General features: G+C 29.6%; 5 protein-coding genes and 2 long non-coding RNA genes across 16 annotated transcripts in view; 2 read left to right on the top strand and 5 right to left on the bottom strand.

The window, feature by feature from the left end:
• LOC111242246 overlaps positions 1–479 on the bottom strand; it is a 549-nt gene extending 70 nt beyond the window's left edge. Inside the window, exons 1-3 of the long non-coding RNA XR_002669026.1 lie at positions 458–479; positions 283–372; positions 1–184 (exon numbers count right to left, since the gene is read on the bottom strand). The exon at positions 1–184 is cut by the window's left edge and continues 70 nt beyond it. This is a non-coding gene — a long non-coding RNA (uncharacterized LOC111242246). The remainder of the gene's footprint in view (positions 185–282; positions 373–457) is intronic.
• Positions 480–5310: 4831 nt separating this feature from the next.
• Positions 5311–7123, bottom strand: LOC106771029 (transcription factor MYBC1-like). The gene has a single exon (XM_014656908.2). The coding sequence runs from the start codon at positions 6990–6992 to the stop codon at positions 6306–6308; it is 687 nt and encodes a 228-aa protein (XP_014512394.1). The 5' UTR covers positions 6993–7123; the 3' UTR covers positions 5311–6305.
• Positions 7124–19777: 12654 nt separating this feature from the next.
• On the bottom strand, positions 19778–29402 carry LOC106772175 (uncharacterized protein SYNPCC7002_A1590). Of its 2 annotated transcripts, none has more exons than XM_014658391.2 (6): positions 29138–29402; positions 28055–28245; positions 27914–27959; positions 26410–26492; positions 26203–26319; positions 19778–20069 (listed from the first exon to the last, which is right to left on the bottom strand). In XM_014658391.2, exons 1-6 carry the CDS (start codon positions 29316–29318, stop codon positions 19998–20000), a joined length of 690 nt encoding a protein of 229 aa, XP_014513877.1. In that variant the 5' UTR covers positions 29319–29402; the 3' UTR covers positions 19778–19997. The 2 variants fall into 2 exon arrangements, with proteins under 2 accessions (XP_014513877.1, XP_014513878.1); XM_014658392.2 differs by having other exon boundaries at positions 29133–29263.
• Positions 29403–35518: 6116 nt separating this feature from the next.
• On the bottom strand, positions 35519–38209 carry LOC106770128 (pentatricopeptide repeat-containing protein At2g44880). The gene has a single exon (XM_022785038.1). The coding sequence runs from the start codon at positions 38143–38145 to the stop codon at positions 36337–36339; it is 1809 nt and encodes a 602-aa protein (XP_022640759.1). The 5' UTR covers positions 38146–38209; the 3' UTR covers positions 35519–36336.
• Positions 38210–41658: 3449 nt separating this feature from the next.
• Positions 41659–44000, bottom strand: LOC106771368 (protein NUCLEAR FUSION DEFECTIVE 4-like). Its single transcript, XM_014657338.2, has one exon. It carries the CDS (start codon positions 43748–43750, stop codon positions 41990–41992), a length of 1761 nt encoding a protein of 586 aa, XP_014512824.1. The 5' UTR covers positions 43751–44000; the 3' UTR covers positions 41659–41989.
• Positions 44001–52492: 8492 nt separating this feature from the next.
• On the top strand, positions 52493–53114 carry LOC111242343. Its single transcript, XR_002669184.1, has 2 exons — positions 52493–52566; positions 52668–53114. It is a non-coding gene; the product is annotated as an uncharacterized LOC111242343 (long non-coding RNA).
• Positions 53115–69995: 16881 nt separating this feature from the next.
• LOC106772000 (transcriptional corepressor LEUNIG_HOMOLOG) overlaps positions 69996–72089 on the top strand; it is a 24385-nt gene continuing 22291 nt past the window's right edge. For 2 of the 9 annotated variants that reach the window (XM_014658097.2, XM_014658096.2), the window contains exons 1-7: positions 69996–70379; positions 70545–70605; positions 70741–70838; positions 71055–71164; positions 71290–71570; positions 71655–71730; positions 71819–71930. In XM_014658097.2, the coding sequence (XP_014513583.1) occupies positions 70364–70379; positions 70545–70605; positions 70741–70838; positions 71055–71164; positions 71290–71570; positions 71655–71730; positions 71819–71930 (754 nt within the window). In that variant the 5' untranslated portion in view covers positions 69996–70363. Of the gene's footprint in view, positions 70422–70544; positions 70606–70740; positions 70839–71054; positions 71165–71289; positions 71571–71654; positions 71731–71815; positions 71931–72089 lie in introns of all 9 variants that reach the window. The other 7 variants (XM_022784705.1, XM_022784703.1, XM_022784704.1 and 4 more) reach the window with 6 other exon arrangements.

Below are 72089 nucleotides of genomic sequence, written 5' to 3'. Positions count from 1 at the left end.
TCAAAATAAGAGTTTCATATTAAATTAAGTACTACCTAATTAAAAAGTTCAGTAATCTTACCCAATCAGCATTCAATAAATCTTCCACTCTCACTAGATCATTTCGGAAATAAGCCTGGTAATCACTAAGTTGCCACACATGTCTTTTGGCAATTCTTTTTTTATTGTCGTTCAAAAAATGGGTCTTAAAAAAAACGACATACTTAATCAATATACAACCGTGTGCATGAAAGAATAGCCAATATAAAGACAAAATAAACAAACTGCAATTAAAGCTTTTACCGCAAACATTGGACTGAATATAATCCGCTTTATGGATCCAGTCGACCTTTTCTCAAAGTACATGAACATGGTTGCTGCAAAAATTATAACCTACGAAAAAAAACATTATTGTAACATGAACTTATTCAACTTCTACAATAAAAAAAACATTAATACAGGTCAACTCTATAATTACCATGTTGTCTACACATTCTCTATGCCCTAAAGAGTTACAATCCTTGGTGGTCAGCAATTGACCCATTATTTCACAAACATAGCTGAAAAATTTACAAAATCATATCAGGTACCAAATATAATAGTGAACAAATACAAATAAAGTCATCGCATGTTACCTCTGTACAATGCCTTTGCGCGTCGCAAGGAAGTACAAAATAAACACATCAACCGTTTCTCTTGGATCACCTACAAAGGTATACAACGGCTCTACAACCATCGGTTCAACAACAACATTTACTTCATCCTCCTCGTCATCACCAATGTTGATGAAAGTTCTTGGCTGCTCTACGGATTCTTCATCACCAACTTCTTCATCTGCAGCTCTATCATAAAAAGGTGTTGCATGTCCACTTCCTTCAGGTAAAGCTTCTTCATGTGCACCTTGTTCAGCTGCAGCTTCTACATATGTTGCTGCTTCATGTGCGGCACCTGCTGCTGCTTCTTCATTCCCCTCACCAGCAACATGAACGGAAGGATATTGTGCAAATTTTCTCTTCTTTCTTTGATGACTAAGTTCCTTCCTTAAAGCAGCTATTTCATCCTTTAGGTTTCTCATTCTTTGGTTGTTTCTTTTTATTTTCTCCACTCTTGAAGCAAGTGCAGATTCATAACTACCATCACCTTTTTAAGGTGCTTCGTCACTGGTTCCCACAGCACCCATATTCAATGCAACACGGATGATAGGATTTTGAGGATCACTGGATGAAAGGTACCAATCAAATTGTACCTAACAAAAGCGAAATTCATCTTCTCATTCAACTAACAACTCTAGAATTCACAAAATAACATAAATATTATGTGTTGACAAAGTTACTTACCTTTCCTTTCTAGAACAAAACTTCTATTTCTGCCGTGCCATAATCTAATGAACGAAATCGCAGAATCTGTGGAAATACCTTAAGAGAAGTATTACCATGCAAACACAGTCGTTCATACACTCAAAGCTACAATGAAAGCAAAAAAAAAAGTCATCACCAAACTTCTTACATTCAATTAATTAACTTAATAATAAGAATTGATACCAAAAAAAAAAATAAACAAAGAACCATACCTGCAAAACAGCAGCAGCCCCACTAATGCTTAGAGAATCTTCAATCTCTCCAGTCAAAATTTTCTTATTACATCTATTTAAACTCTTTACAAGATATGTGTGTATGGCCGTACTCCATCATAATTACATAAAGCATCCAAATCATCTAAAACTAGAAAAGGCATGTTACAAACACGTCTTGCCTTTCTAGGAAATAAAAACACCACAAAGCAAACTAATATATACAAACGACATACGACATCTACATCGATATCTTCATTAACAACAATGTTATTAAAAATGGTTATCATGTCTTTCAATGTGATTGTGTTGGAATTAAACAACTCTCCAACTTTACCTACAACTGTTTCATCAAAAGGAACCTCCAACCCACCTACTCCTAACCCTAAAGTCATCACCACGTCCAAAACATTAAAAGGAACCATTTCTTGCCTAACTCTAAATGATTGATGGGGCGGAACCCATCGACAAACCAATTGTTTCATCATTTTCATGTTCAGCTCTATCGGATCTACAATCTCTAAAAACCATTTAAAAGGAGTTTGTTGTATGCACCTCTCGTGCCTGGATTGTAGCAAAGAATTCATGTGCACAACATACGATGATTTCACCCAACCTCGACATTGCCACTGTAAAACAGTATTAATTAACAAAGTCCATTTCACTGCTCCGAAAAGTCAAAACAAAAGACACATTACAGAACTGTACTTACATTGCTTTTAGACGATTCCATATGTGAAAAATTCAAACACCTACAACGACAAATTATAATACAGTTAAAAATAATAATAAACACAACAGATTTCATATATCACCTAAAAATAATGCGCTATTTATTCAAATACAAAGAACCAAACTCTAACCAAGTCACTTTGTAGTTATTTCAAAACAAAGACTACTCAGAAATTAAATGATAAATCCACATGAGTCAGAATTTTCGTACTTCAAAGAATTTTGACATACTATTTATCCATTAATCATACAAAATGGCATCAAGGTGACATTTTAACCTAAAATACATGCCCTGTACATTGATTCTCAATCACTAAGATTAAGGACTGTAACAAGATAACAATCACCCAACCATTCTACTACTGACAACATGCGAAAAAATAAGTTCTTATTATCATTTTTATTCTTGCTCTTAAGAACAATTGTGAATAAAGTTATTTTGGATCAACTTTCGACTAAGTGATGCCACAAATTAAAGAAAATGTTTTCAACCAAAGAAAAACCAAATAAATCCTTCAAACTGTTCTAACCCTCAGGGAAACAATTATTGATTTCAGGATTTAAGGTTTCAAATTAAAAAGTGTAACCCAAAGCAGCAGCAAAGACAATACGTGGACACGACAAACAATCCATAAGACCGAGGGTTAGAGAGTTCACAATCATTCACATAGATACAAAATACATTACGTGCATGTAACAACGGCATGTTGGAATAAAGTCACAAAATACATTAAAACCGAACGAAACCCACCAAGTAAGAACGCCGACAGCAAAAAAACCTCCCCTTTGGAGAATAGATGACAATGTTCGCCCTGAACAATACTTCCAACCAACACTTCAATGGCGGACGGAGATGAAATCAATCACGTCTTCGATGAAGATACACGTCTTCGATGAAGATACAAATATTGGCGGACAGAGATGAAGATACACGTCTTCGATGGCGTCGGCAGAGTTCGAAATCGTGGAGCGAGAGTTTGGGTTTGGTGTCGACAGAGAGATGATTTCGTGGAGAGAGAAACTTTCTTAGGCACGAACTGTTTGTATTCCAGAAACCCTTTTCCACAAATGCCCTTCCCCTCTCTTGTTTTGATTTAAAAAAAATTAATAATTCCAGCCAATGAGAGCACAACAGCTGTCGTTGGCAAATCGTTGTCAAAATTCTATTGTCAAAGAAACATTTCCCTAAAATCAATATTAACTCTTAAGACTACGACTCAACACACTTTAGACTGATGAGAAAAAAAAATGAATAACAAATTATACGAAAGGAAGGTAAAATATATGAGCAATATGGAAAAAAATGATAATATCTTTGTTAATATTTTATATACAATTAAGTGATTAAATTTTAAAAAATAATATTTTATAATATTACAATTATTGAAAAATAAAAAATAATAATTTAAGCTATCACATGTCATGTGTACAACTTGACTTGTTAACAAATATAGATGAAGACAATAATTTTAACAAATATCTTCTAACAAAAGAACAAAATTGAATAATTTTCTTGTCGTGTTAGGAAATTAAATTGATTGTGTCATATACTTTTTAAGAACTAATTTAATCAAGGAGAAAAAGTTATAAGAAAAAAAATGTCTACAATAATAAAATAGTATTGTCAAAATAGATTAAAATTTATGGATTAACTTGATCCACTACGAGTTTGAATCGGATTAAGTTTAAAAAATAATACAAATTTCAGCAGAGTCAAAATTGAATTCAAAATTGAATTCAGTCCACTAAAAACTCGATTCACCCTAATTAAACCTATGGTGAATTGAGTTAGCTCACCAATTCATATATAAATTTTAAATTATATTAAAAAAGATGAAAATCCTAAACCCAAACCCTCTTACGTTGTAGATTTGTTAATTCAAAAATTTGATGTTATATAATAATTTATTTTGTATTTTTGAATTGTATTTTTGAATTTAATATTATTTTAGATTGTATCGTATTTTTTTATATTGGATTGTATCTTGAGTTTAACTTTATTTAAATTTCAATTAAAAAAAATGTAATTAAGTAAGTCAATAAATCAACCCGTTTAGCTCATCAACGGTGAACCAAACCAAATTCAAATTTTTTAAACAGATTAATATGTAAATTAAGTTAAATTAACTCGTTAAATGACCAACTTATAATGAATCAAATCGGATTAGGTGATCAATTTTGACAACCTATAATAAAAGGTGGTGATATATGATGTGTAATGAAAGAAGAGAAAAGAAAAAAAATGAGTTAATGATTATAACTTTCGCAAGACATTCTAACTGGGGTCAACAACCACAGAATACATATTCAAACATGTTATGTAATAAAGCAGACAATAAATTATTTATAAACCATTCATTTCACATGACCATTTAATGTTGAAGCCATAAGTCATTTTCTAAATAGATATTAAAACAGAACATGACATGATGACAAACACCACATTCTGAAACTCTGAAAAATTAGACAGAGAAATCAAGAAGAAGAAAAGAATGGCGTTGCACATGCAGCTAACATGTTACTGAGCAACTAGACATTCATGTTGACACTACCCAATGGTGTTAAAATACATAAAATAAATTATAAGAGCCAAAACTTTAGTCTTTGTAAGTTCTTTGACAATCCTATTGTTCCATTTGATTTAGTGAGTCAATCACAATTTCATATGCCAACTAAGTGATGCCAAAACTCCAACTATATTTTAAGAACATTATGTTTTCTGATACCAGCACTGTGTTTTACTGCATCTCAGTATGTGTCAACAAATGCATCTTACTGTCATTCAGAACACAAAAAAGAAAGTTAATACAAACAAATGGTTAGAACATCAGAAAATTGACCATCAAATTAAATAATTTAAATCACTAAGAAAGGAATCACTACAGGAACCTAAGTAGATGAGCAAATCTGGTTGTCTAAAAAACAAGAAATTTATGACTAGGTAAAGATCAACTGATTGTTTTTTCAAGCATGGTAAAGCTAGAAATTTATGAAAACTGGTGCTCTTGTGTTCAAATAACTAGGAAAAATTAAACCAACAAGGAAATATAACCTGGATTTTAATTAGCTTTCCATTACACATTTAATTCTTCTACAAAGACAAAAAATAACCAGAAACAGGGAACAAAGCACATTTGGTATCTAAAAATGGGCCAATTTGATTAGCTTCCTTCGATATCTAACCAGCACAAAGCACAATTCACTTATTACTATCTTCAGCCTCCTAAATAGAAAACTTGTTCCTGCCAATGCTGATATAAAACTTCACAATTGGTAACACCGTAGAATCTAGATTGCTTTGAGTGCAGCCGATCTGATGGACAGAGCAACATATACAAAACTACTAATAAAGCAATATATACAACAACTACTGGAAAAGCAACATATACAAAACTACTGATCTACACAAAAAATGAATAACAAAACATTATTTCTCCCAACAAAGTAACTAATTACAAATAGCCTAGCCATTGTCTATAGGAAGGTCGTCACAGCTGAATGTACAATGAATTCAAAATTCCCATGATTACAGCACACTCGTTTATCAACCTAAGCCTGACCAATTGATACATCTCTTAAAGAACAGAGTTACCTACTTAGACACTAGCCAAGGTTTCAAAATGCCTTCTGGTCAAGATCGCAATCATTGCAGACAGAAGCAGCCTCAATTGCGGTTGTAAAGAGTTCGAAAGCTTTCGGATTGAGCCTGAAATTGTGGTCACAGACAGTTCTTAAAATCCTTGACCCTAACCAAACCTAAAATGCACCATCAAACATTACTTTAACGGGGCGGAACACAGTTCAAGCAAAGATAATACCTATGAACAACAATGAAAAAACCATCGTTATCATCAAAAACAGTAAGCAACAGCAATCTCAGTAACAACTTCAACTATATTGAAGTTAACCACTATTTTAACTGCATCAACCACATTAGTCTGGAACTTTTTACAACATAAAAGAACGCTAATAAATCACAATCCCACCCATAATTTAAAACCTTGCCATCACCCATCGATCACAATCAATCATCTCCAGCTGGAAACAAAGTAAGAACCTTCCTCCCACCCGACTCTACATCCTCCACGTAACCCGGCACCGAAGCACCCATCCTCGACAGAACGGGGAGTTCAAAGTGCGCATTCCGCGGCGAGCCAAAATGAGCAGGCACCGCCATGTGCTGCTGGTGGTGGTGGTGATTGCGGTGCTGCTGCAACCCCGGCACAAAGGGCAGGTAATGGTCAGAGGCCGGGCGGGCAGCGGGGTGCAGGAAGTGCGGCGGCACAGGCGAGCTGGCGAAGAGGTGGTCCGTGGCGGAGTCGGCGGCGGCGGCACCTCCGGCCAAACCCTGCATGCGCTTCAAGTAAAGGCGGTATTTCTGGAGGTGGCTGGCGACGTTTTCCCGGGTCAAACCGTCGACGCTCATGAGCTGCATTATGGTCTTGGGAACGGCGTTCTTGATCCCCAAGTGGGCGACGGCATCGACGAAGCGCTTGTGGAGCTGTGGGGTCCACACGAGTCTTGGCCGCTTAAGTGTCCGCGCCGGTTCGTCCTCGGCGGCGGAAGGTGGCTGAAGTGGAAATTGGTGGTGGGAAGAGTTGGTTATGTCAAAAGCTACGGCAAGATGAGGGCTTATTAGGGTTTGGGATAACGGCATGAGTTCCTCCGGTGAAGGTAACTCTTCGAACCAGTTTGATTCTTCTTCTCTCATTCTTTCTTTCTTCTTCTTCTTCTTCTTCCTAATCAATTTTGAATTTTTGTGATGAAATTGGAGAGAGGTTCGAGGTGGATCTTGTTTTCTTCTTTTCAGCTTTTCATTCTGTCTTGTTATTTTCTTTCTTCCTATTGTTAGGCCTTTTAAGGAAGAATAACATCATACTATCATACTTTTTAATCAAACTAATTTTTATATCATTATTTCTTTTTTCCTCTTTTACATTTAATTATTTTTATTTCTAAAACTATAAAAACTTTTTATTTTTAATTAAATTTATGTTATTTAGTTTTTTTGGTTTCGTATAGTAAATGTTTATATATCCTTTTCAATATAATAAAACAATTATTTAATACAACAACTCCAGTTTTTATTTATTTTGTCTGAATTATATGTTAATGATTAATATAATTAAATGGGTTTTTACTAATTGGTACTTTAATAATTAGTAAAGGTTTTCAAATAAAATTAATTTAGTTAAATTTTTTTTTTTACTAAAAAGTTATTTATATTTTATTTTGTTTTGCAATTTTTTATATTAATCACTAGAAATTTTCACATTTATTAAATAAGGTACCTAACAACAATTCAAAAAATGAGAAAAATACAAGCATAAAAAGATGTAAAATTTTTAAATATTCAATATATAAAAAATTTAACAAAAATTAAATTAAAAATATTTAAATTTTTAATCAATTTGAAACTTAATTAAGTTTTTATATTATATATGAATAATATGTTATAAAAACATGTATTTTTTAAAAGAAATTTAACTTTTTTGGATTTGTGAGTATTGGTATTTTGCTAACATTTTTTTAGTGATAACAAAGTTATTATTGGATATTCATTTCATATTAACGATGATAATGAGTAAGATAAGAAAGATGATGACGAGTCACGTGGATAATGTTTATTCACCATCTTGAAAAAAAAAACTGATTTATTATTTTTTTTGTTATTTGTGAAATATTTATTTAAAAAATATTTACAAGTATAAAATACATTATTATTTATAAATATTTAAAAGAGATATTTAAAATAAAATTATTATAATATAAAATATAATTTAAATTAAAATTTAATTTTAATTAAATTTAACTGAATAAAATATAATTAAATTTAATAAAATATAAATTAAATTTTAATTTTTGTTAGTTATAAATATTTGCATATAAAAATAATATGACTTATTTTTATAAAGAAATATTAAAATATAATTCATATTATCTGTTGCAAATTTTACTCACGTTGTATACTTTTTGCAGCCCTACGTTCTTACCATAATACCCTTTTATTTCACTATCATTTCCTCTTTGTTTTTTTTTTTTTTCATAGATTTGACATGAAGCAAAGATAATATACTTTTTAAAGGTAAAGTAAAATAATAATGATTGATTACAATTGTAGTTAATTTTAAATCTTGTTATTATCAGAATTTAATGTTGACTTTGAATTAGTATGAGGTGTTCAAAACCAGATCAATTAAAAATATATATATATTGAAAACTTATTAAAAAATGGAATCGATATAATTGATTTTTTTTAACTATTTTTTAAACAGAATTAGGATTTATGGATTGAAAATCAAATTCGAACGCATGAATAAATCTATCTTTCAAAATATTGTTTCACGGTTTAATTGTATTTTATTTATAATACATTTATATTTATTACAATATATAATAAATTTATATTTTAATTTTTAAATATAAAATTATGCAATTTGTTTATAAAAAATACAGGAGAAATTTTAATTTCTTAACATAATAATAATCTTATAAAAATAATTTACAAAAATTTTCTCTAGTTAACAATTTTTTATTATAAAATGTTTTGCAATTTTTATCATAAAATATTTAATAATTTATTTTATAAAAAAATATTTTTTAATTATATACTAATTCTAAAAGTCTATAACAATACATTAATTTAGTTTGATTCAGATTTTACAGTAAAATTAAAGCAAATCAGTTTGTTTTTTTGAATAATGATATTTTAACAATTTTTTAACAGATTATGTGTCACTATTTTATTGGTTTAGATATTTGAAATGGATTAATCACAAACTGCCATATAAACAATCATTAAAAAGTTGTTAAAGATAATTTTTTTTTATGTTTACTTAGTGAAAATTTAAAATAAATTAAATTGAATCAGAAATACTGAATATAATGGTTATTCTACTTTACATATAAAGTACATTCTCTCACCATATAGAAGTTAAATCCTGTTTTCTTATGAATAAAAGTATTTCTTTTTATTTTTAATCAAACTATAAAATGTGATTTTAATAAATTAAAATCCCATTTGAATCTGTCAATTTCAAAGTTTTGAATTATAAGATATTTTAATCTCCTAATTTATATTTTTAATATATTAAAATGTTTTTTCGTAACAAATCTAACAACTATTAAACACTTTTTAAAGCACTTTTTAATTTAGTAAAAATTAAACTAAAACACACACATATATTTTACATTTATATTTATTTATTTGTTTTCAATCTCACTCTTTTTGTTGTTGTGATTGCTTTATTCATAATAATTGATCCTTGAACTATCAGATATTGAGTTTCTTTATCAGTATTAATTTTTCAATAATCATATCAAGAACAGTGTCTTAAGAATAGTAATGGAAACCACCAATGTATGAAATCATATTCGTAAAAATAATTTATTATTGAACGATGATCCATTTCAAATCATGATCAGAAGACTAATTCTTCAATCAATTTTAAGATCATTGATTAAGTTATCATTCAAAGTATAACGTGCATTAAATCATAAATCAATCAATAACATGGATGAATTAAGAATTTCCTATTATTGTTTTCCAATTTTCACTCAACCATTTTTTGCTTTCACCTATGTGATATATTTTTCTTATTTTTTTCAAAATCTATTTATATGTTGTAATCTCAAGACACGAGAATTAATTTTTAAATATATCGAAATCCGTTCAACAGATTTTTAAATTCTAAATTATTCTTTCATTAAAATTCCTTGATCGAGTTTACTCTTCAGTATATATTTTTTTTTTCAAATTTACTAAAATAAATATATTTTCTCAGGAGTTTTGCTTTAACCAATTTTCAATTTTCTTTTTCTCAATTTGATTAAGAAATGAACTTTAAGTATGATTTAATCTTATAAAATTAATTTGTAAAATAAGTTAAATTTAAAGTCTATTTCTTAAGATTTTAATCATGAGTTAGAATTTATCTCAATAAAATTTTTATTTAGTAAATCTATTGTTTCATCTGTTATTATGTCAAAATCGAACCAATTATTAATGTCTAATCTTACATTTGAAATATACATGTCTCGAGTGAGGGAAAGTGTGTTACGAATCTCATCTTAATTAGAAATAAAATTAATTCATAATATATTCTATTGTCCAAATGACATAAACTCAAAGATTTTTTCAATGTCCAACAAAAATATTAATAAAATTCTTTAATAGTTAGTGCTAAGATGTTGAATATAGATTAGTTGTGATTAAGTTTAGATGTGTCATAAGCTAAATTAGAATGTCTTTAAAATCACTTTAGTCTCAACATAATAATATTGATTAAAGATAGTTATGATTCCAAATAAATAATTTTTAAATGTATAACTCTTATAGTTTAATTATGGGAAAGAAAGATTGTTTTTATGATCATATTAATCTATAAGTACATAATACAATCAACTAATTTACTAACATATATAATTGATCAAGTTGGCAACCTCAATGGGTTTGAAACTTGAACTATTAATAAATAATGTTACTAATATAATCTTTTAAAATAACAATAACAAGCTTTTGGCTTTTGGAATTCAAGTATTAACAATTCTAAACTATTAAACAACTTAAGTAATTGATTAAAATACTAAAAGAAAACGTTTTTCTTTGAAATCCATCTTTCTTTCTCATTTCAAGAGGGAATTTTTCAAATTATATAGTGTTTGTAACGTTTCTCTCAGACAATAATACATTCTCATTTATTTGTTTTGCTTCCTTCTCTCTTTCTTAGTTCTATCTATATTTTTCATAGAACCGTTTTCTTGTTACTTTTGTCCCTTACACATTGAATACTCCTATCAATATAATCTTATTCGGCAGCAACAAGTGTTTGTCATTTAATGTTTTTGTTCTTTTGTTTGTGTTAAAGTTATTGTCTTCATTGTCTCTTTACTTCACAACTAATGTTGTACACATAACATGTCATATTTTATCTTAATTAAGATTCAATTACTCGAACTCAACAATTATGCATAACTTAACTGCTCTTATATCAATCATAATTATATGGATAATGATATTTAGACAACATTTTTTTGACAACATTTGAACATTGATTACGTGTCAATTTGTGATTGGTAAAAAATTACTTCACAATCATGTTTATGATTATTATTATTATTGATTGGAGAGTAATTTTTGACCAACCACAGATTGACACGTAATCAATGTTCAAATGTTGTCAAAAAAATGTTGTCTAAATATTATTATCCTAATTATATTTTGGAAATCATTCTAGGAAGAGATAATTATAATTTTTATCTAATAATACTTAGGCTCATTTAAGTTATTTTTAACACAAAGATGAGTTTTTTTAATCATTTTCTTTTTTTTAATCTAAAAATAAGACATATTTGACACATGAAAGTGATAGTGTTTCAATATGTTAATAATTTTTAATTTAGTTTTCGATTAACGAATAGTAAATATAATTAATTATCTCAATTCAATAAAATTAATATTTACTTCTTTAATTTATTTTAATATTTATAGGTTTCTTCGTGAACTTTTAATTAGAATCGATCCAACTCTGATTCAATTATAATACTTAGACTCGCTTTTAACTGCTTAATCTATCCATTAACGGCATGAACTGAACTATCTTAAAATAATATTGGACCGTTCAATTAACACGATGAATTCTTTCTCTAATTTATTTTATCCGATCGAATTCATATAGTACAAATAGAAAGATAAAAACATAGAAAATTGTATTATTTGAAATTTAAAAACATTTAAGAGTTAGAAAGAATCAAAATCAATCTATTACTGAAATAAATATCTTATAAATAATTGTTTTTTCCTGTAATGACAGCCACTCTCACCTAAATTACTAACTTTTAAAGTTGTATTTCTACATCTTTAAAGAAAATAAAATGTATGGTCCAATATAACATCCATAGACAGAATTTGATGGTAAATTTAGTATTATGATTGTTTAAATGAAATTAAGTGCATTTAGTATATACGCCAAGTTGGTAAAACTAAAATTATAACAATTTATATATTAAGCAATTTCTTTTTACATAATAAGTTGTAATCAAAAAACATCATATTTATAGATTTAATTATAAGTATTTTTCAAAATGTATAAAATGAGAGAAATGATTATATTTGTGCATTATATTGTAAAAATATATACAGAATTAAATTAAATTTTTTATAGAATAATATTTTTAATATAATAATTTAAGTCACAATTTCTAAATTAAATGGTAATTTTATCTATTATAAAAGTAATTTCTTATATATTTTATTTCTTATGACTTTGGTGTAAGTTATATTCATTAATTGAAATATAATCAAATAAGAGAATATTTTTCTTTATTCATTTCGTCTGGTATTTAATCTACTAATAAGTTTGTTATCCCTTAGTGAAGTTTAATTTTTCCATTGGTGAAAGCAGTTTTTATGGTTCTGGTTCTAATTTCTTTTCCATTTTTAATGCTGAAATAATAAAAAAAAAGGTTTTAGACCATTGTTTAAGTTTAGTGAGGAATATATTAAAATTTTAAAATTACTAATGTGGCTTTATATTTGCATTTTTAATATTTTAAAAATAATATAAGATTAAAATACATATTTAAAAAAATTAAATTAAGAAATAAATTATTTGAATATTTAAATAAAATTATTTGAGGTATAAATTATAAATAATTATTATAATATGTATATATAAGTTATAACTAAACTTCCTTATCTCATTTTAAATCGAGAAAACATTAATTCATTAAAAAAAATTAATTAGTACTGTGATGATAAGTTTTTAGTTGAAGATATATGAATTTAATAGTTATTTAAATAACTAAGTAAAAAATGTTCTTAATACGTTGTCGGCAGTACAAAGAAGTTTATTAAAATATATTTTAAATTAGTACCACACTAATGATTAGTTATCCTTAAAATAATTATGCTTTACAGATTTAGTGCTTAATAATGATGGGAATCTAAGCTAAATTCAACACTAATTATGATTATAATAGATTCCTAATTAGCTTTCAACTGATTAACAATAAACAAATCACAACACCACTAACTTAACAACATCTATAGTTTATGTGAATTGCTCAAGAACAATCTCAACCATACAAAACTCCCAAATTAAATTAATATTCTGATTACAAGAAGAATCTCATTTTTTCAAAAATATTAAAATATAGTCTTAAGCTGTAATTTTAACCTATATTTATATGATTAACATTTTTTTATCTTTTTACAATTTTAGTCTTTTAATTTTAATTATTTACAACATTGTTCTTTGATTTTTATATATAAATGGTATAAACCAACCAACATAATTCAACATGACATAAAGATATTAAACTGAAATTAAAGAAAAATACATTTAGTAACATTCTAATCTAATATAACGTTAAGAATGTTTTTTTTAAAAAACTAATAAGTAAATTTATGTCTAATTTAATCTCACAATATTATATCACTAACATAATAATCTTACAAAATTTAATTAAAATAAACTCTAATGATATCTTAACGAATTAATTAATATTTAACTTAACATGTCGAAATCAAATTATAATTTGAAGATTGCATATTATATATATTATATATATAATATTGTTAATATACATAGAGTATTTTGGAAAAAAGTTATATAAGGATTAAATATTCTTTTTAATTTATTATGAAAAAATTTATACTTTGTCCCTACTAATTTATAAAATATTTAACTCATTATTTTCACTAAACAGCATGTACATGAATAAACAAATTTTTTTAGTAAATAATAATATAACTTCTACATCTTGTTTATAAAAAAATAATAATTTACTTGACTTTTATAAAACACAAAAATAGAATACTGTATAATTTAAAGTAATAATTTAGAACAAGAAAACATATTTAATTTTTTTATAAAATTATAAAAGAATAAATAATTTAAAGATTTATAAATAAGTGAAGTGAAGTGAAGCAGTATATTTTGTTTGGGGAGGAAGAAGAGAAGCAGTGGGAGTACATGTTGGCTCCAAAATCACCTTATAGGAGAATCACAAATACCTTTTTAATAGATTTAAGGGTATGTTTAATTCATGATACAAGGAAAGTAAATAAATGAATTTGAGTATATATGATATTAAAGTCAATGTTTTTTTTTTTCCTAAGAATTTAAAGGTGATTATAAAGTTTGTGAGAGATTTGATTGATGTAACATATTTAAAAATATTTTAATAGATAGAAAATGAAGAATATTAAATTGTTACTAATATTATAAATAATATAAAATAATATTTATGAGTTATATATGTTTTGAAAAAAATATTTGAAATACTAAATTAAAAAAATAATTATTATATATTTTTACATAAGTTTGATACGTAAAGTTAAGTTCATAAATTAAATAATTAAGTTAATTATCTTATTTAACTTATTTTAAAGTTTTTTTTTCCATGTCTAGTTCTTTATAATGTATTTGATTTCAATCTCATTTATTGATTAAAATCAAAATAATGAATATTAAAGTCTCAACAAACTAGGAATAATTATATATTCTTATAATATCTACGAAATGAGTTTACATAATCACAATCGAGTTTAATGACGTCTGATCGAGCTTATCAACGTCTTTGTTGAACTTAATAAATGGTAGTCGAGCTTGAACAACTTCATTTTTTCATAATGTATCTATAACAAGATTCCACAATCATTAATACCATAATATCAAGTTTCAATAACCACGTATAATTGAGATTCACAACATCTTTACTGAGCTCAACGACGTTTGGCCAAGCTTATCAACATCCTTGTTGAGCTTAATAAACACTACCTGAACTCAACAAAATAGTCCAGAAACATAGTGATTGCCTTCATTGTTTCTTTTTTCTTCTTTTCCCTTGTATCGATACTTGAACTTTAATATAGTGTTGTTACAATTTGCAACACATAAAAACAGTATCGGAATCAATAACACATGTAGCTCATCCAATTCCAAGTATGTTGAAATCAATTCCAACTCTTTCTTCATATCCATGTATGGATGGAATCAATTCCAATTCCTTTATATTCACCATGGATTCGATTTTAGTTCATACAAAATCTATTCCTTTTTTAAAATGTTACTCCTTATTTGATTTCTAACCAAAACTGAAATCATGATTTCGTAACGAGGTTCGAAAATGTATTTTCATACACATGAACAAACAAAATTAAAAGTAAAAATGTTGAATCAATATAATTAAGGAGAGATTTTATGATCAGTCTATTTCACAAATCTTCATATTCTCTCATTTTGAAATACGTGAATACAAACAAAATTAGTATTTGTCTTTATCAATATTTATAAACATATATACTCATCCAAACAAACACAACATAAAATTTTATTTTGATATTATTAATAAATATAAATAATATAATAATAATCTTTTATTTTTATGAATTATAACTTTTCTTAATTATTAAATTTGTCACATATTTATTGGCTTTCCATAAACATTCATCGTAAATTTCTTAATTCAAACAATTCATTGGTACATATTTTTCTTCTTAAATTCATTCATTTTTGTTTGGTATAGAAAAATGTGTGGCTATTATTAAGTGAAAGAGAGTGAAGAATTATTGTGACAGTGAAAAGAGGTTTTGAAAGATGACAGAAAGGGTAACCCCATGTGAGTCCAATGTTTCAATTCCAAGAACATTATTATGGTCGCAGGTTATGTCTTGTAGCTATTATCACTTTTCTCATACCAATGTGCATGTAAGACAATTTCTCAAATTGTTTATTTTTTTTTTTATGATTCATTTAATCTGATTTCAAAGATCACTTAAAATTTTTTTAAGAGATTGCTAGGTTCCATTTGATTCCTTTTCTAAATAATTCACACATTTTAAAATACTAAATATATAGCTTTAAAGATTTTAGTCATATTATGTGTAATAGTTTAATACATAAATAAATAAATAAATAAATATATATATATATATATATATATATATATATAATTAAGAAATAGATTTTAAACCTAATTAATTAGAATTATGATATTATGTTAAGAAAGAATATTAGGTCTAATTCAATTTTATAAAATTAATTTATACAATAATGTTTGTATTACTTACATATAATTAATTAGAATTATGATATTATGTTAAGAAATGAATTTTAGGTCTAATTCAATGTTATAAAATTAATTTATAAAATAATGTTTGTACTACTTACATATATTGTGAATTGACTTTATCTTTAATCGACGTAAGACTTCTAATTAATATATATATTTATATATATATATATATATATATATATATATATATATATATATATTTATATATATATATATTATTTGATTATAAATAGAAGAGTATGTTTGATTTTATTTTTAAAATATTGAATCTATATTTACAAGGATACTTTAAAATATATATTTACTTTCAAATGTGTTTTTAAATTAAATAATATATAATATATCTTAGATTATATAATTAAAAATATATTTTAAAATTTTGTAATATAGAAATCTGAAAGATCAACATTTTAAACTTTTGTGAAAAACGAGGGGGGACTATAAGACATAGTTGTTTAAAATTCATTGGCCAAGCTGTCAAATCAAAAGGGCAATCGAAAACAAATAACAGAAGCTGGTAGCTTTTCAGTGTATGTCACTTGGAACAAGCTTTTAGAACCCTTTTAAAAGGTTGCTATTAAGGACATTTAGGATGGTTTTAATTTTTGTGTAAAAAAAATATAATGATATTCAGAATGAATAATATAAATTGTTTAAAATTAATTTTCAGTTATACATCTTAGATGATGCCCAAAAATTTTAAAGTTATATTGTTTATTATGTAGTTTGAAAGTTTAAATTGTTGTTTTATCCATAATTTGATTATATTTTACATAAATGAGTTTTAAAATTTAGAATAAAATATTGAATGAATTTGATATAATGTTTTAGAGTGATTCTTCCTACACCTCACTCGTATCTTCCTGCACCTCCTTTGTCAGATAATCATTAAGTTTTACTTTTTTTAGTCATTAAATAATTAGAAGAGATCATCCATTCCTCTCTCCTTATTGATATTTTCAAACCCTGCACCCCCCCTTTTTCTTCTCTCTTCTCTGAGTGCTTCTCCTCCTCTCCTTCATTTGCTTCTCACAGTCTCTTTTTCTCTTCCGTTGATTCTGAGTTTCGTACAGTTTGTATGTGATAGCCTTAACTTGGAACTGTGGTTAAGAACATAGTGTTTGAATTGTAGTTAGATAACTTGTGACACTTGAAAACGCAGTTAAAAGTTCACCGCAGTTGAAAATGCGCTTTAGCAATTGGAAATGCAGTAACCGTAGCTTGAATTGCGGTTCATTTCCACCGCAGCTTGAATTGCGGTTCACTCCCACCGTAGCTTGAATTGCGGTTCATTCCCACCGCAGCTTGAAGTGCGGTTCATATTCCCACCGCCACTTGAACTGCGGTTCATTCCCACCGTAACTTGAATTGCGGTTCATTTCCTACATGTATTTCCTTTCTATTTTGAAAATTTTTTCACTGTTAGAGTATCATTTTCTTCACTATTTCTTTGTTTAAGAGAGTTTCGAAAATATTAATGGAGTAAAAATATCACATTAATTTTATATCATAATTTAATATAATAAACAATTAACATTTATAATAAATATACCAAATTATTATTTAATTCTCAAAAAGTTATATAATATTCTTAAATATTTAACGTTAATTTTACGCAGTTCCATAAAAAATAATTATATTTCCCTCCCAACCCCACCAAACAAATGAGACCAAGAAAAAGAATGAGAAGAAAAAGAATAAGTATTTTTAAATTTATTATTCTAAAAGAAATAAAAAGAGGACCTAAATTTTTTTCTGAAGCTGGTGCACAAGTAAAACATATGGACCAATTAAAGAAAGTCCTTTATATACATTTAAAAAAGTGGATAGAATATAGGTAAAACCACAACTCGAACAGCGGTGGAAATGAACCGCAATTCAAGCGGCGGTGGAAATGAATCGCAACTCAAGCTGCGGTTCCTGCATTTCCAATTGCAACCAATTATAAAGCGCATTTTCAATTTGCAGTGAGCTTTTAACTATGTTTTCAAGTGAGGCTAGTTATCTAATTATACTTCCAACACTATGTTCTTAATCACACTTCCAAGTTAAGGCTGCAAGTAGCACATACAAGCAGTATATACAAATATCACATACAAACTTACGGAACACAGAATCAATGGAAGAGAAGAAAAGAATGTGAGAAGCAAATGAAGGAGAGGAGGAGAAACACTCAGAGAAGAGAGAAGATAAAAGGGGGTGTAGGGTTTGAAAATATTAATAAGGAGAAAGGAATGGATGATCTCTTTTAATTATTTAATAACTAAAAAAAAGTAACACTTAATGATTACCTGACAAAGGAGGTGCAGGAAGAGATGAATGAGGTGCAGGAAGAATTACTCAATGTTTTATATGATGAAATTTGAGAAAACAAAATATTTATTAGTTAAAGGGGCTTTGAAGTGAGTAAAATAATATTAATATGTGTAAAACTTGTGATAAGTTTTGTGTTAGAAATCTCTAACTCCATTAAATATAAAACGATTTTAAAGTATATATAAAAAAAAATACAAACTCATCTTTCAAACTTAAATTATAAAACTGAATTATACTTAAAATTCATTTTTTAATATTAAAGTCATTCAAAATTTATTCTAATAAAATTTATTATTTGTTGTATTTATTAAATACATATTTTTTTTAGTTCTTAACATATTCTTATATTTTACTATTTAAAGTTAAATAAAACACTTATTAATTATTTTTATTCAAATTGAAAGTGACAAAAGCATATTTTGTTTTCTTGTATGTATTTAGCCCTGAACAACAATTCAAGAGGTCATAATAACTGAGCATACCGCGTGTTTGATTTCATGTCTGTCAATAGATACTTCATGCATAAGAATGTGTGTTTGCTTTCACATTTTTGTTACATTTCTTCAATTTTACCTATCTTACGAAGAAAAGAACTCATAAGAGACCAATTATATATATATATATATATATAACAACAATCACAACATTCTTCAACTAAGTCCCTTTCTCCTCTCTTGATTCTTGAGTCGCACATACAAATATTTAAAACAGACTAATCACAAACTATCGTATATGTATTATCAAAATATTGTAAAAAAGAAATTGTTAAAAGAATTTTTTCCAAATAAAAAATGAAGGTTGTAGGTTTATAGAATATATTTCATGTTTTCCTGAAAGCTTATTATGGAAATCATGTTATGAAAATTTCAAAAACCTTAATTTTTAAGATTTTGAGAGCAGATAATTCCCAAATCAATTTTACAAAATGGTCATTTTAAGAGGTGCAGGAAGAAAATGACAATAAGATTTGTTTAGGTACAGTATAAAGGGATTTTAAGGACTTCCTTTACTAAAAATATATAACTTACGAAAAAAAAAACACTTAGTAGCTTTCACAAGTAAAGTAGCCACATAAAATTCATAAAACACCGAGAAGCAACATGAACTAGCAAAAATAATTGAAGTACCCACATCTAAAATTCACGAATCTTTCAAATTCCATTTAATCATATAGATTACATTACAACCAATACCATCTCCAAACAAACAAACAAAAAAATGTTCACCCAAGAATGCAATAATGCACATGCTACAAGCGATATTTCTAGAACCTATTATTGACTATACAGCAATTTAAGGGCGCCAGTCGCAACGCATTGTTTCAGATTTCACCTGTTCCGAGAGGTTGCCTTGAAGTATCACCAGTGGCCCAAGCTTGATAATCTTTCACAAGCTGCTTAGAAAAATATATAACAAACTAATCAAATTCATAAATTGTTCAGTATATAAAATATGAATAAGATTATATGTACCATGCAGTTCATTATTGAACCATAAACCATAGCTACTACTACTACTTCAGTCAACAAACCAATCTCATTCTATTTGAACCTTAAAAAGAACCAACAAATTAGGTTTCTTTAAATGTTAAAAACACAATTTGGTTATATAATACTAACGCCGTATATAATTAGGATATGCTAATGTATACCAGCTTGCTTTTTAGAAGTATTTTATAAGCTATAACTTCATTTTTCTTGAAATATACCCCAGACGTAACTAGCTAAAATATTCTTTTTAAAAAATAAAGACGCTGTATATTCGCAGATCCATTTAGAATTTGCCAACATACACCCAGTCCTTTTAGGAAGATTTTATCAAGTTATAAAACTATATGTTGGAGCCGCCTTAATTTCAGTCACTCCTAGCTCACCTTAGTTGTGGCCTCTTTGAAAGTTGTCTTAATTGTAGCCTCCAAAATGGTAGTTTATCCACCAGTTGAATAATAACATGTCTAAATAGAATATTTATTAAGTTGTAGATCTTGCTCAACAAGTTAATTATTGAGAAAGTTCCAACCATAAATTCTAAGACTGTTATTTTTAAAATACATTTAAGATATATTGTTAAAATGTTCTTTCTAAAAATCAAATGGGTGTATGATAGTAATCCTTAATTACTTGCCATGATTTTATATAATTCTATTGATATTGAAAACAATTAGTAATTAGAAGGGAAAGTCAAATACAATCAAGAACAAAAGAAAGATGTATCAAATAACACAGGGAAACTAAAAATTGCAGTAATAGCAAAGTAAAATCTGAAAAATATGAAAATCTGGTCAAAATCTTTCAACTTCAAATGCGTGTAGAAACAAATAGCAAGAAGAAAGACAGAAAAAAAATTTGAAAACGAGGTATGAAATGCCATGCTTTTTGTCATCAACATTAGGTCTTGTTTCAGTACAGCAGGAGTGCACTTGGGAAAGAAAAATAAGAATGTACGATATGATAGTTTGCTAATACTACCACTTAGAAGACAATATGTAAAATATGAATTTAGTTTTGTGAGAGTGATATCGATGATAGACAATATATTTCTTCTTCATTTTTAAAATAAACAACCAGATTTTTTATGTTGTTATAACTAGGTGCACAACAGAGAACTGAGAAATAAATGGACAGAATTAAGCACGGTTCCGCCATCAATCCGTGACTTAGGTGATGTGCAGACTATTTGGCAGGATACAGACAGGCCCAAGGTGTGGAAGGTTTATGATAGCTACCCAGATTTATTTTAAGCTATAAAGACTTCCAAGACAGGTTCTTGGATGTTCACCCAGAAAAACTAGACAGCTTTATTAACAATGAAACAAGCACAGTAATCTAAATTGTTACACTAACCCTGGTCTTTTGAGAGGACCAGACTCTCTCTAGCCTTTCCTTACAAAACTTCCTAAAAATCTGCTAAAAACAATTGCTTACATAGACTTTATAAAAGTCTGAGACAACAAAACCTATCATTAATATCTAGTTTCACGTTCAAGATATACATGTCTCAACATAAGGAGTGTTGAAAATCTCACGTCGACTAGAAATAAGACCAATTTATATTACATAAATGGATGCAAACCTCACCTGCTAATTTCATAGGGTTGAGTTAGACATAAAATACACTTAAATTGGTATCCGAGCCTGATTCCAATGCAAAGACTCGTGGGTTATGCTCTTCAAAACTGTGGAACTTGGGACCGTCTGGGAATCCGTTGTTGGTTGTAGTGGGTCTTTGCTATCAAAATTGTTCATGGTAGTACTATTGATCCTCTCAAAGGTCGCCTTATGGCGAAAGATTTCACATAATTTTTTTATTGATTTGGATTATGATGGTACTTTTTCTCTAGTGGCAAAGATGGTTTCTATTCACTTGTTCGCTTATTTATGGTTATTATGACTACTCTTCAACACCAACTGAATGTCAAAAATGTTTTTCTTAGAGATTTCCAAAAAGAAATTTATATAGAACAACCTCTAGGTTTTGTTGCTTAGGATGAGTCTTCTAAATTAGCATGTCATCTTCACAAATCTTTATATGGCCTAAAACAATCTTCTAAGATTCTAGTTTGGTCAGATCACAAACATTTTGGGTTGGTCACATGTTGGGTCATCCCAAACTTACAATAGAAGTCTTAAAAAGTATTTAATCCTAACTCAATCTCACAAAATTGATTTATAAAGTGAGGTTTGCACTTAATTATATGTTATAACTTGACCATATCACCTAATAAACCTAACTAGGATTTTAGAACATATTTTTTCTTAATTACTATGGAAATATTGAGATTATTTTATCCTAATAATTTTCTATTTACAAAGAAGTCAATTTTAAATGTGCTTCATACTAACAATTCAATGCCTTATAAGTTGTATCAATGCTTGTTATAAATCCGTAAGTACATTGCAATTTCCTACAAAATTCTGCCAAGTGCAAACTGATAATCTCATCCATGAAAAACACATACAAGAAAGACAAAGCAATCTATGTTTTATGAAACATTAGAAACCATGAAAACAACGAAACAATCAAGAGTGAGCAAAAGGACCTTTTCTCCATGCACATTGGGTTGAGATCACATCGCACCAATCTATCCAACTGCCTAAACATCAATGCAAATCACCCTTTTGTGCACACCCTTAAGCCCGACTTGTGACTCACTCTCCTTAGGTTATCTTATTTTCTTTTTCAAGGAAAAAACGTCTTTCCTAGAATAGATTCTCATATCTTTTCAAATCACGCTGTTCGTATCGAGAAGATGGAATGGGTATAACGATTCCACTTGGCTTCTAAAATCAAGTTATGCTTAAGTGGGTTGGGCTACGAATCCCATCTCACTACAAAAGTTGAATTTGTTCCAATAAAACAATATGACCAATGGATAAGATTGATGCTCAACTATGTAGTGTTATTATATCTACTATTCATACCTCACTCACCTATTTTCGTCCCCATGAAACATGTGCATTAGTTTGGACCGAGAGTCGTGGCCTTTATACCAACTGCACACGACATTTGTATGTTTTTCCAAGATCTCTGAACCCTTTTTGCTCCATGATAATTTGAGAGCCACATGGTTCCTTATGTTGGACAACTTCATGTTGCCTTATATATGATTTAGTGAACTCCTTCCACCATTGCAATTGTGAAGAAGGAACTCGAGAACCGCAATATGTTTCAAACTATCATCCTGAAGTTAGGAGTGATACAAGTGAGGTTGATCATTCTCTATTTTATCGTCAATCATCCCAAGGATGTATATTGTATATGTGGAAAACGTTACTATATGTGGAAAACGTCTCTATTGACAAGGAGAATACCGTACAACTAAAACAATCTTGCTCAAAAGTTCCAAATAAAATATCTTGGACCCTTGAGGTACTTCCTTGGTACAAAAGTTGCACAATCCAAGGATGGTTTAGTCATATCAAAGAGAAAATATGCCCTTGATGTTAGCAAAATAATGAAGATGGAGTTTTGGTGATGCCAAATTCAAGTCAAGAGATTCAAGAAGATCATTTGAAGACTCATTTTATAGTTCAAAGCTTTTGTAATAATTATAATTGAGGGTTTAGAACTTAGATTTTTGTTGGGTTTTGATTCTTATACTTTCAAAAGGTGTAATTGTTGTTCAGAATCGAAAACTCTCGATTTTAATCGATTAAACCCAGTTATAATCGATTAAAATCGCTGCAAAGACTAAAAGCCCAATCAGCTCTGAATTAATCGATTAAAATTGATTAAACCTGAAAATAATCGATTAACACTAGCCGTTGAGGTTTTCTAGCCGTTAAAAACTAGTCGTTGTACTCTTTTTAATCGATTAACACTAATAGTAATCGATTAAAAGTGTTAAATGGCCAGTTACGAAGAATGGAAGAGTTTTTGGTTGAGTCTATAAATAGGCTATCTTTCTCCATCATCAGCAACTCTTCCCTTGTGTTAAATTTGAGAATTGTGTGCTCTTGCTTAGCTAAGGAAACTCTTGTCTGTGGTGCTGGTACATTGCTACTACGGTGACAGAGGAATAGTTGGTTCATCCTTGGTGCGTCTGAGGAGGTGTGTGGAAAAGGATCATCCTTCGTGAAGTATTCGGAAGAGGTGTTTCATCCTTCGTGAAGTATTCGGAGGAGGTGTTTCATCCTTCGTGATGTATTCGGAGGAGGTGTCTCATCCTTTGTGAAGATTCAAAGGAGGTGCAGGTTCATCTCTTGTGGTATCAAGAGAGGTGGTTTCTAAACTCTTACAAATTGTTTCTTTGTGATTGTAATTTGTAATTGTTTTGTGATTAGTGAACTGTTTATCTTGGTTTGAGATAAGCGACTGGACGTAGGATTGGTAAGATCTGAACCAGTATAAAAACATCTGTGCAAATTTCTCTCAACCTTACTCTTGTTATTTATCTTTATTATTTGCATAGTAAGTTTAATTGAGTAGAAATTAAAAGGTAAGCGTTTATATTAAAACCCCTCTTGGTTTGTTATTCCACGTTAACCATTCCGTTGCAGCCGCTCTGCCACTTGAAATTTTAGTAGAAACAAAGATGTTAAATGCTAAGCTTGTAGACACATTAATAGTTCCAAGCATGAAACTTGTACCCGACCAAAGAAAACATCTAATCATGAGATGCACAAGGTTAGTTGGTAAGTTTAATTACCTCAGTATGACTCATCCATACATCACCTTTGTTGTGATAGTAAGTCAATGTTTAAACTCTCCTTGTCAAAACCATTGAGATGCAATCTTGTGGATCTTGTTAAGAAGTGAACTTTAAGTCTAACTCAACCCCAATAAACCAGTTTGTAAAGTGAGGTTTGCACCCACTTATATACTCTAAATTGGCCTTATCTCTAGTCGATGTGAAACTTCTAACACACCCCCTTTATGACAAGGTATATACATCTCGAGTATGAGACTAGACATTAATGGGTGGTCCGATAACGGCCCAATAGCGGGTAGAACAATATGCCCAACAAACAACAAATATCACTAGGATAGACTCTAACCATAACTCTGATACCATGTTAAGAAATGGACTTTAAGCCTAACTCAACCCCACAAAACCGGCTTGTAAGGTAAGATTTGCACCCACTTATATATTCTAAATTGGCTTATCTCTAGTCGATGAGAGACTTCCAACAGATCTTAAAGTATATTAAGAAAACTCTAGGAAAAGGCCTCATTTTGTGAAAATAAGGGAAATAATCAAAATATTGTAAGGCATTCTAACACTGACTAGGCATGGTCACCAAGTGATAGATGCTTCACTTTAGAGAGTTATGTTGTTCTTAGAGGTAATTTAATATCATGGAAAAGTAAAAAGAAAATATTATGACAAGATGAAGTGAAAAATCATAACACAGGGCAATGACAGTCAATGTGAGCTTATATGGCTAGAACAACTCCTCAAAAAGCTTAAATTTGAAGAAAGTTTTCAATTGCACCATATATGTGACAATTAGGCAGCATTACACATTGCTTCCAATACTACCTTTCATGAGGACCAAAAATATTGAGGTGAATTATCATTTCATAAGAGAAAAAGTGGAGTCTAGAAAAATCACCATTAGATTTGTCAAGCCTGCACAAGACTTTTACCCAGGTCTATACATTGTGTTGCTTCCTAATAATCAGCTTCACATTTGTTCTTTAAACAGCTTGGCTGCTTTTTCTATGCGGAAATTCTCTTCCGAAAATCTGGTGACCCTTAGGTCTCTAGACCAGTTCATGATCATTAGCTTTCATGGCTTTGTTTAAAAGCAAATTTTTGTGCCAGTGTGCAAGTACAACCTGCTACACCATGGTGCATTTGGTTGGATCTTAACTATGATATGTTTAAGGAGGCCTCGGTTACACAAATTGATTTGGGACAAAGATTAGGCATTTCAAGTTAGGGGTCTATTGGTCAAGGATTGGGAAGCTCTGTTCAATTGGGATCTATTGTGTTATTTTTCTTCAAATGAATTTCTTCTTTTATCCATAAAGGAAAAACATAGCTTAAAAAAATTTGCAGATAATAATAAGCTTTAACAAACCTGTGACATAAATCGGGGAAGCATAAGCCTGAGTATTTGTTCAAGGACTTGAGTCCCAGCTGACTCAATTGCTTGCTTTGGTATTGCTAGGAAAGGAAAAGGAATTTCAATGCTTACCTGCATTCCACATAGCAACCCAAAAGAACACTTTAACTGGAATCCAACAAATATAAAATCGCAAGAAATGAAATAAACATAGAGTTCTACCTCAATTATAGTGTCTGATGTGAGTTGCTGCGTCAAAGACTCTGCCTTACTACTATCACACGATATCCGGTTAACCATTAGAGCTGCATTACCATATTAAAGTATTGAAAAGGTATTCCTGAAAGTAGCATAAACCAAACAGCATGACACCCTATATTGCTTTCTTCGACTACAAAAAAATTGCCTCAGCTGCTGCTATAAATAAGGAAGTAACATATAGTTTTGTAATTATCGCAGTTACTGCTTCCAATGAATAGCCAGTAAGCTACAATCAAAAGCAGTACTGAGCAGAATAAGCATTGGTCCACTTTCATACCAATTTAGCCACTCACATTGTAGTTGTTTTTTCAAACAATTTGACAAGGCCAACACTTTCCAAGAATTCACATACATCTCAGCTCATATAAACAAGTTATATCTGATATTTCTTAGGCTATGTTTGAATAAACTTCCCCATAAACACTCACAGGATTAAATGATAAGAAAGAAAAATAAAATAATTGCTTAATAAGCTAAAGTTAGTTTGTAGAAATAAAATCAGCTAATGGAGAAGTAAACAAGAAAAACCTTTCACAAATTAACTTATGCGTAAACTAATATTAACTTGTAAAAAAACTTATATCATTTTCCTCCTTATTTTTTCATCCTGTAGGTGTTTAAAGAGAACTTCATCTAAACAGCTTTAACAATTATGCTTCATCTTCATATCATGCCCTCTGAATACTTTATAAAAAGGCATTAAGTTGAAAAACAAATTCATGTCATCCATTTAACACTTTCTTCATTTAGTAAGTATGAAGATGTTGTATATGCAAGGTTGTTGAACTCGAAGTAGACTTGACTCGCATATTTGATCCATAAACTTTGATAATAGTGTACTAGTCTAAATAAGATAAAACTAATATATATATATATATATATATATATATATATATATATATATATATATATATATATATATATATATAGTTAAAAAAGTATGTTCTTAAAGTAAAAACATTTCAGAAAGTAGCTAATTTCTTCAACTAGTTTGAACCCTAATAAAATATAGTCATTGTAGGGTTAATAAAGGGCAAAAATTACTAATAATTTCAAACTTCTTGACTCGAGAATTTCTGCAAGTTTACAGGAGTTTAAAAGTTCATCCATGTTCATTCAGAAAATAGTTTGATTGTGTGTTAAATCATTTTCTAAAGCTAGGATCGTAACTTAAGAGTTTCAGAACCTTATGAGAGTATGAATTCATAATCATTTATTCTTAATGCACTAACGAACGGAAATAACAATGAATAAATTCTAACAGACATCCTTTATCATATCGATTTAAATTGGACTCCATGATCAAAAGGGAGGCTGCAACATTGCAATTTGTAAGGTCTACACAACCCTTTGCAGCTGCAGTCTGTGCTGTGTTTTCCCAATTTTTCTTAATCAAAACAAAATCTTAACAACCACACCACAACCTAAAACTATACACATTTGACATGCATTTAGCAAAACTCACCATCAAACTTGTCGTTCTGTGCAGCAATCATTGGTGATCCCTCGAGCTGTCACCAATCGTCAAAGCAAATAATCAAAATAACGAAACAAATGAACACAGTAGAAAACTAAATTCAGCAACACATTCAAATAAGTTTGACACCTTGCAAGACAAGAGCTTGATGCAGCATCCATCAGGCTGCTCTTCCACCTTAACCAACAACACTGGACAAATCTCAAAGTTGAAGAACCTGAACCTATATACGTAACACCGAAACGTGTCATCATTTACCCGTTCAATCCTCTCCGCGTCCAACACCGAGTACTGACTCGCCGGTAACCGCATGTATTCAACTGCACAGATCATAAAATTCAAACAAATTACCGCTTTTTCAAAATCAAACAAAAATATAGAAAAACTCATCTGGTCTAGTTCTTCTACACACACAATCTTTATCTTTGAAGTCCTTTCACTTTAAAACTAATATTTTCAATCTTTATGCATACATATAAGATCCATTTGCACAAACATTTTCCAAACAACTTTAGGAGCAATTTGTAGGAGAAGAGAAAACAACTATAGGAGAAGAAAAATTAAAATTAGTTTTTCCATAAGTTAATAAAATTAATTTTTTTTCGTAATTAACTTATAGAGGCATTATCATATAACTTCTCTAAATTCACATTTCTAATTTAATCTGTGCATAATTTCTAAATTCAAATTTTTAATTTAATCTGCGAATAATTTCTAAATTCTTATTTTGAATTTAATTTCTGCATAATTTCTAAATTCTTTTTTTAATTTAATCCGTGCATAACCTTAACCTATGGAGAAACTCATTTAATTTTGTTTTCCTTCTTATGTTAAATATTTACTAAAAACTTGCTTGAACACACCTGTATTTGTTTCACACAATTCAAGGTATATATATATATATACAGATGAGCTTCCCAAAACTCTTCCTGAGAGGAAAAAAACGAAGAAAAAGTGGAATGGATTTCTTTACAAACTAAAATTATGGTAACATCTGCAAATAAAAGCAATAATTTAAATAAACTACTTATACAAAAAAATTGCAAATTAGCTTAATCTAATTTTAAGTTATGCAGAAGAAATTTTCCAGACAAAACTCCATCAATTATGTACCTAATCTATTTTGGATTATTGTTTTGAAAACTGCAGATACTATAACAGATTTATAGATTAATTAGAAGTATTGATTAATTAATATTGCTCTAACATTACTTAGGGGACGCTGCAGTTGGCGAACGGAAACAGACTCTTTACGGCGAGCGACGAACCGAGCCTTTTGCGTTGGAGTGGCGGAAGCACGAAGCCAAGGGCGCTGGGATTTACGAGCGCATTGTTTGGTGGATGGAAATGAAATTGGAATGGAACGAAACAAGGAAGAAGAAGAAGAAGCCATCCACCAAACTGTTGAGTAGAGATGGATAGAGATAGCACTGGGAAGCTGCAGCAATTGAGAATAACGAATACTGGCCACAAAATGGGAGGCCAAGATGCGTTGTTGTCACGTGAGCGACCATTCCTTACTTGGTGTGATTTTGGAGGAAAAACAATTTAAAATTTTTTACATTCTTTTTTTTATTTTTTTCTTTTTTTTTCGAAAAAATATAAAAATTTATACATTATCCTTTTTTTTCTTATATTTTGAATTAAATAAATGTCAAAAATATCTCATAATATCATTATTTTTTATTGAGAAATATGTTATGATGTAGAAAAAAATATACTAGAAAACTTACTTTATTACGCATGTTAAAAAAATAATATATAGTATCTCTATTAATAATATAAACATATGATGTAAAAGAGCAAATATTATCTTTGAATTATTTTTCTGTAGGATGCTTATCGAAGGTGTATCAAGGAGATGGTTTTACCATTTTATTCTTTTATTAATTTAAAAAGTATTTTATTTTTGTTATTTATTTTATTAATATATGTATATGTGTTTAAAAAATAATTATATATAAACAATCATTTTTATATTTTTTATTACTATATTATTAATAAAACTTTTTTTCTTTTTAGTATATGTTTTTTAATTTTACTTTTCAAATAATATTTGTAAAACTATAATAATATATTTTTTATTTTTACGTGACTTTTTTTATTTAAATTTAACTGTGTTTTCAAATTAAAATAATTATTTTATAATTTTATTTTTTGAGTAATCGTTTAGTTAAGTTTAATTATATTTGTTGTTATAAAAAAGTGTGAGTATGTGGAATTGTGAGAACCTCTAAATTTTTTCTATTATATAATATATATTTCAAATTTCTGAAATTAGGTTCAAAAGCTCAAACCCCACCTTCTTGCTAGAAAACTCAATTCATCATTTTCTCCTCCTTCTCTCTACTTCTTCTCATCACTGATCCAGTGGATTTCCAATTAGGTGGTGCCCTAGCGATCACGACACAGAGGGCTCCCTTTTCGATCAACCAGTTTTCCCAATTTTACCGGTAAGTAGTTCTCCGTTCTTCCCTTTCATCCTAAGGCTATAAGCATGCATCGCAATCTGATTGCATGTGAATAGCGCTTCTTCTCTTTGGTTTCCAGTCTCGCTAAGGTTCCTAATTCTGTCTCATACCACAAATTTGTGGTCTATGGGTGATTCTAGGTTTCTCTCACGGTGCCAAGTGCATTGACCATCCTGTGAGCTCGGTTGTGCAGTTTAAAGGTAAGGGAAGCTAGGATCTCTTCTTTGTTCAGTTTAATAATTAGAATTTGGTGAAAATTTCGGGATTAATATATATATGGAAAACTGATTTTTGTGTGTTTATTTCTGTGGACTAAAATGGAATTGATTTTGTGTATGAAATTGAATGTATATTGAGTTCCATGTTGTGATGTTGTGAACTTGTTAATCATAAATTTGTATGAGGATGATGAAACACTGAGTTTAAGTGATTTGATGATTGGAATGATGTTATACCATCTGCTAGAATAAAAGTTAAGGGAATTGAGGCAAATTAGGCCAAATTGAGGGAAGTGAGATAGTGAAATTGGGAATTATGAGTTAGAAGTTAATTTAGGTAGTTGAGTCAGTTTAGGTAAGCTAATCCTAACTTGTTTGAAGTGTTAATTTGGTTAAAAAGAGTAGTTAAGTAATAAATTTGTAATTTAGTTAGGAGGTTAAGTGGATTATAGTAATTAGGCTCAACTTAAGGGAAGTGGAGTGATGATTTTGAGAGTTAAGCGTCATGGTCTGAAATAAACCTTTAGGATAGTTTAAGTAGGCTGTTTCTAACTTATTAGAATTGTCAAAATGAGGAGAACCAACTTCAAAGTGGTAAATTTAGAAATTGGCCTCTAAGTTAGGAAAATTGAAGGTTTAGAACCTAAATCGATGCATAGTTACTAGATTATGAGGTTTGTGAGTGTTTAGAAACCTTAGACAAGTTAGAATCAACCTATCTTTCGAATTAGGATCATTAGAAATTCACCAAAAGGCCTAAAACGAAACTTAGGGGTGTGAGTTCTTCCAAATCTGCACAATCTGCAGAAAATTCTGCAAAATCCACACCTGGGCGCCCCAAAAGGGCGCTAGGCGCCCTTTTCTGCTGTTGCTTTTGTTTTTGATAGTTTGTGGGGTTTCGGATGTCTGTTTTAGACGTTCTTTAGGTCGTTCTGGGGTTTTTGACCCTTCCGGAGCCATTGGTGAGGGTATCAAGGCTGTTTGAATTACTTAAGTATTGATAATTAAAAGTCCTAAAGAAATTTGTGTTAATAAGTGTTGGTTTTGTGAAAGTATGTAATGTATGAGTTGTTTTTATGACATGGTTGATGTTGTATGATGGTGTATGGGTTTGGTATGAGACAATATAGTAAGAATGCACTTGAATGACTATGAAATTTTACGTTTGATGAATCAAAGTGGTTTATGAGGTACATTATTGATTCAAGAGGAATATCATATTATTTAAAGTGGCCGGATTAAATACGAAATTAAGATCTCTCGGTGGGATCAATTAGTGTATTGAATGTATGTAAGAGGCTTCCACTATGGGGGGTTATCTCTAACACTCTAACGGTCTTTCATTCTCACTTAGAGAGGATTGGCGCGTGTGGTGAGAGTAGTGGGAGGTCCTAGGGTAAGCGCTATCACTGGAGGTCTATTCCGCGGTAACGGACCAGCCTTGTGTGTGGTCGGGTGAAACCCCTCGGCAATGGCTTTGCAAAGCAGTAGAGGCCACCACAAGTGCACAACCCGCCCCAGCTCTATATACATTCTTAGTCCGGACGAGTCTAGAGGTCTTAATATGATAGGATGATTATTTTGATGTGTTTTATGAAATTAATGTCCATGTTTATGAGGATTTGAAAGTTTATGTGGGTGTGGAGGTTCTCAAAGATATTAGATTGAATTGGATTAAATTGTATGTTTATTTGAGACCTAGCTTACCCTTACTCTTGTGTGTGTTGTATGTGGTTGCCTTCTTCCTTGCGATGATCATCCAATCCTTTGGATGTGAGCAGTAGCTGATGAAGTACCACTGGAGCAAGCATTGGAGAACGAAGAAGACGCAACTGTCTAGTGCTTAGGATCTACCTTAGCTGACTTAACTATTTTGAAATACATCCTTTGTAAGTAAAGTTTTAAATTTATGGTCAATTTTGGATGACTGTAAACTTATGATTTTATTTTATTCTTAAAATGTTCTATCATATTATAATGTTTAAAGCATTCAAAAATTATGATATAATTTTTGGGATGTTACAGGAATAGTAAATATTAATGTTTTTAAATATTTATAATAGTATACACATTATTCAAATATATGTAATATCATCATGCAAAAAAATTTCGGGCCTGCGGATATCCGCGGATATTTATTACATGAAATCGCGAATAGCAGGTATTTTAATACCTGCTTATAAACGGGTCGGGTGTGGGTATTATACTATTCGTATCCGTAGATATTCGCTACCCACAAAAAATAAAAATGAAAATTTAATTTTTATTTTATTAAGTTAAATTTAATTAAAATTAACATTAATTTATATTTTACAAGGTTAATTTAATTAAAATTGTATTATATGAAATATACCAATTGAAATTAATTGTCATTTATGGACAATTAACATGTATTAATAGGTCTGATTGTTTTACTCTTTACAAAACATACGTTATTGATTATTGATTTTTGGGTTTGATTGCCTAAAAATATACTGGTCAGATTTTAATAATTTATAAAAATATATCTTTGCAAAATATACGGTATTAATTATTGATTATTGGATTTGACTGCCTTGTCTAAAAATATATTGCACTAATGGTTAATCAATGGATTTGCCTGCGACAGACTCTATTAATATACCATTGATGTCTAGGTATAATCTTCCTCTTCTATCCTAATAAAATTTAGACCTTTTTATATCTTGAGGATCGAAGTGTCTTCTGCACGTCAACAACCCATAGGAGCTGATAACATTCTCAGGAAGGAGTGAAAATCAAAAGAGAACAAAGCAAAGAAGGATGATTGACCATCGAACCAAAGGACGATTGACCATCGAACCAATTCATCCAAAACAAAAAATAAATTTTAATTAATATTTAATTTAATTTATATTATATTTTATATACTTTTTTGTAATTCTATTTAAATTTTATTTTAATATTTTATAAAAATATATTTTTTAAAATATTTGCGAGTATACGCGGATATTCACGAATTTAAAAATATCTGCGGATATTTTTTAAACAGATATCCATGCAGGTAGAGGGATGGGTAGCGGGTGAATTTTTTTTTTGTCGGGTTGGGTTGTGGGTAGACACTATCCATGCCCGACCCGATCCATTGCCATATGATATTGTAATCGGAGTTAGTTAATATATAAAGTAAATTTATATTTATTATAAGTAAAATGTAATATTTATAAGTGTACAAATATTTATTTATTGAAAAGAAATTATTAATTACATATTGATAATTATGCATTGATTAATTCTTTGTATGGAGACCAACTAATTATCTATGCTTAGGATGTGTGTTGAGTTTTATTACAATGCAAAAAAATATTTAATTTTGATTAAAAAAAATTAATGTCTGATTAAATGACATTTGTATTTTATTTACATTATTTGGTCGGTAAATCAATTGTCCAATACATGTCAATCTCATGGTTTGAGTAATATTTAGTATTTGAGTAATTGTGATTTTCATTTGTTTATAAGTTTTTTTTCTTATTGTTCTTGTTACCCTTGTGTGTAGCTATTCTCCTTCTTGTATTTGCAACATTTACTCTTTATTTTGTTTTTTTTTTTTATTTCATTACATATTTCTTCCCTCGTTACCATATTCTAATAATTTATAAAGAAATATGTATAACTTCCTTCTAATTTCTAACCATCTTTTTCTATATAAATAAGATGTTAGAATAGTTAGGATAATCCTTTTATAGAATAAATTTGCAACAATATAATTCCTTCTTCAATTTGTAACATTTACTCTTTATCTTTATTTTTATTGTTGTCCTTATTATCACGAGGAGAAAAATATGTAATGAAATAAAAATAATCATATTTTCGCTTTTGTTTTTTATATCTATAGAAATATATATAATCTTATTGGTTAATTCCTCCTTTAAAATCATTTTAATATTGATTATGAATAATTATTTTAAGGAAATATATAAATATAACTAACAATATAAGCACAAATTCCTTTAAACATGTTTGAGAACGAAAAATGTTACACATATAATTCCACTTAATTGAAAATGTTACACATATAATACCATATCAAGGTTTTGTAATCAAGAGAAAACTCACGAACTCAGGAAGTGAATTGTTAATTGATTTCAGTAAAAATAAACTGAATGAATTTGGTTCAAAAATACATCAATCCAACAGTAGGTTAATTTAACTAAAAGCTATAACAAAAATAAATAAAATAAATAAATAACAGTTAAACCAAAAGCTAGCCCAACTGTGGAACATTCTTTTGAATTTGTTTTACTGAGCTTTTGCTTTAAAGCTAATTTAGTGACTCTGCCTTACTTATCATCTGCAGCATCCGTTCATCACCTCTGAATATCATGGTTCTCATTCAATCTTACGCAGTTCAATCAGGGATAGTGTCCGATCTGTGAGTATATATGGTGCACACCATAACTTGCTTTTTATCAACTATTTATTTTTCCTATCTCAGGACTCTTGCAATAAGATGGCAACATATGGAATGAATTTTATAACCTTGTAAGTATATCTTCTGCTGTTGGTGATTGTCAGATAGATAGCATAAAGTTCTCAACTGTGTATCATAAAGCAGATTTCTACCTGAGAGCGGACAACAATGATGATGACATGTGTCCGATGGATGAAGATGATTTTTTGATTGGTTCACCAGTAAAATCTGAATCTATATTAGCTTCTGATGATACGAAGGTGTCAAGTTTGTTTTATTCTTCCACTGTTTTAGATGTTTCTGTTTATGATTAGTAGTTTTTTAACACTGAGCTGATCAATTTGCTGGAATAGAGTTGCAATTCTTCAAGCCATCCTGCGGATGATCATCCTTGCAATTTTAATGAAACCCAAAATTTAGTGAAAAACAGACCGCACTTATCATTTTCAAGTGAGCCTCTAGGAATGGAAGATGATGAAGTTACTGAATTTAAAATTAGAGAAACTTCCTTCATTCCAAGTTTCTATTTTAATTCTAGAGCATACTAAGTATAGCATTACTAAATGGTTGTTACCTTGTTTTCTTTTTTCTTTAATCTTATTTCAATTTCCTACATTAGGCCCTTGAAGTGAAGAAGCTCCAAACACCTCTTTATGAAGAATTCTTTAGCATATCAAATGCAGCCATTGCTCCTACTCCCTTTGCAAAGAGTAAAGTTATTTCGGGTCTCCCAAATGTAACATCAAAACTCAGATTGCCTAGTCAGGCTTGGAGACGATTCTCAATGGTTGGCAGTGCTACTTTAGCAAGCCCTGTGAATCATACCAAATACCGATCGAAGCATAGTGGTGCTCACTGTCAACCTTTGCAGGAAATTCAGCCACCTGAGCTTAATGAATCAAACAAAGGAGACTCTTCATGAATCTCAGCTGGAATCATCTAGTGTAATGTATGTATCTGGTGCTTGATAGTAACTGCATTTTTATGGAGAAAGTACTATAGGTACTGTTTGTATTCTTCTCTATATAGATTTGTAGTTTTACCTCAGGAATCTATCTGAACTGCTGACTGGAATTAACACCTGCTATTGTTTGTTATTTTTGGAGTTGCCTCCTGATAATAAAATTCCGGGTGTGTTTCCAACCTGCCCACCATTTACTTGAGTCGGCAGCCTGATTATCAAATGGACATCAAATTATGAAAGGGACACAGAAATACACATGTTGTGACTCTTTCAATTTTCATTTACTTCCTTTTGACCTTTCCTTTCAGCTTTCTGTGTTTCCATTGTCAACAGACTATTTCAACTTTCATGTGCTTGCTTAACTGCCCCAAGGTTAACTGAATAGCCTCCAGATGTGAATGCAAGTAATCACCAGCCACAAATTCTCTAAAGCTTCCATCCACCTCAATAACACTGCAAGCAACCTCTTTACTTGTTCCTCTTTTCTTCATCATTTGTTTAATACCCTCCACATCTCTCCACCTTTGCTCCGTAGCATACATGTTTCTCAACATGACATAGTTTCCCGCAACATCCTCATCCATTTTCACCACCTCTTTAAGAACTTTCTCTGCCCTCGATACATCATTGAAGTAAACACAAGCAAAGAGAAAAGAACTCAGTATTATCCCGTTAGCATCATAAGGCATGGCTTGAATTAATTTTTCAGCCTCATCCAAGCATCCAGCTCTTCCTAGAAGGTCAACCACACAACCATAATGCTCAATCTCAGGCACAATTCCAAATCTCTCCATTTCGTTGAACCATCTTCTTCCTTCCTCCACCAAACCACAATGGTTGCAAGCAGATAGTACACCAATCATAGTTACCTCATTTGGTCCAAACCCTTCTTCCATCATCCTTGCAAATACCTCCAATGATTCCTTGGCACAGCCATTGACTGCAAAACCATTTATCAAAGCATTCCACGAAGCCGTTTCCCTCTCATTCATCTCCTCAAAAACCAATTTCGCTTTCATAATTTCACCACATTTTGCATACATATCAATCAAAGCAGTGCCAACACGAGCAGACCTATCAAACTTTTTCCTTTGGGCAAACCTGTGAATCCAGCGCCCCAAATCCAAAGCACCCAAATCAGCCACAGCGGGAAGAACACACAAAACAGTTACCTCATTTGGCTCCACCATCACCATCTGCATTTCACGAAACAACTCCAACGCTTCATGAGACCTTCTATTCTGGCAATAGCCTCCAATCATGGCATTCCAAGTAAACAAATTTTTATCCGGCATTACGTCAAACATCAACCTAGCATTTTCAACATCACCATTACTGCAATACCCAGAAATCATACTAGTCCAAGAAACCACGTTCCTCTCCTCCATCTCATCAAACAACTCCCTCGCCAAACCCACACATCCCGTCTTTACATACCCATCAATCATTGCGTTGAAAGCAACAACGTCCCGATCCTCCATCTCATCAAAAAGCCTCCTAGCCTCATCCATATTCCCACACCTCGCATACCCCACAATAACCGCGGTCCAGGAAACCCTGCTCTTTACAGACATTTCATCAAACACCTTCTTGGCATCATCCAAAATCCGAAACTTCACATACATATCCACCAAAGCAGTTGACACGTACAAATCAAAGCAAAGCCCGTTTCTTAAAACCACCCCATGAAGCTGCGAACCCTCCCGCCTGGCCACACGAGCCGAGCAACCCTTCACGAGCGAGGTGAAGGTGTAACCATCAGGCGTAAAAGGCGGCGTTTTGCGGCGAAGGTCTCGGAAGAGGGTGAAAGGCTCGGAGAACTGGCGAGCCGCGAAGTGAGTAGCGATCATGGAGTTGCAGAGGAAGGTGTCGCGGGTGCGGACGAGGTCGAAGAAGGTGCGCGCGTGTTGTACGAGCGCGTGATGGCGCGTAGGGGAGACGGCGGCGAGGGAGGCGCAGGCGGTGATGAAAGCAGTAAGGAGGTTGACGTTGTTGTGGAAAGAATGTCGGAGCATGAAGGCGTGGATTTGAAGAAGGGTGGTAACGCTCTTTGTCTTGCATTGGAGAAGGTGTAGGCATCTTCTCTCTGCGTTGCTCCATAGGGTTCTTTGTTGAAGTTGGTATTCATCTCCCATTATTCTTCCTTCTTCTACTTCTTTCACAACTCTTCCATTTTCGATCTTAAAAACAAGAATAAAGACATTTACATCTCACATACATTATAATAGTATTGGAGGCTATTATAATATAAGAAAAAAAATATGTCACAAAACTTATTTTATTATGTATGTTTACAAATATTTTAAATTTAATTTTTTAGTGATTTAATATTGTTAATTTATTTTTTATTGTTTTTGTTCTGTTATTTAGTGTATAAAAGTTGTTTTATCTTTTATTTATTCTTTTTATTTTTAAATTAATGCATCTTAAAAATAGAAATATATTTTTACGTTATTTTTAAAAGTTTTCATATTATTCTTTTATAAATTATAATTTATTAGTAAAATTAAATTTAAAATAATATATTTATTAATAATACAAATTATTTACATGTCATATAAAAGATATATTTATAAAAAGTATTTTATTATAACTTAAAAAAATTCCTAAAAAGAAATCCAAACTCAGTTCAAAAATAACATAAAAAATTTAAAAAATATAAATAAATTATTTGCAATTAAAAGAAAATTACAAATATTTTTAATTATCTAAACTATTATATAATTATGTTTTAAATCATGATTTTTATATTTTTTTAATTCCAATTTTCATGGAGCATCATAAGTTTATATGAGATTTGTTCTTTCAAATATTTGTTTATTGACTTTGTCATAGGGTTTTTTAATTGCAATGATTTTTCTTTAAGTTTCTCTTTTAAAGGATCAAGGAATAGTTCTTTATCATTTACTCCTTGAAACAAATTTGTCCTGAAATTAATACTTGATGGTGATGTTATTGATGGTCCGACAGTCAATGCACATCCTCCATTATCTATCTTTCTTAAGAACAAGGATGGTTAGTATGGCACATGGACTCAAGCTCTTTCTAACACATCCTTTCTCCATGAGTTGCTCCACTTGTTTTTGTATTTCGCTAGTCTCTTCCAAATTCTTCCTATAGGTTGGCCTATTAGGAAGGGATGCACCCATAGGTTCATGTTGTGTTCAATACTCTTTTTAGGAAGTAAACTATATGGAATGTCTTTAGGAAAGACATCCTCATACTCCTTGAGAAGTTGCTCCATATCTAAAGACAAAGAAACTTGCATAAAAAACAAATATATATTGTTAGACATAAGTAAATATAAAGGTTATTTCTTAACCAACACTCTATTTACCTTTTTTTCTCTTAAGAAAAGGCTTTTACCACTCTTTATTTTTTTTTTCTTTCCTTTTTCTTACCTTTTTCTTAAATTTTCTCTCTTCCTTCTTTTCTCTCTTGCTCTCTTTTCACTTCTTAATTTGATCCTCACAAACCGCTCTAGGAGATAAAGGTGTTAGGGACACCTTTTTCTCTTTAAACAAGAAAGAATACTTATTGGTTAGATCATCATAGGTTTACCTTTCGATCATATTGCCAAGATCTTCCTAACAACAAGTGACTCACCTCAAGTACCTAATCACATACTACTTCATTGACATATTTACCTATAGAGGAAACAATGTTCACCTGTTTATCCACTGCCAATTCTTCATTCTCACTCAACCATTGCAAAGCATAAGGACTAAGGTGTATAGATGTCACCAAACCAAGCTTCTCCACTAGTCGTTTACTTGCTACATTTGTACAACTTCCTCCATCAATGACGAGTGAACATGCCTTTCCCATAATTATACATCTAGAATGGAAAATATTCCTTCTTTGGGTCTCATCCTCCTCCTTATTCATACTATCTAACAACCTCATAACCATCAAAAAATTTCCCTCCAAAGGTGGTACTTCACACCTTTGCTCATCCTCATCACTACTAAATGATTCTTCAATGGAATGCTCACTAATGTACCCTACATTCTCTTCTCCAACAACATCATAGTTCTCCTGTTGGGACATTCAACTGTTATATGTCTCATACCCAAACATTTAAAACATTTTTCTGAACTAGAATGTGAAGAATTATCATTATTAGATTTAGAAGTTATTTTGCCAATTGAATACTCATTTTTCTTAGATTTAGGAATGACAGAAGTAACTCCCTCTTTCTTAGATTTCTTCTTATTCCTCTATGAGGTGGATGACTTCTTATAGGAGCTTCTTCTCTTGAGTTGTTGTTCCACTTTGGTGGCTTGGTGAATAAAATTCTCCAAAGTTTCATAATGGTGCATTTCCACCACATATTGAATCTCCCTATTTAATCATTCAAGAATCTAGTTATTGTAGTCATAGGTGTTTCTTCTACATCGATTTTCATCAAGGTGACCTCCATCTCTTGGACATACTCTTCAACACTCCTATTTTCTTGTGTAAGTCTTTGTAATTTGTTAAAGATCTCCTTTTTATAATAAGGAGATACAAAGACATTGGGCCCAAAAATAATTTGAAAATAAAAAAAAAACAGAAACAAATTATTTGCAATTAAAAAATTACAAATATTTTTAATTGCCTAAACTATTGTATAATTATGCTCTAAACAATGATGTTCGTGTTTCTTAAATTCTAATTTTCATGGAACATCATGAATCTTGAGGAGATTTGTTCTTTCAAATATTTACTTCTTAACCTTGTCATAAATTCTTTGAATTGCAATTATTCTTCCTCAAATTCCTCTATCACACATGCAAATTTCTTTCATCCACCCTTTTCGCCTTCTAAATTCTCTTCCACCATATTACTTTCACTCATGTAAGCAATAGAAACAACCTTATACATTTTCAAAAGAAGAAATTTTTTTTTGTCTTGTATTTTAAACAACATAGGAACCACACAATCCAAGATGAATTATTTTCGGACGGGAAATGAATCAATTATGTAAAATAAATAGTACATTTTACAACAATTTTTAACAAAATAGAATAAATTTTGTAATTTATTTATTTATATTACAAGTAAATTGAATTAAACATTGTCCAACTTTCAAATAAAAATTATAATTCAATTAAATAAAATAAATAAATATATGCAGTAAATTGAATATAATATATTATTACTTGACATACACTAACATTAATACGTAACATTAACATTAACACTAAAAATCCTAACAAGTAAAAGAAACCAAAAATAAAAATAGAAACAAAAATACCATCAACTTATTTACAAAAAAATGTTAACATCATTTATACAAATATAACATAAATAAATAAATTGAATTCATTTAACACAAAATGCAACTTGATTAAAAAAAAGACCAAACCCAATAAAAACAACAAAAGTTGAAATTGAAAGTAGTAATTAAACCTTCATCAATCAAAATCTAATATATATATATATATATATATATATATGACAATGATATTTTGACAACACTTTTTGACAACTTTTTAGACAACGGAACACGTGTCATTATTTTATTGGTCTATTTGAATTTATGTTTAAAAAATATTTAAAACGGACCAATCACAAGCTGTCACGTATGTGTTGTCAAAAAATTGTTAAAAAAGTGTTGTTAAAATATATATACCATTGATTATGGTTACAAGCTAATACATATTCTACATTTGAGTGATTTATTGAATACAACACATTACCCAACAAGATCCTTCTGTATAAACTACAAACTACAAATGGAAATTTACTCAGCTGCTAGAGTTGAGATTTTTTGTTGTTGTTTTTCTATTGTATCTTTGAAATACATTGATTTTGATATTCTAAAATATATTAAAATTTGTTTAATATATTAAAAGTAAAAGTATTTTGAAGATATAAGAGAAGAACAAGGATAAAAACTCAGAAGATCTATATTCTTAAGGTTTATGGTTCTAATTTTCTTTTGGTATCGATTATGGTAATGATAAAGTATTTATCAATCCTTGGCAAAGATATCTAGCCTTCATTTGCAGCAGGTTGTTCTGCAAACTTGTTCTGAGTCAGACCAATTTCAGCTGCAGCAGTTCCATCTTCTTCTCTGAACTTCTTGTATATGTCACCTTTATAAAACTCTCTAGTCCTATACACCAAGATGAGAGACACAAGTGCTCCAAACAGGCTCACTGCAGTGATTATAATGAAAGCCATTTTGTAACACTCACTTCCATAGCAATTCAATTCCTCCCCAGCTTTCCTCTTCAATCCTAATGCTGTCATTTGCTTTCTGGCTTCCTTGTCATACAAATACCCTGCAACCCTTACACTGAACAAGTATGACCCAATTGGACTTGCCACTGACCCAACATTGTACAGAGTTGAGTAAAATTTCAGACCAAAAAGTTCTGATATGATGGAAAATAGTAGTGGCCAATTTGCCCCAAAGCAGAATCCAATTATCATTGAGGCTGCATACAGACCATTAGGGACATTGAAAGCAATCAGAAGGTGACCAATACAAGGGATGACAAGAATTGATGTGAACAAAATAGGCCTAGGAACTTTTAATTTGGCTATGATAATTTCTGATATCACACCCTGCACTATTTTACCCATATAGATCCAAATAGCCATCAGGGACACAAATGTTGTAACACTGTGTGATGAATATCCTAAGGATGCACCAATTTGGCTCAAGTTGTTTACCACAGTGAGTGTGCCACCAAGTCCACAGATTGTTGCTAAGAAAAGAATCACCATGTCAAGGCTAAAAATGGCTTGAAGTATTGTATAATCTTCACCTCTACTTGGTGGGCTGAACATGCTTTTCCAACAGGAAACTTGCTTTTGTGGAGCCTCTGCAGAACTCATTGGATTTGGCATCTCTGTTGGTATATTCAAAGGCTTAGGAGGGTTTTCAGTGTTGCTGTCCTCTTGTTTCCTCTTCCTTATCTTTTGTTCTTCAAACATAACAACAACAAGTGGAAGGATGAGCAACAGAAGCATCAGTATAGTAGTGACATAGTACTCACTCTTAGTAAAGTTGAAACTTTTTTGCAGTATGATGACTACCATGAGGAAACCTGCAAGAACTAAAGTGGTGTAGAGGAAATTATAGAAAGCCTTGGAATCATTTGGCTGTTGAACTCCCTTGTGGTGTCTGATGACTGGCAAGAAAACAAAAGTTACAGCAGTTGGTAGCCATGCCATAAGCAAAATCAGAGACTTGGAGTCATTTCCATAGAAGGCATAGTATATCTGAGTGATGATTGCTGCACTCAAACCAAGGTAGCCACTGAGAAGGCCAATGACAATGCCCCTTGTGCCTGGGAAGTTCTTCACACTGGTCACAATGACTCCAGTGTTGGTGGAACAGTGAGAATTTGCTCCAATGAATATGTATAAGCACATTTTCCACACCTGGGGCCTGGCAATTTTTCTGGTCACTGCAAGCCAAATTATGAAATAGCCAAAAAAATTGAGAACTCCACCAATTGTTAACACCACCCAAGGGGGTGTGACCTCATTGATTAGGCCTGAAATGATGCCTATGTTGGACCCCAAATCCTTGAAGAAGCTTAACAGATTTAGGGTAGATTGATCATACCCTAAAACTGATTTGATTTCCCTTGAATATAGACTGAACATGTAGCTTGCTCCTGACACAGACATGATCATGAATGAGGAAAAAGCCATGAACCAACGCCCTGTAAGGACTTGCAGAGTGAATACTTTGGTATTGTTCACAAAACTTCCACCACTCTGTTTGAAAGATTCCATCTTCTTCTTCACTCTTAGTTTTCAGCACCACTTTTTGAATGAGCTGAAAACTGAAAGTGAGTGTTTCTCTGGTGAATGAAGCAAAGAAGAAAGAGATGGTTGGATTTTGGAAAATTGTGGTGAATTTATGCAGAGTTTGAAGTTGTAATTTTCCAAATGTCTTATTCAAGATAATTCTTAGGCAAAAAAGTCCATCATCACTGAAGAAATGCTAACATTCCTACTTCAAAATTGTGCCATCAACCATTCTTCCTCACTAAAAATAGTAGGGTCAAGCTGAAAATTTTGTGGTGCTACAATGTTATCTATATGAAAAATAGATGATGATCAACGTTTACATTCATTTTATACATATTAAAAACATATAATAATTATAAAAAAAATAAAAGATAATATTAAGTGAATGTAAAATATTTAAATGTGTCGAAATATTATTTTTATAATTTCACTCAAGAGAAAAATAAATAAATAAACAAAAACACACTTCATGCAATTTCAGTGCCTTAACCGTCTAAAATTGTTCAACTTGATTCATGTTTATCATTTATGGAATTGTATGTTTCAATGAATTTTTTGTGTCTTTGTTATTGTCAATCAAAGTTATAATAAATTAATTTAATCATGACTCATAGTCATCTGAATTTTTATTTGATCATTTACACTGATTTTTGTTATTATTTTATTGTAATGATTCTCATGCTTAAGTTAACCAAACCAACGTCTTATTGGTCATAATAGAAAAAAATTCAAATTTAACTGATTTTTTTTCTCTGATATAACTTATTTTAATCCTTTGGTTTTTAGTAATTGTAAATATTTTTTTTATTTTTCTCTCTCTAAAATTCAAAATAACTGTATTGTATAACTATTCAGTTAATAACCTATAAACCAAACTGTCACTTCGTCTAGACAATTAAATCTAATACTAATTAAACTATAATGAAATATGATTATTATCAAAAATATGTAATATTTCAATAATTATAGATTGAAAACTATAAATATATGCAGAAGTTAACAATAATAATATAATAGAAATAAGATAAGATAATCCACATGATAAGAGTAAATATAATATTCCTTCAAAATTTGCTTCAGAATCGGAAGCTCTTAAATATTCTTACAACATAAATCGGTTCTAAAATTTAACTAACCGAATAGTATTACAAAAAAGAAGATCGTACCGAATGGTTATTAAAAAAAAAAATATATATATATATATACCAAACGGTTATCTAAGTAAGATAAATAAACTATTGTTCCGATACTCCTACACAATCTTCAGGATGTTCAATTTGCAACGCTTCCTCCAACGAACCAATATCACCTTCTGCTCACATTTATTGGATGATCATTGCAGTGAAGAGAACAACCGAACGATAGACAAAAACAGACAATAGAAAAAATAGGATAAGCTTATGTAATTTAATTAATCATACTAACATCCAAATTTAACTCATTTCATATAACTATCATACATGCAATTCAAAACAGATCAAATTTATAGAACACCATATAATCGAACGTTCAATACATTCATAACCGACCGTTTGACTCGACTCATCCGGATTGTATGAACTATGTAGTTACGACGTTTATGCACCCGGGTGGAACCTGGCTGGGATGCCCTCTACAGCCGCCACTCGAGGTTAGTCCAGTGAAGCTTACCTCGACACAACTATACCCTGAGGATAAAGGACCTCCTGCCATTCCCACGCATGAGTTACCCTCCTCTACATGAGGTGGAGTAATCACGGAATATCAAGATAAACAACAACTTAACTTAGTCATGTTCATACTTTACCATACAAAACCAGTTATGAGACATTTCTCCTTGAAATTCTCTTTAAACATCCATATTATTCATTTCATATACCATCATCTTTCTCATTCCATATAATCCAATCGAATAGTATAACAAAAAATTCACATTCAGAAATCATTATTAAAAGAGTTATTAAATAATTTAAGAATATGACCGAACGGTCAAATAATATAACAACTCTAAACTATGTTATATACAATCTCAGACCGCCACTATGAGACTTAATTTGAACCTGTAAGATTTGCACAAGACACTTATACCTTAAACCGATTAATTGGGACTTAGGTCGAACACTTTCAAGCCTTGGCCGACCAATTAGAGCTTAGGTCGGACACATGATACAGGATGGAGTTCTCTTCAAAAGACCGAGCGTTAGCATAGACCGAACGCTCAACATTTAATCAATAGAATATCGATTGGTTGTCAACTGAAATCTCCAACGAAAGAGAGTTCAGTCAAGACCGAACGGACTAACCAATAAAAAACCCTTAAATGAAAACCAAACGGACTAACCAATGAAAACCGGACAGAAATCAATAAAAAATTCCTAAATGAAAACCAAACGGACTAACCATTGAAAACCGGACGAAAATCAATAACCCTTGGTCATAGTTACAGAGTTCTGCAGAATTTTGCAGAGTTACACTTGACCTTATTTCTACCCATTATTCATGACAATTATCAAATATTAAAGCATACCATCAAACATGCAACATTCTAATATCAATCAAATCATCAACATGCCACCATTCAAGCATACAACCATTCATAACACAAAATCATAATTAAATTACAAACTTTCCTTACCTCTAAATCCAGAAATAGTGTTTTTTTACATTATGATCTACATTGTACGTGAGTCCTATGGCTCCTTACAAGCTTTTGATTTTTGTGAAGAAAAGTCGACCTTAGAATCAAAAGTAGAAAACGGTTTCAGATAAGAAATTGATGAACACATACAAGCTAAAAAGGTACTTGCATGCACAGAAGATGCAGAAACTTCAAAGGACAAGGAGATTTTGAACTTACCAGCTCAAATCGAAAACCGATTGGTGCAAGTGAGAGAGCTTGACACCAAGAACGTTTATGTGCTACTTGAAGGGTGATCAGAACAGTGAAAGGGTGAAAAATCTTAGAGAGAAGTTACAAAAGTTTAGAGAAAATGAGGAGAAAATGGAGGTTCAGAAGGTTGGAGAAGAAGTTGCATGCAGAAAGTGGTACTTGATTTTGAAATTCCAACTTAAATACTGCCTCCAAAAACTGATCGGTCTACTCATGTGCTGCCACCTGTTCTTCACTCTCTGAATTTTCAGACTTCCACCACTGTCACATGGATCTCACTTGCTGGAGAATTTAATGGTCGTGACAAAATAAGTCATAATTAGATCATTATATTTAATATTTATTTATTGTTAAAACTATAGAACGGATTTTGATATCAAAATCTCTTCCATAACCTTGAAGGCCAACTAGAATGATTGATAGAGTAAAAACAAACATTTAAACTTTTAACACACAGGTGATACAGAGTGAATAGTTAATTTCCACCTTGAAACAATATCTATTTTTGTTTCATTTTAAGAAAAATAAGTAATATTTTTTACTAATTTTATTTTCTTACAATATTTAATACTGATATTATATTATAAATACTATTAGGTGTTACTTGAAAATATTAATTAATTAACTTTTTGTTCTGTAAATAAGCAGTTAGCCAATATCAAATAATACTAAAAGTTGAAAATACCGATTTTCAATTTTAGACCAATTTCTTTTTATATAAAAATCAAATCCAAATATATTCCTTTCATAATGGCTAAAATTATTTAAGTATTCGTAAATATATAGTTTATGGATAATCATATTTAAGTATTACATATGACAATGTTGAATTAGGGTGTTAATGAATTGGGTTAGGTGTGACTGCTTGGACCAACTTTAATTGACATAACAATTGACACTTTATGAATAATAATTGGACCTACTGTAGCAATTATAGTTTCGATGTTAGACAGTTTTAGCATAATTACAGCTGGACATTTGGAAAAAATCTCGTGATTCTTCAATTTAAGATAAAAATTAAATGTAGGATTTTAAAGTTTGGTTTGACTAATCCAATTTTAATTATAAAAGAATATATTAGAAAATTTTGATTTTTTTTTGTCATGTGACTAGTAGGGATGACAAAAAAATTTGTAGGTATGTATATTTATGGATAAAATTTATAGCGGGTAGTTATTATTTGCATATATTTATTATTCACGGATAACAGATAGCGGAAATTTTAATACTCGCTTCTAAATGGGTCAGATACGGGATAGTATACTATCCAATCCCTGGATATTTGTTATCTGCAAAAAATAATAAGAGAAATTGATTTATATATATTTTAACTAAATTTAATTAAAAATAAAATAAAATTATATTTTATTAGGTTAAATTTAATTAAAATTAAATTTTAATTTATATTTAATTTAATTTATATTATATTACATTTTTTGTAATTTAATTTAAATTTTATTTTAAAAATGCATAAAAAATATTATTTTTACGGGTACAATTTCATGTGCGGTCGAGTTACGGGTACACATTATCTGTGCGGGATTCAACTCGTTGTCATCCTTATGTGATAATGTTAATTTAGTTTATATTTTTTTATGACATGTTTATTAATTTATCCTTATAATTATATTTTTTCAAAATTTAATTATAAATTTAAAAATATTAATTTTTTTCAATATTTAAATCTTTTAATATAATATATACTTATTAACATAAAAAAATATACAAACAAACACCAATAATATGTATGTACGGACTTATTTATAACTAGTTTTATATAAAAGTAAGTTCAGTGTTTTTTACGTATTAGCTTTTAGTATTTTTTTTCTTTCTAAAGTTGCATTTTAAGATTCTCTCATTTATATACAATATTAAATTATAGTATATAATTAGGAATAAATTTTAGTTTACTGAATCAATTTTATAAAATGAACTTAAATTTATATTTTATTATTTTATTATCGTATTAGAGTAATTTATAATATGATATATGTCACTCAGTTTATTGCAGTAGAGATTTTGACCGTATCATATGTTGTTAAGCCTCCTTAAATTTCACACTAGACATCCTTCAGAAAAACTGTATAGATATCCAACTAAACATAAAGTAAAATCATAGTTTGTATATTGAAGGAAACTCTCTTTAATTAATTTTTATAAAATTCAGTTAAATTTAAATTTAAATTTCCATATATATATATATATATATATATTAATGATACTTTGATAACAATATTTTAACACGTTATTTGTGATTGATCTAAATTACTCTATAATCAATAATAATAATCACAAACATCGATATGACCAATCAAAGAATCACACGTAAATGATGTTAAAATATTGTAGAAAAATATTGAAAATCATTTGTATCCCACTTTCAGTGTTTATTTCACTGTTTATTATAGTCATCACCTTTACATATGGAGATTTAAAGAAAAAAAACCTTCAATTTAAATATCCAATTGAAAAAATAAAGAAACTTCTTTCCTAGTACTTAGAGCTACACAGAACCATTTTTTCCTCAATTTTTTATCTATCAATATTGTTAAATAATGTTCCACTTGGTTTAAACTTTAAATTGTTTATTGAATTTTTTTTCCCATTAATTGGTTTCCTAAATTTTTACTTTTGTGATCTAAGAAGACTATTTTGATTTTCAAAATCCTAATTACATAACTTATTAATAATAATTATCGTATAAATAATTAGTATGATGAGTATTTATTATCGGCAAATAGTAAATATTTTAATATTTATTAAATTGAATAAAAATTAAAATTAAAATTTAATTTAATTTATATTTTATTAATTTAAATTTAATTAAAATTAATTTATATTTTATTAGATTAAATTTAATTAAAGTTAAATTTTAATTTATATCATATTTTATACTTTCTTAGTTTTATTTAAATTTTATTTTAAAAATTTATAAAACATATTTTCTTTTTAATATCCGTGACTATCCACGTATTTACTATCCACTAATATTTTTTAAATAATGATAATTTTTTTTGTCACGATTAACAAATAAATATTATTCCTACTTGACCTAATCCTGATAATATAATATAATACAAATATAATAAATTGTTCCGTATTTATCTAGTCCACTGGTTAATTCTTTATACATCTAAAACTCCATAAAATAGATAAGTAGTGGGATTATAAAAAACTAACCTTATAAATTCTCTCTGCTGTCAATAATCTATTTCCATCCTTTAAATTTATTATTAAAAATATTGTTTACATAATTTAATAATAATGATGATAATAATGTACTATTCATAACTAATTATTTTTAATTATATTTTTGCATATCCAAATAAAGTCATATTACCCACATATTTTTGGAAGAGGTTATAATCTATTAAAATTGAAACCTATGTATAATATACTGACGACAGATACAGACTACTTTAGATAAATATTATGCAAATATATAAAATAAGAAAACTCAGTTGAGTATCCAACTCTCAAAGTATTAGGAACTTAGTAATAACAATTAATATAATGGATCACCTTTTCACATAACTAAAACTTCTTCTAATTATAAAATTCAAAGCGTCAAAATTGTCATTCATATTAATTTTTTTATCCATACTTAGTGACGAAAGAAAAAAAATTATTTTAAATTTTAAAGAGAAAAACAATAAGAAATTCAAGAGTTTTTTACATACATATTTAATAATTATGGAATCCTTTATTTTAACCCGATAACCAATTACAAAAGTCTGGGTTTGGTGTTCATGATTCTTTGATAAATATATATACATATATGATAATGATACTTAGACAATATTTTTCTGACAACATTTGAACATCATTTACATATCATTCTGTGATTGGTCCATAGTCATGTTTATTATTATTATTATCATTGATTGTGGAGTAATTTTGGACCAATCACAGAATGACACGTAGATGATATTCAAATGTTGTCAAAAATATGTTTGTTTAAGTATCATTATCTATATATATATATATATATATATATATATATATATATATATATATATATATATATATATATATATATATATATATATATATCTAAAAATTGAAGGATATATAGGTTTTTCCATATCCATAGAAAGTGTTGAATAGTGTTTGTGGTGTAAGTTTTTGGTAGGTTTAACCAATATATATGAATAACAACTTGTAATAAGGACCTCTCAAATCAAGCATGAATTGGCAATATGCATAGACCACTCAATACCCTCTAAATTGATTTTTCAACACGAATATGAATATGAATTCCATCCACCACAAAACATCATTGATGATGCTGAAGGCCATTTTTAGTTTGCAGAAACAACAGACTTGTCGCGTTTCACTGAAATCTAGCAATACATTTTGGAAGTTAGTAAAAACTAGGAGAGTATATGCCAAACACGTCTCTCAACTTACATCACATTATTATATACTTATGATGGTATCTCTACTTTGGCTAGAGATTCCCCTCACGAGACCTTTCTTCTTAGATGTAGGGATGCTATTTCTACTTTGGCTAGAGATTCCCCTCACGAGATTTTTCTTCTTAGACGTAGGCATGATAAAATACTTGTTTAAAAATTCGATTTGTTTATGTCTAACTTGACATTGATCTACAAAATCAGATAGAATTGGACTGGTTTCTCAATTGAAAACGAGTTAAATTTTAAAATTTGGTCTGGTCGAGCTAATTTGTTCTTTCGAATATTTAATATCACTTAAAAGTAAGATGAAATTTTTTATTTTTTACATGAAAACGGGCTGATGAGTTGTCGATTTCAAACTGAAAGGATTACAGTAATATGAAGTGTAGCAACATATATTTCAATTTCTTTTAATGAAGCTGGAGTAACGGATTAGTTCAATTGACTTGCAAGATTGGCATGTTGAACCTTGACAAGTCAGATTGGTTCAAATTCTTGAATTGAAAAGGTTTAATATCTCAATAAGTCTCTATTTTCGTCCAAAATCTTAAATAAGTTATTTTGTCACGTAATAAAAAATTACACTTTTAGCATACCCTTCTTAACGGCGTCATCTCAATTTGACAGAAATACCCTATTTGATTCAATTTTGTAAAAATAAGGACTCAATTAAGACGCCGAAAAAGAAATAAACTTATTTGAGATTTCGAGAAAAAATAGAAACTTATTGAGACATTAAACCAATTAAAAAATGCTTTTTCAACCTACTTTTTTTTATTAGACTAAAAAAGTGGCATGCTCGACTTGATATTTTTATACTTATTTGTTTCTTTTGAAAAGAAGTTAAACTTTTTGTTTTCATATAAGAATATTATATATAATTATAAGAACTTGTCACCTATCAAACATTTGACTAACTGAGTGTTTAATAATTGGAAAATGCATGAGATAAAAAAATTGAGCAAGTATAAAGTTTGATCGTTACACAAGATCTTAGAAACTGTCTACATAAGTATATATATGGTATTTAGAAATGCACTAATCATATTTGATTAAAGCTAAGTTTCACAATAACGTACTATCTCTCAGGTCTAACTAACATGTTTACTTAAATGACTTGTTCATTGTACCACTATATTATAATATTATGGTTTAATGTCTCCTTAAGTCCTTGTTTTCGCTCAAAATCTTAAATAAGTCCCTTTCTTGTTCAGCGTCTCAATTGGATCCTTAATTTTTTAAAATTGAAACAAATAGAAATCTTCCGTCAAATTAAACTCACCACGTTTAAAATGATATCATGTGACATGTTGTAGGTATTGTTTTAGATGACGTGGCAGTTTCTACATAACTGTGATGTGTATTTAATAATTTCTGAATTAAAAAATTGAGGGCAAATTGGGAAAAACATTAATGGTAGCTTCTGAGAAATGTGAAATTAGGGTTTGTGGAAAAAGAAAGAGTGGTTTTGTGGCAGCTCTTTCTTTACAATTGAAATCTGAGAAAAATTGGTAATGGTTTTTCGTTTCTTCTCTTTGGTTTTTGAAATTTTCTTTTCACTTTCTACTTTCCGTTAATTTCTCACGCCCTTTTTTATGTTGCTTCTGTGAAGAGATTTATTCTTGTACGCTGCGTCGTGGGTTTTTCGCTTTTTCGCAGTTGTATCGCAGGTTTCGATGGCGACTTTCATGGTGTCCACGAACCCAGGGGCGCGTCGGAGGTCGGTGCTCGTTGCCGAGAGGAAAATCGCCACCAACATAAAGCTCCTCGCCAACGACATCGCCGCCTCCCCCGCAGTCGCGACTTCCGGCAAAGGTGCCATGGGCGCCTGGCACAACCTTAGCCACCACGAACCTTAATACGAAACTCCATGGGTGTCAGGCACTCATTTTTGTTCGATTGAATATTGGTGTTTGTTTACACACCTCTTGCAACACCGATAATTTTTTCTTTATTTTTTTTTTCGTTTCGTTTCGTAAGTTTGGTTTCGATGGAAGAACTTTATCCCTGATTTTGTATCGCTAAATGATCGTGTATGTTATTTTGGAAATTAGCATGATTGTTTAGCCTTTTGCAGATTATTGTTACCATATGGTAACAGTGATCTAAGCATGATTTGGGGCTTTTGATAATGAATCGATTTTCTGATATTTTGGTATCAAGCAGAAATTTCCAGGTTCAGTTGAGGACTTTGATTGTACAAAAATGAGAGTGCCCGACGCCCATGTGCCCAAGTGGGTGGAATGTTCTTATGAAGTAGTATGAGAGTTTGCATGCAGTTATGGGAATTTCAATTTTTGTGTCTGGTCTTCCAACTTCCTGACGAAGATATAACTAATGCTAGCATTTGAAATGAGTTGTCTTTAATTTCAGAGAAAGGAACAATTTTTAATTTCGTTTTCCCCAGTTTACCCTCAATCTTTTAATTCAAAAATTACAAAATATATGTTACAATTATCAATAAACTGCCACGTCATCTAAAACAATATCCTCATCATGCCACGTATAATCATTTTAAACGCCACGTATAATCATTTTAAACGCCGTTAGTTTAATTTGACGGAAGATCTCTATTTGTTTCAATTTTACAAAAATAAAGATCCAATTGATACGCTGAACAAGAAAAGAACTTATTTGAGACTTTGAGCGAAAACAAAGACTTAAGAGATATTAAACCTAATATTATAAGAAAAGAAATAACCAAGTTATAAATATTTATTTATAACATATATCTCTTATTAATGAACTAGTGAAAATGGTAGATTTTATCACATCTTCTCTTACTTATGGATAATATGTATTTGATATATTCTTTCAAATAGTTTATTTTTATAAAAAAAACAAAATAATTTGTAACAAATCACTAATACTATTTTATACTTTTTATATTTGTAAAATGTTCGATGTTATTGCTAGTGTCGTAAATATTTATGTTTACGACATAAATTTATGTTTGCAAGTGATATACTATAGTAATTCATTGTTTTTGCAACCTGAAATATTTTAACTAACATAGATAAAAAAAAAAAAAAAAAAAAAAAAAAAAAAAAAAAACTTCAACGACCAATGTCATTAAAATAATCTCAATTTGTGTCAACTTAAAAATTTGTAGTCGATATAGCTGAACACTAATTAAAAAGAAATTTCAGCATTAATTAAAAATTATAAATAAACTTAAACAAAAAAATAACATTATACTAAATATTGTTATAATAAATCTATAAAAATTTACCTAGTGGTTGTATTTATTAATTTAAATGACTATTTAGGTTAATTTTCACATTGTATTAATGTTACATAAATTTGGTTAATTATATATATATATATATATATATATATATATATATATATATATATATATATATATATATATATATATATATATATATATATATATATATATATATATATATATATATATATATATATATATACACTTAGATATATTAAAACTATTTTATTTTATTAGTCAATTTATTAAAGCAATTTAATTAAAATAAATTTATAACTAAGATTCATGAGATATTGACTTGAACAATGTTTTAATTTGATTTGATGGGGATGAAGATATTTTTTAAGTCATAACTTTTTGATGTTCTGATAGCCACGTATAACTTTCCAAATCTTTGACTAAGAACAACACTAATTCAAATTATAAGATTATAATTATTTGAACTTGTTTGGAATTCCGACCTAGGTTATTTAAATATAAAAAAGAATATTTTCAAATAATTACATTTTAAAACATTACTTATTGCGCAGATAATTATTTTTTAAAAATAAACATATTGAAAAAATATATGAAAGGTCAAAAGCTAATTAATTATAAAAAATAACTCATGTTAAATGTTTATATAATTTTAGTTCTACAAATATATTTTCTTCCTTTAATCCCTTAAAAAATATTTATTAGTTAAGTTCCTCACATTATCGTATCGTTCATTTTTTATCATATTGTTAATTACTTTTATTTAGAAGTGAAAAATATTAATTATTGTATTCAAGATAATAAGCTATAATATTTTGAAGTATGATAGTTAATTTTTATAGGTAGATAAAATTTAATTAACTAATATACTAATTATTCGATGTAAACAAAATTCGTTTTGTTTTTTTTTACTTGACAACTTACTATTTGACATTCTATTTTTTTATTGAAAATAACTAAATTATTTTTTATATATTAATTTGACATTATAATATAAATGATTATAAAATATATTTTTTATTTTTAGAATTTTTAATATAATTCATTTATTCTCTCCAAAGATTACAAAAACTTGGAAGATGATATTTTTGAGAAAAAAAAAGAACAAAGATATGTAAAACGAATGTTGAGGTAAAAAAAATATTTAAAGTTAAGTTTCATTTATCTAAATTCAAAATTTAAGAAAAAGGAAAACGAGTACTATTTTCTTATGTCATCTTCTTACTATTATTCATTAAATATAGACTATTTGCTATTAAATGATGAAACTTTAAGAAAAGTCATATGAGTTTTTCAAAGGTTATAAGAAATTAGATATCTAATATGATGATCTCCAAGACTTGTATGTTTTATCTCAAACATTAAGTGACTTGCATATAACTCTTACTTTCCAAGTACATATAAATAACAATTTTCATTTATTACTATTGCATTTAATATATTATAATATGTTAAAGTAACATTTATTAATTATTAAATAAGTTGACTAATATAAAGGTTATCAAAAGTAAACTTATATCTTACTTAAAGAACATTTATATTAAAGCAGGCTTGGTGAATGTGTCACCTTAAAAAGATATAGGTTTTAATAGGTTAAGAGGTCCTTATATTTGTGGGTTCGTTTCAATTGGGTCCTCCAATTTTGGAATTGATCAATAGGGTATCTAATTTGGTAAATTTGATTCAATAATAACCTTTTCGTTAAATGCAATTAACGCCATTAACTTTTTTAACAAGTGGCAAGCTGAGGCATCCAATGACACCGTATGACCTGTATACGTGGATTTTTATCATTTTAAATCCATTTTCCCACTTCTCTGACTGCATTTTCCCTCTTCTCAACATAGAAAGGCTTAACCATTTTTGAAATATTTCACACACCTCGAATGAAGCCACTCTCAATTTCTTGTACTATCAAAGCTCTGGTCAAGGCCCCCAACAAAGTTCCCACTGCAGATAAAACAATCCATCAAAACTTGTTGTACCTTAAGCATAGCACACTGTGCCAATAGGATAGGAAAAACATTAACCACACAACACAAATTTGTATGTCTTTGAAGATGAAAATAACAAAACAAAACAACACAAGCAAAACAATCCAACCAAGAAAATGGCGAACCTCCAACCCATGTATCAAGTTTCAATTTTTATAAAAAAAAAATAAGCATTTCTGTCTCAATCGAAAGCCCCCAACATCACACAACAGAATACAATGACAACAATCCACCCAAAAAGAATAAAAACACGACAAGAACAGGCAAAACCCATGACGATAGGAGGAAAACAGAAGTAGATCAAGAGTTTGGATTAGATTATATAATGTAACGAAAGGAGAATGGAAATAAATAGAAGAGAAAGAAGAAGCGAACCTAATGCAAAGCATAAGGTCAAGATCGTAGAGAAGATGTTCCCAATGACGGCGGAGATGGCGAGGAGAAACATAAATGAGAGTACAAGTTGCGGGAGACTCGTAGAGAGGCTTAACCATTTTGAAATATTTTTGCACGACTTCTTTGGTGAAACGCTTCTCTTCGGACGATGGTGGTTGTTCGTTGGAAGTGTGTTTTTGGGTTTTGTTGTTTCCTTTAGAGGTGAAGACAGAGACGATGGGGACCTCTTCCACTTTGAATTTGACGGTGAAGTGTTTCCCTAAATGCCAGCATAACCTAGCTACGATCCCTAATTTCCCTAATTTTGCAGTATATTTCCAGAAATCATTTATTAATTCTGTTTTTAATTTATTTCACAATTTAAAATAATAAAAATCTACGTATACAGTTTAAACTGTGCCACGTGAATGCCTCGACTTGTCACCTGTTAAAAAAGATAACGTCGTTAATTACATTTAACGGAAAGACTATTATTGAATCAAATTTACTAAATTAGGGATCCAATTGATCAGTTCAAAAATTGGAGATCCAATTGAAACGAACCCATAAATATAGGGACCTCCGAATCTATTAAACCAAAAATATATGAAAAAAAATAAATTCAAAATTTATTTTAAAAATAAAAACAATGAAACCTGCCTAAATATCTTAAATTTCAAGGGATCAACAAAAATTGAAAAAACAATTGATAATGTGGAAATGACTCACCTATATAAAAAAAAATTATTAAGAATTTAAGTCTTATCGATTAAAATAAATAATGAACCATCAAATAAATATGAAAATCTATTATTTTAAAGTTTAAAATTAAAAGTGATATTAATTATTTATATAACATAATTTAAATTTTATTATTATTATATCTTTTCAATGAATCTCTTTTTCATAAAAAAAATATTATTTTCAGAAAATAACATAAATTTTGAATGTATTTAATCAATTTATATATTTTATGGAAAAGGATTATAATATTTTAATAATTTTTTTGACAATTTTTTAATAATAAATTATGTGTTATTATTTTATTGATTTTGTATAATTAAAACGGATTAATCATAAATTGTCAGATAAACTGCTTAAGAAAATTGTAAAAAAAAAAATATTAAAGATATGTGAAGAAAGAACTTTTACATAAGAAATAAATTGTTCACACACGAAATTCTACAGCTCAATAAATGTACATGAAAAGAAGCTAAGACTTGACTTGAGAAGTGAGTGATGGAAGAAGCACGTTGTTTTACTAATTGACTAAATTGTCTCAAATGATTTTCGTCCTGAAAATGAAAACCATTGATTTAAGTTTGAAATATATACTCCCATTGAAAACTAATTTCAATGCTAAAATCCCACGTTCCATTCAAAAACAAATTGCAGAGAAAAATTAAAAATAATAATATTTAGATAACAATTTTTTTTATAATATTTAAATATTATTTACATGTTATTTTATAATTATTTTATAATATTTTATAATTATTTCGATATTTATGATTATTATTATTAATTATTCGAAAATTAAACCCTCATAAAAGTACAACAAGTTGATGTATTGGAATTAGTTGTGAAAGTACGACTGAAAGATAACTCAATTATCAGATTCTCAAATTAGACCCTCTTTTTTATTCTTATCTAAAATACCAATAAAGTCACGTGTACTAATTTCTCAACCTTCTATCTTGAAAATGGGTTATTACTCGTAGAAAGCGGCATAAGCATATTACATAGTTAAGTTATGAGTAATTTCATAAATTTAACTATTTTAAATTAAAATGTATTAAAAAGTTAGTTGATTGAATGTTTACTTTCTTTTCGTAATTACTTAGCTTTTTCACTATGTTAGTGTTTTTTTTTTCAAATTTATTAAAATGAGTAATTTTAAAAAAATTACTAAGTCATATAATCTTAATACAACTTTGTGAATACGACTTTATGTTAGTATGAAAAAACTTTAATGTAAAATATTTTTAAGTTAAAATTTTATCAAAATTGTATAATTTTATTTTAAAATTTAATACATATTAAAATAAAATTATATTAACATGACATAACTTTAACTTAATTTTAACGAGAATTCTGTTCAGATAATTTCTGAATTAAAATTGTGTCATATAAATACAATTCAAGCTTTAAAAATGTTCTGAATTAAAATTATGTTACCTTAATATGATTTATCTATATTTATTATTTTGGTTTTTTTTTTGTCTATTTTACTAAGCTTTAAAATAAATTGCACAACTTTTTCTTCTTCTCCACTGGAGAAACTTTTTTAATAATTTGTTTACAGTTGGTCAACAAATAAATTGTTTAAAGTGAGACACGTTTTTTATAATGGAGAAAAATTTGTTGTACACATAGACTAATGAAATTTCTCAATATTGATGGAGCGCAGTTCATACCGGCTTACTTTCTAAAGTCCACCTATGAACAAACATATGTATCAATCGTATACCCATCAACGACAATAACATGTGAGACTTAACACCATATTTGGATGTCATGTCTCTTAGGGAAAAGATTATGCATGGAAGACCTAAAAGGAAAAGAAGACTGGAACAGTGGAAGATCAGAAAGGATTATTTTCGACTGAGCAAGGGTGGTTTGCGCAAGAGATGCAGGATATGTAGGGAGGTTGGGCACAATAAGAGTCGTTGCCCCAAACCAACCCAAGAACCAGTCATACCATCATCACAATTATCTGAACTTTCTCAAGACCGTGAAGAAAAATGTGTATGAACGACAATAATACCAAGTTTAAGGATCTCATTATGTAATAGTTCACTCTAAGGAACAATGTTAATGGTTTTTTGGTTATGTACTTAATGAATGACAATGATGCCAAGTGTGTATGTTTTTGGATGTATGTACCTTTTGGACAACAAGTGTGTATGTTTTAGGATGTATGACTTGTTATAGCAGCAATGAAAATTAAACGTCTGTTTTATGACTTATCTTTGGATTATTGACTTGTTTTTAGATGTATGACTTGTTTTTGGTGATTTGAAATGTAATAGTTTTATGGAAGACTGACTCAACAAAATCAAATATATGTATATATAATAAGCGTTCGTTCTATTACAATCAACAAAATTGCAATAAAAGAAAAGTATATGAAGAATCGAACGATGTTGGGTAATGGTCGAACGACTACAAAACAATGCAATAGAAGATAAATAATGAAGACCGAACGATGTTGGTTAAGGACCGAAAGGTTACTGTAACTGAAGGATGACGGTGACTGAACGGTATGGTCTGGAACAGGATTCAACCTGTGGAAGGAAAGAATTCCAGAATGAGCAGAGAATTGCGGAATGACGGTGACCGAACGGTATTGTTCCTCATACAATACAGAACCACCTTTTTCAAATTCATAATTTATGTTCACCCTTAGTTAATTCATACACGCTGTAAAGAAAATTGTTGCTCATACAGTACAAAAATACCTTTTTGAAATTCATATAACATTAAACCAACTTCAGTAACACAACTTCATTTGTTCATATACATTGCTAATTGCATCCTAACAAAATGACCAACACTACTGCATTATGTATCATCCATATGAAATTACAATAATATTAAGCATACAAATCAAAAATATCAACCCTATCAACACCTTCAACCATTTCTCCACAATCTTAACAGATTTCTGTAAATCAATCATCATCTTTGTTCTACCTCCCATTTCTCCTATATTTGACAAACACTAATGTTTTTCTTCCCACTTCACATTCGTTGAGCTTTTTTCAATACCATCGTCACAACACCATTTGAAGAAATTGCAACCACCTTTATGTCCATTCTGTAAAAAAAATAAAAATTAATTAAAACTACTTTCCACTCAAACAAAGCACTACTCATCCACGTTCTTTTACCTTGTACATAGGGCAGTCCCAAAATTGTTTCCCTCAGTTCGAGCTGTTCTTACCACCGTTTTCTCTCCACACAGGCAAATGGGTGTATCACCACCACGAAACACAACATTAGAGTTTTGATTCCGCCACCCATTGCATGTCGAAAATGAGCAAGAATGCGACTTCTGCATTTCATTAGCCATCTCTTTGAATCGAAGAAAGAAAGAAGGCCGATTTTTTTCCTCACACGAACCCTACGCCCAATTTTTTCCCAATCTTAATTACATTTCTCAATTAAAAAGGGCATACACTTAAAGTTTTTAATTATTCCCACTTTGTCCTTCTAAAAAGCTAATTACACCACTATGCATTCATAATTTTTAATTCAAAATTCATTTATAATGTCACGTCTCATTAATGTGAACTCTGACCATGCCATGTAACCAACACTTAAAACGGTCGTTTATCTAGTTTAACGACAATCCTTTAATTGCTTTAATTTAAAAAAAAAATCTAATTGAGATAAAAAAAATAAAACTATTTGAGATTTCTGACTAAAATGAAGACCTACCAAGTCATAAAAACAAAAGAAGTCTAAATAATCTCTATTTGATTTTGATAATAAAATAATGATCATTATCTTAATTTTTTTTTCTGTTATTTCTGATGTGTTGGTTAATTAATTTGTTCTCTTTTCAATGTCTTTCGATTTGAGGAAATAATCGAGTTGATGGACGAATGAATGAGTTGATGTATAAGTTTGAAAAGATTGAAAAGAAAATAATTTTTTATAACAGCTGCGACATTTTGTTGTTGATAAAATCAAATGATAAAGTATTTATAAAAAAAGTTACAAACACAATATAAGGATTTTTTCAATAATAAACATTTAATAAAAAAAATACTTAAACTATGGTAAATTTGAAACTGAATTAAGTTTTTAATTTGAAAAACAAAACTGTATATATAAGATTAAATTAGTGTAAAAAGACAATATCCTCCTAAATTTCATGTGAAATAATTGGAAACAATTATTGTTACCAACTTATGAGACTTTTAGATCAAGAAGTCTGATAAAATCTACCTAAGCGACACATCTTTGGAATATTCTTAACTTTGTATTATTCTCTTCAAATCACGTTCATCAAAACTAGATTATACAAAGCCACTTTTTGACGTGGAAATGATCCTCTGTTCTGTTATTTGTGGTGGAAAATAAATGATGCGTAAAAACAGTGGAACTGGTTTTAAATAGGTAAAAGCTATAGTTAAAAGAATATTAAATTACAATTTTAGTTTTTTTCTTTCCTTAAAAAGTAAAAATTACAACGGTCAAAATGGATAACTCGATTTGGCCTGTCCTGGCCCACTACGGGTTAGTCACTTAGTGAACCAACTCAATCCGGATCATTTATTAACGAGTTAGAAAAATTCGAACCCGACTCAACCCACCACGGGTTGGTGGGTAAACGTGTCGACTCATTGGTTCACTTGCTCACTTAATTACAATTTTTTTTTTAATAAAAAAAATTACAAACTTTCTATACTTCAAATCTAAACAAATTTCATCCTCAAATTTCACTCCAAACATGGTTGTTTAATTAATTTTTAAAATAAGAAACTTAAAAAAAAAATCAAGCAAAAAAAAATAAATATATTTTTATAAAATTAAAATTAAATTTTAATAAAACAAAATTATGTTGGTGGGTTGGTGGACCAACCCGGCCCACCACGAGTTCAACCCGCATGAGTCGGGTTGAAATCTGACTCACATAAAAAAATACATTTTTTTCAAACTCAACCCAGTCCGAACTCGTGGTGAATCGGATTGACCCACGAGTTATGACCCATTTTAACAGCTCTAATAAAAATCTACTTAAGATAGTGGTAATTGTCTTTTTTTTTTTTCGTTTAAACTTGTTATTGTAAATAATTATTTAGTATATTATTCATTTAAACTTTTATATATGTATGGAGGATATAAGTTGAAACATCCAAATAAACTTTCATTTTTACTAAATAAACTTTTAGTTTTCACAACATTAGATCAATATGTTTGACATTTGTTTTTTCAAATTTAGTTAGCAATTAAATTCATCGTCAACTTGAGTTGACTTAAAAATTAAAATGATTTTCTTTTTCAATTCACCTTAAACTTGTAACTAATTCTATTACAAAACTGATTTTTAACATTTGTTATTTTTTATTTTGTAAGAAGAAAATTTCAACGTATTGGCTTGTCAAAAAAAAAAGAAAAAAAATTAACGTCAAGGTTTGAAAACATTGGTTATGTGAAAGTTCAGTTCTAATTGATATCATCTCAAACTAAAATTGGAAAGTATTTGATGTCTATTTGTATAAAATGCTGTCTTTTTTTAAGTTTTGTTTATATTTACCACTTATCCAAATCTGAAAAGTATCAAATATTTTAGCATAACTTGGAAAACTTACCAGCACATAAACTAAAGTTATTAACACAAAAAATGTAAATATTAACACTAAAATTATCAAAACTTAAACTATAAAGACAAAACTAGAACTTCCATAATCAAACTCTTCTCCTAGATAGTTTTCAAGCAAAGTCTTAATGCTTTTAAATTCATCATTTTAGTAGGTACAATGCTCACTCTTATACTGTTTTCTTCATAATATCATCCATTATATACAAATTTTAATATTTAAAGTTTGATGTAATTTATAATATGTGAAATATATATATATATATATATATATATATATATATATATATATATATATATATATATCAAATTTTGATATATTTTGGGTGTAGAAGAAAATTATCACACTTTTTTTTATCAGTGTGTCATTTCAGGTTCTTTACATATTCTTTAATGGCAACAAATTATTTCAACCTACATATTATAGGCAAGTATTGCACCTCCTTAGCAAGTGGACCATCTTTGTCTTCATCATCACTATTTCCATCAATTTTCTTTCTAAACCGTGACAAACCACATGTTGGACACACCTTTAGTGAAATAAACTCATCTCTATACAATACACTATCATTGGGACATGCATGTATATATTTTGGTATCACAAACTCATTAGACATAGAATTTTCTTTGTCTTGTAATTATGGATAGATAACATGTTATTTTCTGGAAGCACATCCTTCACCAACTCCAACAATTATGTGGAATTTTTATCGATTCATCCATTCCTTGCTTTTAAATTGAATAATTTCAAAGTTGTCAAAATTTGTGTAAAGTTAGCACATCTTGGGTACAACTCTTTCTTTGAGTCAGATTTAAGAGGATCATAAATGAGCTCGTCCAAAAATTTTTTCACCAACATCACATGCCATATCTTTTAAATGATCACTCATCCATATGTCTACATAATATGTTCCTTATGACGTTGTAGGCTTGTGCAATGCTTCTCCATAGTCCAAATTGTATAACTCCTCACTATACCGAAGATGAATAGATGATTGCGCGTTGTGTCCAAGGCCTGACATATTTGATTAAGGGAATGAAGACAAGGACAAAATTGTGTTCCATTCATAGAAATTCTATGTTGTTAAGCATATTGCAAGAATCTAAGAACCCCATTTAAATATTCTTCACTAATATGACGTTCATTTATCCAACTTTAATTCATATTACGTTCGCAATAAATTCTATTAATATCAAATTTTTAACTCTCACAAGGTGAGAACTTACCCGTTCAGAGAAAATATTTTTCATAATTTGCTAATATGTATTCAAACAAGTCAAGCATAATAAATTTGACAAAATTTGGAAACATTTCATATTGATGCGTGAAGTACATAAAATAAAAATGATAACTCATAATCACAATCAAGTATGCATTGATAGAACAACACAAAATGGTCTTAATCAAAACTTTATCAAATATGTACATAAACCTTATATAAAAAATATTTTTTTCAAACTGTACAATCATACAATTCAAGATTTAAACAAATGATTAAAAATTTAATTATTTATACTAAATCCCAAACAAGAACTAAGGTTTACTCAATGTTTAATTAAAATTATAATATATAAATTAATAATGCATATAATAATTATAAAAAAATCTAATAAAACTAAAATTACAAATCACATAAAACCTAATAATTAATCAAACATCTAAAATATTTCTTATCTAAATATCCACGTTAAGACTCAAATTAAACTAATTTTTATACTAAATATTCTAAAACTTTAAATGATAGAAAAATGACAAAAAATCTTACTAAAATGAAAGAAAATTTTATAAAAAAAAGTTCCTTAAATTTGTAAAAAACTTGTCTAAGGGTGTGTTCTCTTGAGGGAGAAGAATTGAGGGAGAGTGATGGAGCTATTTGAGGGGATTTGGAGGTGAATTAATTGTTGTTTCTTAGAGTGGATTTGGAAGTAAATGAGAGTGAATTTGGAAGTAAAGTATGTAAGAATTAGTATAGGATTTGATTGATGTGAGATAAAAAAAATTTGTTTAATTGATAAAAATTGAAAATTACCAAAATACCCTTAATAGTAAAAATAATATAAGATGATAATTATTAATGTTATATATAATTCTAAAAAAAATTATTAGAAGAAAAAATAAAATTTATTTTTTAAAATGTAAAAAAATTATAATTTAGTAAATTGAAATAATAATAAAAATATTATTATTATAATTATTATTGTTAGTTTTATTATTATTATATTTATTATTAATATATATTATTATTAACACTATCCAAGTTTCATAATTAGAATGAATATTTTTATTACAGCAGTTGCATGTACCTACCCTGCAAAAGCTATTTCATACCAGGATAAAAATGACTTTTTATTACAATCATCTTCAAATCTTCTCTATCAGTGAGGAATGAAATTTTTTTATATCTTTCAAATTCATCCGCACAAATCTACCCTAATCTATAAAAATGAACATAAAATTAATCATAAATTTATCTGTGCAAATCATTGTCTACAGTGTATTACCTCAAAGCGAATAGAAAGAGTAAGTGAAATATGTATTACCTAAAGTACAATATGTATATGGAAACCAAAAGCTAACCTTGGATGATTGCCTTAGGACCTTGTTACTACCGTTGGAGGGTGGCCTAAGGGAGACGCCGCCGCCCCTTTGGATCCTTGAGAACGCAATGCAATACTTTTTATATACAACATACAAATATATTTTTTTATTAATTTTATAAATATTTTTATTGTCTATATATATATATGGATAATAACAAAATATTTTAGAAAGAGTAAGTGAAAAAAGAAGGGATAGAAGTGAAGAAAAAAAAAAAAGGAGAAGAGAAAGATGAAAGAAGAAAAAAGATTAGTATCTTCTCTATAATTATGTAAGGAAAACAGATATTTATAATCTTGTTTATTTTATTTATATATTTATATTTTGTAAAGTATTCTTATGTTTATTTTATTTATTTATTTATATTTATTTTTAGTTAGTCATAAATTTTATTTATTTATTTATATTAATTTTTAGTTACACTGGTTTTATTTTATTTAATCACCCAATTGTCTTTCGTAATATGTCACAATGTATATTTTGACATGATATTCTTTTGTATGTTATGATTTTTAAACACATGTCTAATCACATCACATAAAGAATCTTCTTAAACAAAACTTTAACACTATACGTTACAAAGTTACCATGTTAATCAAAATCGACAAAAACTTAAGTCTCATGTGGAGGTTTAAAGCATAATTTTTAGGCTTAAATGTGCAACCCCATCCATATATATCAAAATAATTACGAATACCTTATAAGCTTTACATTGCATAACACAATTATAGGGTGAAAAAAAAGAGCATACCTATGAGTTGTGTTACTTAAATGTACCAACTTATTATTAGTTTTATGTGGAATTAATTATACACCATTTATAGGTCATGAACAAAAAATTTCAAATGCAACAACACAATCCATAATACTTCCCCAATCATTCATGATTTGATCCTCTTGGATGTATTGTATTTTACATTTTGCTTTCATATTTTTTTTCTAATTTTTTTTATGTGAAAGTAACATAGAAGATTCAAAACTTTTAGGGATATGATCTTTATTGCATTCATTAAAGTAATATTTCGACCAATGACTAAGACCTTAGGGAGGGAATAAACTCTAAAAACAAACCTTTAAGTCTTTCAAAAACCTACACAAAGCTTTTTGTTCATGTTCATATGCCAAAAAAAAAACAAATATAGCATAGAAAGTCATTCCAATAGAGGTTACACCAACAATATTAAGTAAGAACATCCTTTATCTATTAATTTTGTACGTACTATCCATCATGAATATTATGTCCAAAATATATTTGTCACCATATTTGTACTCTCATTGAAACTAAACCAATGAAATACATGTTTCACTCAAGTAACATAATTAGTTGTTGCATTTAAGTTTTATGATCTCAAATTCATTTATAACATGTTTACCTTGCATTATACACTTGTAGTCTCAATCTATTCGATATATTTCTTAACTTTTTATTTATAGTTTTAACTGAACCTTTTTTTTCATATCAACAACCATAAACTTCTTATTACGTGTTAATCTACCACCATGTGGATAACCTAGCAACTAAGGATGACAACAAGTTAGGTTCGAGTCGGATAATGTGATATCCGAACCCGACCCATATGTAAAATAACTTGCGGATTTTTTCAACTCAGGGATACACGTTGGATACCCGTTTCAACCCTTAATTTTTTAAAATGGATAGGGTCCAAACTTTCTTTTTAGGTTTTCTTTCATAATCTTTAAGATGGGTCAAGCCCAAACCTTTCTATCAGGGTTTCACCTTTTCCTCTCCATCTTGTGCGCAACCAACTACTTCTTTTACACACCTCGAACAATAACCCTCAACCCATAGCTCAAATCTCCATCAGAACATTCAAACCTGCAAGATAAAACATAATCACCGAGTCATTAGTCTCTCACCACAGAAAGCCCCAAATCTATGAACCCTAAATGCAGGGAAAACCCCAAAATCGTGTTCTGCCTCCATCTTCTTCGATCAACAAAATCATAAGCATCATCTCCCGTTTCAGTGGCCACCATGAATCGCATCACCTCCATGGCCATGCACAATCCTTTGCAGCACTTGTCTTCAAGGATAGAAGCATAAAGATCGCACCTCCATCTTCATCGCACCATCATACCACTGCCTCTTCTTCTTAGACCTAGCAGCTTCACCGCCGCCGCCACTTACCTTCTGATTCCCCTCCAATTCTTTGTATACCTGATTAACTGTACATAAACATAAATTCCTTTTATGAGTAAAGCTTAATAAATCTGTGTTTGGCATCCACTCGTCTTTTCTGAGGGTTCTTTGTTTGTGTTCAATTCCTGGTGGATGGTTTGGTGTGTGACCTTTCAAAATTGAAATTTAGGGTTTGATGGAAACATAGAATACATAAGCTTTTTAAAGGGCAAAGGATAAACTTGTATTTTAATTTTTTCAAATGGGTAGGGGTACCCGCAAGTGTGGATAATATGATATCCGAACCCGACCTGTTAACAAGCGGATATTAAAATACCCGTTACCCGCGAGTACTTAATACCCGTAACAAATTTTATCTGTGAATATCCGCGAATACAGATTTTTATGCCATTCCTACTAGGAACATACATATCAAGTTGTGATTATTTAAGACAAACTATTTTCATAATCCATCATTAACCATCTTTCATTGATTTCCTCATAGCCTAAAAGAACATTCGCATTTTCCACTTCTAATGACGTGATTCTTATATTGTTTGTATTTACTGTATCTTTCACAATCTAACAATACATATTTTTTCCTTATTTATTACCCATTTGTTGAATCTAATCTTAACATGAAAAATGAAAATCCTAGAAGAACTCATAGTATCCATTCCAACAGGTCATTATGGATAGTAAATATATATAAGAACATAGTATAACATTACTAAATAATGCTTATAAATTTAATGCAGGAAAATATTTATACAATAGTTATAATTATTTGATCCACTGTGAACACGTCACTAGCTATAATCACGTGGTCTAAATTCATTATACATTCCACACGAGAAAAAAATATAGTTCATATCAACATCATCTATATCTAGAAGTACGTCAAACTTCATCTTACCATCCTTTGAAAAAATTTTCATCCATAGTAAATATAACAAAATAAAATTTAAAGTGTAAAATAGTAATATACAAGCTTTTAGAAAATTAAATCTTGAAGAAAAACATTTTTTATTTTAAAACACCTAATCCAAAATGTGAATATGTATTTCAAATTAGGTATAAGGCTTAATCTAGAATATATATTTCATATTTCGGACTGAGTATTTTACGGAAACAAACGATTAGATATCCAATTTAAAATACATATTTCATATTTTGAAAATGGTACAAAGTATTCTAAAAAATTAATCTGGAGTACTTATTTCATAGATTATTTGAAAAACATGTCATATGTTTTTGTGTTTCAAAATAATGTAGGATATAAGTGTTACACAAATCTTTATAAATACATTTTTGGGTTAAATATGTTTTTATTCCTTATATTTTGGTCCGATTTTGGTTTTAGTCCCTCTTTCAAACTAAGGTACAATTTAGTTCTTTAACTTTAGAAAACTCTGGTTTTAGTCATTTTTACCAAATTTTTTTAACTTTATTTGTTGTTTCAAACGGGTTTCATTATAACATTTGGATTGTTTACATTGTTTGACACATTTTTGCTTCAATGTTAATTGAGAGTTTTCTAAAGTTGAAGAACTAAATTATACCTTAGTTTGAAAGAGGGACTAAAACCAAAATCGTCCCAAAGTACAGGGACTAAAAACATATTTAACCCTACATTTTTTATTGTATTTACAAAAGGAAGATGATATTTTGACAACACTTTTTGATAACAGGACACATGTCATCACTTTATTGGTCTATTTAAATTTAGTTAAAAAAAACATTTAAAACAGACCAATTACAAACTGTCACGTATACGTTATCAAAAAGTTGTTGAAAGAACTTTTTCTTTTAAAAAAGCTCATTTTTAGATTGAGTAATCAAATGCTGCATATTAAATAATGAAAAAAAAATACTTTATTAATATTACTCATTCATACCTTTTGTACCTCCTAGAGAAGAACAAACTTTGGAATCTTAGGCTTATAGCAATGAAATACGAACTTCGTGATGGAGTTTAAAAAAACACACTCAAAGCCAAAAAATATTGAGAGAAAGAGAAAACACAGTTGAAATAAACTATGAAGAATATTATCTAAAAATAAAGGAGGTGCATATAGTAATAATGGATGGGCGCAGAAGAAAATGCCGAATAATACATACTCCCTCTGATGAGATCATGCATAATACATGGTGACAGTTGATACTTCACAGTAGATGGGAACCACACCTTCTAATATCATTCGTACACTTGTCCATCAATACCATCAACGGTTGAGATGCAGAATCCAAAAGTTTGCGATCTACAATTTCTAAGCTGTATGTTAATCAATACTCCAGTACGGAAGCTTACTACACCCGAAGCTCTCCTCAGCTTCGTTTTGTTAACGAGCCTCAGCTTCGGAACTTCGTTCATTCAAACTCTTTCATCTTTCACCATAACTCACAGTTGAAAAGCTTGGTCGGAACCAGTTCATAGTTGAAATTCGACTAGGCCTGACTGTCACTGCGTTACGAACCCTAATTCCCATTCTCTTCTCTTCTTTTCGGTTTCGATCTTTCTCTCCGCGATTCGGTGACAGCAATTGCGGAATTCACGTGATTTCTATGACTGGCTCCGTTTCCTTCAATCGGACTCGACTGTTCACGGTTCGCGGTTTCCGAAACTGAGCGCAATTCTTCGTCGGTGGTGATCATTGGTGCATGCAGTCTCGGATTGGTAATGTACGAGTTTGATCCATCTATTTTGTTGCGTTTTGAGGTCGGTTTCTCGCGATTTACGTGCATTCTGCTATTCTTTGAGTTTTTGTGATTCAGTTAATTTTGTTTTCCTTGCTTTGAGACTGTGTTGAAATTGTTTTGTTTGATTTCTTGTAAAATTTAGCAGTTAATTTTGCTTCTGAACGGGGAATCATGGCGCAGAGTAATTGGGAAGCAGATAAGATGTGAGTAGAATAGTTTATGTTTGATAGAGGCACTGGAGTTCATTGATCCGTGTAACTGCTTGCATTTAATTACTATTGTTCTTTACTTTGTGTTCTTACTACTTATATCGTGGTTCTTTCCGTCTATGCTTCTAGGCTTGATGTTTATATTTATGATTATTTGGTGAAGAAGAAGTTGCATAACACTGCTAAAGCATTCATGACAGAAGGGAAGGTTTCTCCCGATCCTGTTGGTAAGAGCTAATTGATGTGGTAATTTAATGCTTTTAATTACTTTTATTCTTTGTTTAGTTGTTTTTATTAAATACTTAGTTGCCCCAACCTCTACTTGTGAGTTTTTGGATACCCTGATTCCTACAGTTGTGTACAGTGCTCGTTACATCTCCTGGGTGGATGTTTTTGGGGTACTTGTACAGCAATTGATTATATCTAACACTTTGCAATTGCAGCAATTGATGCTCCTGGTGGTTTTCTTTTTGAGTGGTGGTCTGTTTTTTGGGATATTTTTATTGCACGAACAAATGAGAAACATTCAGAGACTGCTGCAGCATATTTGGAGGTACCTCCTTTTCTTCCTTTAGTTCTGAAGATAAAATCATTCATTAGGTTCACCTAATTGATGTTTTATTGATAATATTCATAATTTTTAAGAGTAATTGCCTTTCCTTTATTGATGACTTGCAGGCACAACAGAATAAAGTGAAAGAGCAACAGCAACTGCAAATTCAGCATATGCAATTAATTCGTCAAGCTCAACTTCAAAGAAGGGATTCTAATCATCCTCCCCTTGGAGGCCCTGTAAATGCTATCACTACAGAAGGAGTGCTTGGGCAATCTACTGCAAGTGCTTTGGCTGCAAAAATGTATGAGGAGCGGATGAAGCACTCTAACCCCATGGATACAGAGACATCCCAACCACTTTTAGACGCTAGAATGGCCCTCTTGAAATCAACAAATCATCCTGGGTAATATTATTGGTAACTTTTATTTAACTTGAAATGTAATTGTCTTGTACATAGTTACTAATTTTGTTCCTTTTCCCCTAACAGTCAGATGGTTCAAGGAAATTCAGGAAGTGTGACGGCAGCTTTGCAGCAAATCCAGGCTCGAACACAGCAAACCCCTGTTTGTGCTTCTACTGCTCAGTCTTCATCTGAATTCTTTTACTTCTCTATAAAATTACAACGCTGATTTCCATTTTCTTCCTCAGCAGGATATCAAAGGTGAAGTCAACATGGGTGCCATGCAGAGATCCATGCCTATGGACCCTTCATCAATTTATGGGCAGGGAGGAATGCAGTCAAAGCCTGGCATTGCAAACACAGGTGTAAAATCAGTACAAGAGAAAATCAATTTAAAGATGGAATGAAATTAAAAAAAAATTGAATTTCCACCATTTATAATGTAAAACAGGCAACTAAACTTGGTTACCGTTATTACTAAAGCCTCTAATTAACTTGAAGACTCTTGCAAGTTCGTGAGTC

The sequence above is a fragment of the Vigna radiata genome, chromosome 8, assembly GCF_000741045.1.
Source record: "Vigna radiata var. radiata cultivar VC1973A chromosome 8, Vradiata_ver6, whole genome shotgun sequence".
In the NCBI taxonomy this organism is placed as follows: domain Eukaryota; kingdom Viridiplantae; phylum Streptophyta; class Magnoliopsida; order Fabales; family Fabaceae; genus Vigna; species Vigna radiata.
This window is presented reverse-complemented; position numbering and strand designations above follow the sequence as displayed.

Coding starts and splice junctions, on each gene's coding strand:
- LOC106771029 (XM_014656908.2), bottom strand. CDS start 6,992: ATGAGAGAAGAAGAATCAAACTGGTTCGAAGAGTTACCTTCACCGGAG.
- LOC106772175 (XM_014658391.2), bottom strand. CDS start 29,318: ATGGCTTCTTCTTCTTCTTCCTTGTTTCGTTCCATTCCAATTTCATTT. Junction 26,320..26,409: donor CATCAGACACTATAATTGAG/GTAGAACTCTAT, acceptor TGTGGAATGCAG/GTAAGCATTGAAATTCCTTT. Junction 20,070..26,202: donor TTCCCCGATTTATGTCACAG/GTTTGTTAAAGC, acceptor TTTTCTAAGCAG/CTTGTGAAAGATTATCAAGC.
- LOC106770128 (XM_022785038.1), bottom strand. CDS start 38,145: ATGGGAGATGAATACCAACTTCAACAAAGAACCCTATGGAGCAACGCA.
- LOC106771368 (XM_014657338.2), bottom strand. CDS start 43,750: ATGGAATCTTTCAAACAGAGTGGTGGAAGTTTTGTGAACAATACCAAA.